Raw genomic sequence first — 72,089 nt, 5'->3', positions numbered from 1 at the left:
AGGAAGCAAAGTGGTTCTTTTCTTAACGACCTCTGTCGGTGCGAATATAGTGGTCTTCTGTATATATTTGTGGACGTGCTTATTATGTTCGTTATGCCTGCATCCAAAGAAAAATTGTGAGTTTTTCGGGAAGGTCGGTTCGTACTCTCGATTCCTCATTTTGCCTTTGCTCCTGTATTGACGCCTTATTCGAGTCACCCTGGTAACATCTGGCTACTGTGGTTTTCAAAAATATGCATTCATGGTAAATCCTTTGTAAATAATGCAATTGCTTTAAAACATAATGTACAAAAGTAAATAGTTTGGTCGAATCATAGGTCGTGACATGCTTTGAGACATTTCAACCTTCATAACTCGGAATTTTGAGGGCTCCCTCAAAATTATACCCCAGTTTAATGTCTACTTCTGGCGATACTCTTTTTGACGATACTTGACGTACTGAGGGTGATGAAAACTCGAAATCCTGCCCTGATTTGTGACCATAGAGGGGAATGAAGATTTTATTATAATGTGACCGAACCCACAAGGCTTCCTATGTATCCGCTCTTAAACGGAAATCAGGTCAAGCGTAGTTCATGCTACATCAAAAGGAAACAAAAATACAATCTCAAATATAATATCTCTTGAGAATTTTCCTTTTGCTTCATCCTAATGCGGGAAGATCCGCTTCAACACTAATTGACCCAGTATGAATTTCCTCGGTCTGACCTTCTTGTTGAAAGCCCTTGCCATTCTATTCTAGTAGAGTTGACCGTGACACATCGTATTCATCCTTCTATTCTCTCTCCCAACTTGATGATGTCGGAGAACTTGTCATTCTCTATAACCATCAATCTTTCATAGTACTGTGGATCCCGAGCTCTGACAAAGAATTTGTTCATTTGTTCTTCTTCTAGTAGTGGCCTTACCTTGGCGGCCTATAATCTCCAGCGAGTAGCATACTCACGGAAAGTCTATGTTGGCTTCTTCTTGATGTTCTTGATATAGAAACCATCTGGCGCATTTTCTGTGTTGAACCTGAATCTATCCATGAAGTCAGATGCCATACTTACCTAGTTTGCCCACTTCTTTGGATTCTGACTAATGTACCAGGATAAAGTATCCCCGATGAGACTTTGCATGAACAGGTTCATGCAGAATTGTTCATTCTTGCCCACTCCTAAAAGCTTATCGCAGTAGGTTCTTAAATGCGCTCTAGGATCATCGGTGCCATCGAACATCTCAAACTGAGGAGCTTTATAACCCTCTGGTATTTCCACCTCAGGCTTTATACACATGTCTTCATAATTCAAACCTTCAACACTTTTTTCCAACCTCATCGCTCTGGACTCTTCCTGTCAACTTCTTTAACTCTTCATCCATATTCCACATGAGCATGTCCTTCTCGATTGGTTCGGGTATGTATAGTGTTTGTTGTGGGGTGTTTGGTAGGGTCTCTACGTATATAGGGTTGCCTTGGTATGTTCCTGGAACTTGAGTATATGGGTGATCACTGATTGAGGTCTGAGGAGGATCAGGGGTAGGTTGTGGCACGTTCTGAGGTGGTATGATAGGTAGTTATTTGCGGACACTGGGTCGTGTGATGGTGGTGGTGTTGAGGGGTTTGTAATGGTGGATGGTTATGGATTTGAAGGGTTTGGGGGGTTGTGATATTGATGCGTTTCGGGAGGATTTTGTGGATCTATGGTTGATGGATTTTGGGTTTGTGTATTTTGGAGTGGTGTTTAACTCTGGGTGGTGGTGTTTTGATGGTTGGTGTCGGGGACATTCAGAGTAAGAGAGAGGTTTGCGAGATTTTGGACCTGCTCAAGCTCACCTCGTAGCTCTAAGATTTTTTGCTCCAACCACAGAATCAACTTATTTGACCTGGCGTACTCCTTCCGTCTGAAGTTTGACATTTTCTTCTAGTGTAGCATTGTTCTTTCGATTACCAGTCAAATCGTCCATCTTCCCTTCACATTTGCTCTTGCCTTTGGGGTTTCAAGGTGGAGGAGGAGGTGGAGGACCTCTGGATCTGGTGTGGTATGCTGGCGATTCCAGAATGCACGAACCAACAATTGGGAATTGGAATAATCAAAATAAAGAAAAATAATAATTAACCAAGTCATTAAGATAAAATAAGAGAGTCTTTGCAATATTTAAGCAGGTAACACATCAGGTCATGCAATAATTTGTGCCCTAATTTAGGGACCTCATTATGCTCGAGGTAGGCCTAAGTGACACATAAACTTGGAGAACATTTATGCTAACGTTGCCTTATTCCATTAATGCAAAAATAAATCAAATCAATCTTTGCTAAATAATATGAAGTCACTAATGGCATGAAGCCTCATTACATCGAAATCTAACTACAAAGAAATAAAGAACACTATCTCCTAATCTATTTGTCCCTAGAGGGACCTTCTCCATGCTTTGCCCTTTTGGCTCCATCAATCATACTTCCAGGGTCACGTATATCGAGCAGCAAGTAAGCCATTGCCATCTTCCCTCCTTCATCGTAGCCCATACATTGACAATCCCAAAGCCTCTTTCTCATCTTCCCCTCCAGATCCATAAACCCTTGCTCTAGGTGCTCCAACCTCTTTGTCTATTTGTTAGCAATCTCCTTCCATTATTTGATCGCCTCCATATTTACTTTATGGTGTTCCAGATGCTTGGCTTCATATTCGAACACTCGTTTGCGTAGCCTCTTGTACTTTATCCAAGCCTCCCACCTCATCTATGATTTTATCTTTCATATTGACCCCCGGTTTCACGTCACCGGTTATGTCTCACTCCAACCATGAGAGGTAGTAATACATATGACCGGCGTGGTACATATCTGGTTCAATAGTCTCCACATCTACAGTGATCTTTTGGTTCCACATGTGTTGGGCTTCGAATGTGAATGGAATAATATCTCCTTTGAAGTCTACTTTATACTGAATCATATTAGAAACCCGAGGTATGACCTGCTTCCTCCCAGCTTATCTCATTACCTTTATAGGATTATAAGGGTAAATGCCTCGCAACCCAATTAACCCCAAATGAGTGGTCCCTTTGGACCTAATGATGAACTCTCTACTAGGAAACCACTCGAACATTCAATGCGCTGGTTCATCCGTTAGATTAATGAAGAACCATACCTAACCTTCAGTATTTCCAGGATTTTCAAACCTATATGTGGAAAATGTCATCTTCTTTGGATGGTGACTGGCGATGTAGTCGTTCACTGGTCTACGCAGGATCTCCTGATGGTAATTTCCCCTCCGAAAATGCTGTAGCAGCCAAACCTGTAGTAGAAGATTGCGAACTTTGAAATGTCCAAACCCATGTTTGCACCGAACCAAGGCTCGGTACATCTTAGCTAGTATCATTGAGATGATGATGTATTTATGACCTTCGATATGATGTATTTATGACCTTCGATACAGTCCATAATGGTCATGGTGACCATGGACAAGCGAGTGTGAATTTTCCATATTCGCATTAGAAACATTAGCAAGCCTAGAAAGTAGACTATGAAGACATAAACTCTGCGGTGAACCCATCCCAAAGAGGTAATAGCTAACTCCTCATAATGTAAGCGATATGACTTGCTGTGCCCATACCGCTCATAGTGAAACTCGAAAGGGATATAGGATTTCTTCAAGTAAACCAACTCGTCATTCTTCTTGAAACCTAGCATTTTTAGAAAATCGTGTGGAGGATTTTTTGGCACCAACATATCCCAGACTATCTCATGGCAATTTGGTGAAACCCCATATCTCTTCTAGAAGAGGAGTCATTTCTATATTGCCAAATCAGAAGACAACTCTCTTTTCATCCCAGAACATGGTGGCTGCCTCAATTAATTCTCTGTTCGATCAATTGTTTAGCACAAACGGCATGTTACCCATCACCCTTCTCGCGTGGTTTCTGTCACATTGTGCAAGGTTATTCCACTAATCAATCAGCAGTGGTGGGATATTCTGGACCATGCCAAAGCTGGGACTTTCATGCTTCATTTTATGCAAACAAATAAAATTTAGCCCTTTACCCCTCCAAAATTGACTATTTAAGAAATATCGGTCAACATGTTGGAACTTTTCTCCAAGTAATGCACATAACATGATTGTGTCCTTTGGGATTGTGGCAATCCCTTTGGACTTTGAACAAGGTTTAACTAAGTGGATTAATGCGCCAATGACGTTTCAATCCATACTAGGTTTAACATGATGTATGTACATTTCAAATTAGAGTGCGGTTTCTAGAAGGGTCTAGACTGATACTCTCAAGTGGACGACTTGAGAAGAAAAGGCACTGGACCATCCACTGCATCGCTGATCTACTAGTCTACCCCTAATAAGCCTTTCTAGTTTAATAGGATGTTTTTAGGAAAGCACGTACATTCATCAAGTGCCCCATGTTGATAATAGGCACGAGTGGAGTATGATGTTGAAAGCATGTAGTTTGCGAAAAATAATAACACGTTACCAGATATTTTTCATGTTGAAAGCATGTAAGAATAGTAAATAATGCGATAAAGATAAACAAAAGGGAAACAAGAAAGACAAAGGAGAGAAGTTTGCATAGCTTATGAAAAGTTTGAGAACGTAATTAAATGAAGCAAATAGGGACGGGAGATACATGATATAGAAATTTTAAGAGAATAAGGGAAATAGGGAGGGGGATGTCCATGAAAGAAGTCAAATAATCCATCAATCCACATAAGCAAAAACTTCATTATGGTAAGAGCCTAAGCATATTCCCAGCAGAGTCACCATACTGTCACGCCCCGTTTTCTCGCAAAAGCGGGCTTCGACGTGTGACAACTCTTTTAAATGAGTATTAAAAGAGAAGAGCCGTCACCTAATTATTTTAAGGTGTGTTAGGGCACCTATTTGCAGATACTCTATTTTAACTAGTCTGTATCACCAAATATTGGATAAGGGCTCAAATTACCCTCAAAGAGAAGGGGTTAGGCACTCTACGAGGTCCATAACTGTGGGTCCCGTCCAGATTTTTACGCTATGTGGGGTTATGGAATTATAATTGTCTTATGTTATCATATAAGTTAAAGAATGATAGGGATTCAAACCTTACAAGGCAAACAAATTGCACGTAAGAAAGGAAAGCAGATTATTATTAATAAACAGTTATACAATCCTTGAAGATTACATGATATAGCCTAAGTTCAACAAGCGTACAGACAATAACGGAGGGGGTTCCTAAATTGTTTAACCTAAAGTATTACCCCATGTAACATAAATAATTCGTTGCAATTCCCTTAAAGATAAGGGTTGCTCATATTATTCAGTGGGCACGGACTATCACCTCCTTCTACCTGATTAGTATCTTAAAGTTGGTTACCTGAAGCGTTATAGTTCAATTCTAAACCGCGCCCTATGTGTGCTTTATCCATCCCATGCCTATGGTCCAGGAGGCTTTGAACCTAGTACTTTGGTAGTTCTAGACATCATATAGGATGCTCAAAAATGATAAAACTAGGCGCACAATCAAAACAATTAGGAATGCACATTGTTAATAATTAAGGGCTCAAATTGGCCTCCGCACATAGGCACACGTGCATGCAAATAGTCATGGGCTTATGCTAACGATGCTCCAGATTATGAAGTAAATTGTTGTAGGCTGGCAGATTTGGAGTCAAGGTGCTTTAAATTGTTCAATACCTATAGGAATGATTTCTATGTGATTGAATGACTCAATAAAATCCCATAGCCAGTACTTCTAGGCAGATTATCTTGGCAAAGTTGCTGATTATAGTTCTTGTTAAAGATCTATAGGCATAATCTCTAGGCGATTTACATATGGTCAGTGAGACCATTGAAGCCGCAAAATTATTCATCTTTGGTCCTATAGGCATGCTTTTTAGGTGAGTAGTAATACCTTATAGGTATGCATTCTAAACAATTGGTATTTGGGAAACAAATAGTTAAGAACACATGCTCGTTTTATTTATCCCTATAGGCATGTTGTCTAGGAGGGCAATTTGATAAGAATAAGAAGGGAAGTTTTGATTAATCAATTTAAGGTCCTATAGACATGGTATCAAGATGAGTCACTTGATTGAAAGAAGTATCAATGTAAGCAAATCTCGACTACTCAACGAGATCCTATAGGCATATTGTCTAACAACATATAGAAATAGAGCATGTTGAGCAAATAGCAAATAAAGCATTTAGATCCTATAAGTATGTTTTCTACCCTTTCATGCGAGAATTAAAGTATCCCAGCCCCCATTTTTATTAACTCCTCATTATCTGTATTACAGATTATTACAGGCCCAATAAAATTAATACAAACTCAAATAAATGACCACATGCCCAGCTAGGACGACTATAGGCCCTACATAGATACAAATTAAATCAAGGATTCTTCTGGGCTTTCGGTGGATGAGGAGACCCATACCCCGGATAGCTATAGATATGCTTCAACTCCCAACACCAAAATGGTCTAACAATAAGGTTCAAAGCAATGCCTTGCTTACCTATCACATTAACCATTCAAGTGACAAGCTATATGCTAAGTCGATTACACAATTATCTCTTAGGGTTGTAGCTAACGGAGAAACAAAAGCTTTCCAAACCAAAGACACACATGTGGGATTACACAAGGTCTCAGCATGTATAGCATAGACATAATAGATACAAGTTATATTTCCCAGAAAACATGTTAAGAGATAGCAAGCCAAAGTTAATTAGAATTTCCATGTAAGCATGGTTCATAATTAACCTAAAGGGGACCTTAGACCTAAGAGTTTTAACGAGGAAATTTAGAGGAGTCATAATCAGGAACACAAGGAGCAGTTATACAGAAATGACTTAAATATGAGAGCCTAAGGAGAACATGGTTACAACTAACTTGCAACCAAGTAGAATAACTAACAGACTAATGGACATGGGGCAACAATCACTTAGTTTGAACATGAGAAACATAACATATCAAGTGTGAGGCAGATATCAGTCACAACACAGGCTCAAAGTCTTAAAGAAAATACAAGGACTAATCGTAGGTGAAACATATAAACTTCAAACTAACATGTCAAACAAGCATCAGGACTTATCCCAGTTAACCATATAGGAAACATATGCTAGGTATATTGGAATTCATCCTTGAAATATTAAGCAATCAGAGAGCACATATTGATAACATAACTTTAGAGTTTACAAACAACAGTGAGACCTAGTTGGGATAGTATTGGCATGTGGATTTCTCATGATTTGTCTCTAAGAAAGCAACATATTGTACATGAAGGACTCAACAGGAAGTAATTCATTTGAACAAATTCTGGGCATGGATTAGTTTCTCACAAGAATCTAAAACATGACATCGACTCATAACAAGTAACATGTATAAGTACTTAGCTATACATAATCATAATAGGCCAAGCAGGCTTAAATGGTCGGAAATCATTCTGGCAGACACTCATAATTTTGTTTCTCCCATGTTATTGTCCATGCTTCTGAACATCTGTGTTATGTGAACTCTTTTAAACCAATATGACACTGTGTCAACCTTGATTTGAATTTCTTCTGCAATCCTTCATTAGAACTTGTATAAGTTTACATATGTTCATTCAGTGTAGTCAATTTGAAAAATTTCTGGCTATTATGCTTGTTTAAGACTGTTATGTTTATGTATGCTTAAATTCCTATATTGGTCGTTTAGTATTGAATCCTTTCTCATGCCTTACCTTGAACTTTGTACTGAGTCTCCTTAGGAAACTATGTTCCTACCCATAATTGCTTTAGTGAGTCTCTTCTTGCTGAATCTTTATGCATAACCTGCTATTTCTCTGCAAAATAGACCCTTCACCATCAAATGTAACAATACTTGCTAAATGTTAAGCCTAATATGCTCCCTTGCCATTGCTAAACTTTAATGTGTGAACACTTACCAATTTGCCGATTCAACAAGAAAATAAAGGAGAAAACCAAGTTCCAGCAATCACCCGAGTATCAGTAGCAAAGGGAGAACAATAGTACCCCAAACCCCTAGTGCATCAGAGTTCACATGAGCTTCAAATGAGCCCCGAGTAGTGCTCGCACTGGGAAGGTTAATAGAGCAGATTCTGGTGGCCTTGGCTTTTAGTCGGCCACAATCAAGAGTTTCAGAATAGTATAGAATGAGTGCGAGTGAGAGTATAATAGTAGTTAGGTCCGTAATATGGGAATTTGGGGAGGGGTTTATATAGTGATCAATTTGAATAGACAATCATAGAAAAAAATGAATTGAAACATAAAAAAAGAAAGAAAAGATCTCATGCAATCAGAATCGGTAAAGGAGATGAAGATATCATACCCTAGTTGGGTCTAACCAACTGTAAATCAAACTAGGAGTGCAAGAATCACCGCCTTTTGAGTGTATATAGCCGAAGTTCTATCTGAATCTTCGACAATCGATGTCAATCAGGCCTGATTTTGAAAGGCAGTACTTGCCAAAATTAGGCAAGTACTAAGTAACACTATGAACGCGTAAGTAGTAGCGGAATAAGGCAAGCAAATCGTGGGATGATTCCATAGTATAGTCGGATTCAAAGAGGATTTGGGGGATAAGGCGGCGAAGGTTTTGTGAAGAGATGAGGGGAATAGAGAGAATGCAAAGGCGTCCGGTTGGGGGAAATGGGGATTAGGGTTAGGGGTGTGGTTAATTAAAGAAAGAGGATGGTTTATGAGCCGTAAATCTCTGAGATCAACGACTAGGATTAGAGATGACACTCGGTCGGGTGTGGAGTGTTGGGTTTGACCTGGGGCATTGGGTTTGGGCTACTGATGGGTCAACTGGATGGGCCTGTTCTTTTTTACCCTAATTTGTCCGAAACTTAGCCCTATATTGGGCTATAATTTAAAATACACGTAATTCCTTAAAATAAATTATAAAAAATGGTTATTTAATAAATAAAATATTATTTAAGATATTAAATACTTAAAAACAATAATTCATAGTTATAAAAATATGAAGATGCTAATTTGATATAAATAATATAAGAATGTGATTATTATGAGAATATAGGCTATTATCGCAAAATTTTATAAAATAGTAAAAAGAGGCAAATATAATTATGTAAAAATAGAATAAAATATTATAAAATGTATGTGGGTACAAATAATAAATTTGGATTTCTAAATCACCCTGAAATAATTTGAAGGAATAATTTAAAAATATTTAAATAATTTAAATGCTAGAAAATTAATTTTAAAGCTTTAAAAATTATAGAAAATACTTATATAACCTCTGTAAATTGGGTAATAGTGAAAAATGATATTTTGAAAGTATATGAAATACTTTATAAAATATGAAGGCAAAATTGGGTATCAACAGATATCAAGGTGGATCCTAAGAAGATCGAGGCAATTACGAATTGGCCTAGACCTAATTCGGCTATAGAGTTTCGGAGCTTCTTGGGTTTGGTGGGGGTATTATCATAGTTTTGTAGAAGATATTTCATTTGTCTTAGCCCCATTGACAAAGTTGACTAAGAACGACACTCTTTTTAGATGGTTTGATGAGTGTGAGGAGAGGTTTTAGAAGTTCAATAGTTCCTTGACTATATGCCCAGTGTTGGTGTTACCCACATGTTTGGGGCCTTACATAGTGTATTTTGATGCATCGCGTATTGGACTTGGAGTGATTTTCATGTTGAGAGATAGAGTGATTGCCTACATGTCTTGTCAGTTCAATATCCATGAGAAGAACTACCCCGTGCATGATTTGGAGTTAGCATCCATTGTGGACGTGCTCAAGATTTAGAGGCATTACTTATTCGGCGTGCCATATGAGGTCTACACCGATCATCAGAGTCTCGAGCTTTTATTCAAGTAATAATATATTAATTTGAGGCAACAGAGATGGTTAGAATTATCGAAATACTATGATAGCACCATATTGTATCATCTGGGAAAGGCTAATATGGTGGCTGATGCCTTGAGTATGAAGACGGAGAGCATATGTAGCTTTATACCGGCAGTGGAGAGACCATTGGCTATGGATGTTCAGGCCTTGGCAAACAAATTTGTGAGGTTGGATATTTCAGATCTTGGTACGGTTCTTTCTTGTGTCGTGGCGCAGTCATCGTTGTTAGAGCGCATCAAAACTTGCATGTTTGATTATCCTTACTTGTTGGTGTTGAAACACACGGTGCAACAGGGTGGTGCTAAGTAATTTGTGATCGGGTATGATGGTGTTATACAGCTTCAGAGTCGAATTTGTGTTCTGAATGTTGATGGTTTGAGAGAGTTGATCCTTGAAGAGGCTCATAGGTCACGGTATTCTATTCACCTTCATGTCACGAAGATGTATTGTGGCTTGAAGAAGCATTATTTGTGGCAGAAGATAAATAAATACATTATTGGACATGTCTCTTGGTGTTTGAATTTTTATCATGTGAAGTATGAATAACAAAAATCGAGTGGTTTGACTCAGAAGTTGGTGATATCGGAGTGGAAGTGGGAGCGCATCACTATGGACTCTATGGCATGCTTACCACGAATTTTGAGGAAGTATGATGTTGTTTGGGTCATTATGGACCGGTTGATCAAGTGTGCACATTTCATTCTAGTGATGATTTCCTACACGATAGAGCAATTGGCTCAGATCTACATCAGGGAGATTATTCGCCTGCACGGTGTGACCATTTCAATCATTTTAAATCGTGGCACACATTTCAGTTCACACTTTTGGAGAGGTGTGCAGCGTGAGTTGGGCGTGGACGTTGAATTAAGTACTGTATTTTATCCTCAGATTGACGAGCAGTTCGAGTGGACCATTCAAATTTTGGAGTATATGATGAGGCCATGTGTTGTTGATTTTGGATGCCAATGGGATCAGTTTCTACCATTAGCCGAGTTTTCATACAACAACAACAACTACGAGTCAAGCATCCAGATGGCTTAGTATGAAGCCTTATCTTTAAGGCAATGTCATTCACTAGTTTGTTGGTTTGAGCCTGGTGAGGCTAGATTATTTGGCCAAATTTAGTTCGTGATGCATTGGAGAAGGTGAAACTGATGTAGGAGCGACTTCGTACAATAAAATTCATCCAAAAGAGTTATGCTAATAGGAAGGTTTGTGATGTGACTTACAATGAGGGTGAGAAGGTTCTTCTCCGAGTTTCTCCTATGAAGGGCATGATGAGATGAACGGTACGCTAAGCCAGAGGTTCATTAGCCCATTTAATATCTTGGAGAGAGTTGGGGAGGTTACTTTTAGGCTTATGTTTCCTCCCAACCTAGTAGGGGTACATTCGGTATTTTATATTTCTATGTTTCGAAAGTACATTCGGTATTTAGACTTCAGCACGATGCAGCTTGATGAGGATTTGACTTATGAAGAAGAGCCAATAGCTATTCTAGATCGACAAGTTAGAAAGTTGAGATCTAAGGATATTCCTTTTGTGAAAGTGCATTTTAGAGTTTAGCCGACCGATGAGGCTACTTGGGAGTCCGAGTCCGACATGAGGAGTAGATATTTGCATCTTTTTACTAGTCTAGGTACGATGTTTCTTTTAGAGGTAGAGAATGTAATGACCCGATAGGTCATTTTTAGTAATAGCTCCCCATTATATGATTTGAGACCTTTCATAGCACTATTAAATGATTTATGACTTGCGTGCGTGGTCCGTGTTGATTTTAGGAAAGTTCAAATGTTAAATTTTAAAGAAACCTTGATTTTTTATCTTGAAAATTGCTAGAGTTGACCACGGTCAATGTTGTTAGTAAATGACCCCGGATCTGTATTTTGACTATTCCAGTAGGTTCGTATGATACTTTGGACTTGTATGCATGTTTGATTGGGGTCCCGATTGACCCGAGGCCATTTCAGTACTTAATGTGAAAAGTTGAAATTTGGAAGAATGAACTATGAAATTCTTTGAGTTTTGGTGTTTGATTTATTTTTGATTTTAATTTTATGATTGGAGCTTAAGAGCGAGTTCATATGGTGTTATTGTACTTGTGGGGATGTTTGGATTAGAGCTTGAAGGGCTCGAGTGAGTTTTAGAATGGGTTTTGATTTAATTTGGGAAGAACTTGGATTTCTGGTGCTATAGACCTCTCATTTGCGATGGCCTGTTCGCAAATGTGAGCCTCATATTTGCATTGCTAGGGAGGAATTGTGCAGCTTTGCTTTTGCAAATTTTTGTCTGCAATTGCGAGGGGTCTGCCTTCGCATTTGCGAGTCACTTGTTGTATTTGCGTCTCTAAGTGGAGAAAGGACAACTTCGCATATGCAGAGATTTACAGTCTTTGCAATTGCGAAGGTATTATCACATTTGCAAGATAAGGGGGCTCAGGGACTGGTTCACATTTGCGACCAGTTGTTCGCTTTTGCAAACATCACAATTGCGAACAAGAGCTCGACATTGCGATACCTACAATTGGGTAACAGGTAGGGATTTCCTGATTTAGCTCATTTTGTTCCATCTTTGAGATCTAGACTCCACATAGAGGCGATTTTGGATAGCAATTTCTTCCCAACTTCATATTTTAGTAACGTTAACTTGTTTTTGTTCGATTTCCATTACTTTTCCATAGATTTTCACTATTAGAACCTAAGATTTTATAGAATGGAAATAGGGTTTTTGGGTAGAAATTTAGGAATTTTAATTTGGAGATTTGAACCTCTAATTGAGGTCCGATCTCGAATTAAATCATATATTTGGACTCAGGGGTGAATGCGTAATTGGGATTTTATTTTAATTTCGTATTTGGACCATATGGTCCCTGGTTGCCTTTTGTTGACCTTTTCAAATATGTTAAAGATCGAACCTTTTTGATATTAGGGTAGTTTCTAAAGCTTGTTTTGACTTATTTGAGTAATATTTGACTAGATTCTGGTGGTTTGGAGGCTTGTTCTAAAGCAAAAGCCAAGTTGGATTTTTGATCTTATTCCGGAAAGAGGTAAGTATCATTTTTAACCTTGGTTTGGGAGAATTAGGACATGTTTGGTCTATTTGCTATATGACCTATATGTGGGGACATCGTATATGCAAGGTGAGGAGTGTATATGTGTTGTCATGGGTTTAAGCATGTAGAGAATTCTAGCTTACTTTGTATCTTAAATTATATCATGTCTTCTCTTATTTCGTGTTTATCTTGATTATGTGCCGTTATTTACTACGTGTTTTAACCTAATGTATATTTGCCTTCATTTGTTACATGCCTTTATTTGTTACACGCCTTTATTTGTTACATGCTTCCATTGTTTTATGCCTGTATTTATCATATTCCTTTACCTGTTACATACTCTTACATGTTACTAAACAGATACTTTTACCTGCTTCATGCCTTTAGTTGCCTTATTAACTTTACTTGTTTTTTGTTTTGCTCTACTGTGTTATGTTATAATGTGTGCCCCTGGATTGTTCTCGTGTTATGAATTGTTGAAGTTTTTTTGATATACATTGTGAGTCTAGTTCTTGAATATTGAATCGTTCGAGCTTCCTTTCTCGTGTTCGCATTTACTTGGTTAATTATGCATTTTAGTTATCTGTTATATTATGTTGTAAGGTTTGCCGTGTTGGTTGTTATTAAGCATGTTAAAATTAATTTATATATTGGGATGAGTGGTCATGGAGCAATGGTTATTATTATTGATATTGGGATCGGGTTGCATGCCACAACGATAATGATTATGACTGGTACTGATATTGGGATCGGGTTGCATGCAACGACAATTAGGTTGTCGTGAGATTGTTCCTGGTTGTTATTCTTCGCTACAAAATTAGGTTATGAGGTTGTGTTGTGAAGATATGTTGGGATCTCTATTATCCATTATGTTATTCTATTTCTTATGATTTTACTCATTTCTCTATATTGACATTATTTTTCTACTTATTAATTTTATAGCTTTATAGTTAGTATGTTGTCATAGTCTCGCCATTTACTGAGTACATATGGTCGGTTGTACTCATACTATACCGCTGCACTTATTGTATAGATTCCGTTGTTGGTCCCAACAACGTTCACTGGTGATTATCTTGGGCTATCTCCAGGAGACTTGACGCAGTACTGCTTGGCGTTTGCAGACCCTAGAGCCCCCTTACTATCTGTAGTTACTGTTTATTGTACCGTATAATATTGTACTTTTCTTTGAAGACTTGTGTGAAGTACTCCTAGTGGCTCATGTACTTGTGACACCAAATCTTGGGGATAGATCTAGACATGGTTGGTTGTAGCTTTATTATGCATTTACGAGATTTCACTATTTTTCCTGATTATGTTGTTTTTAACTACTAAAAAGATTATTTATTATGGCTAATATTGGCTTGCCTAGCAAGTAGTGTTAGACGCCATCACGACCCTATGGTTGAGATTTTGGGTCCTGATAATTTGGCATCAGAGCTCTAGGTTGCATAGGTCTCACGGGTCATGAGCAAGCTTGGTAGAGTCTTGAGGTTCAGTATGCAGATGTCTTTACTTCACTTCTAGAGGCTATAAAGCTTTGGGAAACATCACTTTCTTTCTCTATCAAATGATTTTGTTCTATGATAAAGTTTGAATCTTTGTTCTTTTATTCTCACTGATCGTGAGGACACATGCTTCATCCTCCACTGATCTAGAGCCAAAGCCCAAGATTGCAACCAGTGCTAGGGGTAGGTGCAGGGGAAAGGGAAGAGGCAAAGGTGTCACGACTCAAAACCACCAATCGATCGTGATGGCGCCTAACTCACTTGTTAGGAAAGCCAACCATAATAAAAGTGGATCATAATAACATAAATAACTGAAATAGTACATGTTTAAATCCAATAAGATAAATAACTACGTCGATACATAACAATCCCCAAAACCGATTATATAGAGTCATGAGCTCTAACATAGAAGTACATGTATGGAATACATAATAAAATGACTGTCTAAATGAAAGTAACAATACATAAATGAAAAGGAATTCCAAGACTATGGTCGAGATGCAGCTCTACCTTGTCTCTCGAAGATAATCACAGTAATATATCACAGCTACTCACGGCTCGGTCCAATAGTTGGATCTGCACAATTAAGTGCAGAGTATAGTATGAGTACAACCGACCCCATTTAGTCAACACATATAATAACTAACCTCGGTGAGGTAGAAAAGGCAAGAATTATTAGTGAGAAGATATGCAATACAAGGCATTATACATTCCAGATCTAGCATAAAGAGAATATATGCGAATAAAACATGTATATATACAAGGAAATTGTAAGTAGAGAAGAAATGCTATAACCAAATCAAGCACTGGCCGGTTTTCCTCATACAACGTGTACACCATCAAGAGAGAAACGTGAGAGGGTGACCCTAGGGGGATGGGTCCTTATCCACACGCTGCATGGAGAACTCACATGCCAAACGTAACTACCGCACGGACAACTCACGTGCTAACATAACTCAGATCTGCAAGGACCACTCACATGCTATCAACCTAGTCCATATCACACAGAAAAGCATATACAAGAATATATGTACATGATCAATGGATATCAAATTACATACTCATGGATTAATATAAGTGACATGCTAAGGTATAGGCATATGCGAAGTGTACTACCATAGTTCAAATCAAGCGATTACGCTACAAGAATAGCCATTAACATGTTTGAACATGAGATCAACCAACAAATAATCTCTAAAATGATTCAACTAGTTCACAAAGGGAGTACACCATAAGAAACGTGATAACATGAAGCTTAGAAATAAATTCAAGGCATATAATAGCCTAATCACTACCCCGAGCATGAATAATACCCTGGTGCATGCACATGGGATCAATCCCCTCACATCTGCGTCACCCAAAGCGCGTAGCCTACATTAATAACACAGACAACTAGTGCCTCAGCTAATTTTAGGTAATATACTTATCTCAAGCAAGACAAATCAACACTCTAGGAATCTCTTCCTGTATGAATCATCCTTCGGAAAGCTCACATTTAGCCAAAATAACTTAATTATGTTAATAAAATCCATAAAAAACAACACCAAACAGTAAAGCTATGATCTTGATTCAAATATGCAAAATCAACAAAAATGTCAACACCGGGCCCACAAACTAGAAACCCGACAAAACTCACAAATCCTGAACACCCATTCCAATACGAGTCTAAATATATGTATTTCATCCAAGCCCGACCTCAAATCGACCCTCAAATTATTAATTTTTTACTTTAGAAATGTTTTTCCAAAATTCCTAATTTTGCTAACTTTGATTCACCAATCAAACTCTAAAATCAAGGTTGGAATCATGAATAATAAATAAATATGAGTAAACAACACTTACCCCAATCTAAATCGTGAAAATCCCCTCAAAAATCGCCCAAATACGAGCTTCGAACTTCAAAATGTGATAAAATGACTAAAACCCTCGAAATAGAGTACTTAAGTGACTGCCCAGTGATACCCTTCGTGATCATGGGATCTACTTCGCGATCACAAAGGCCAAGTCCTTGCCCAGCTGCCTGTCCTTCTATACGAACGCGAGGCTACCCACGCGAAGTAGATGCTTAGCTCTGCTGGGCCTACGCAAACGCGATGGCCAAATGCATGCAATCCCCCAACCGGACTTCCTCTACGCGAACGCGATGCCCAGGTAGCATCGCAAGTTTTACACATAAGTACCACATTACATAACAAACTTATAACTGTCGAAACCACAATACTAACCCGATATTAACAAAGTCAACTCCAGGTCGAATCTATGATCCTTCCAAACCTTCAACCTAGGAACCTCCAAATCGAGAGTTATAGGGTCCTACTTTCACCTAATAGAGCAAATCAACATAGGAACCTCCAAATTGAAATCCAGACATATTCCTGAGTCCAAAATCACCATACGGACTTATTGGAACTATCAAAACACCATTTTAGGGTCGTCTAAACAAAAGTCAAACTCCGGGAACCTTCACAACTTAAGCTTCCAACCTTTGGACTAAGTGTCCCAATTCAATCCAAAACTCTTTTGAAACCAAACCAACTGGTCCTGCAAGTCACATATAAAATAATACACATATTTAATGCATCAAATAGGGGAAACGAGGCTAAAATAGTCAAAATGACCGATCGGGTTAAAATTTTTCCCCCTCTTAAACAAACGCTCGTCCTCAAACGAGTCTAGAATCATAACTGTGGTATCAAAAAGGTGAGAATATCTACTCCACATCTACTGCTTGGCTTCCCAAGTAGCCTCCTCCACCGGGTGACCTACCCAATGAACCTTCATCGAACCTGCCAGTCTAAATGGCCACCGGCTCCACATCATAAGTCAAATCCTCGCCCAAATGCACTGTGCTAAAGTCTAATACATGTGATGGATCCCTAAAGTACATTCCTAGCATGAAAACATGAAACACTTAGTGAACTCCCGATAAATTAGATGTCAAGGCAAGTGTGTAAGCCACCCCTCCGACTCTCTCAAGCACCTCAAATGGACCAATGTACCGAGGGATCAACCTTCCCTTCTTCCCGAACCTCATCACACCTATATAAAGCCTCATAAGTAGCCATTTGGATACTCGACTGATTGTTGTTGTTGTATGCAGACTCTACTAATAGTAGAAATTGATCCCACTAGCCCCAGAAATCAATGACACATGCTCACAACATGTCCTCCGAAATCCGAATAGTGCGGTCAGATTGCCTGTCTGTCTAGGTTGGAATGCTGTACTCAGCTCAACATGTGTGCCTAACTCACACTGCACTGCTCTCCAAAAATTTGGTATAAACTGAGTGCCTCGATCCGAGATAATAGATATACGTACATCGTGAAGGTAAGATAAATCTAAGCTAGCTGCTTTGAAGTGTAAGTAGTCATTACAGGAATGAATTGGGAAAACTTGGTCAGTCCGTCCGCAATGACCCACACCGCATCAAATATCCTTAAGGTCCGTGGAAGCCCAACTAAAAATTCAATAGCGATACATTCCCACTTCAACTTTGGTATGTCGTTTAACCTCTAAAGCAATCAACCCGGTCTATGATGCTCCTACTTAATCTACTGACAGTTCAAACACCAAGCAACATACTCAACAATATCCTTCTTTATCCTTTGCTACCAATAATGCTGCCGCAAATCATGTTACATCATTGTGGCACCCGGATGAATGGAATACCGCAAACTATGGGCCTCCTCAAGGATAAACTATCTCAAACCATCCACATTTGGAACATAGTCCGATCTTGAAGCCTCAATACCCCATTATCACCAATACTGACGTGCTTGGATGCGTTCAAAAAAGGACGACCATGATACTACACAAGCAAGAACCCTGCTTTGATCCTAAATATCCAATCTCATGAACCTATTTGCCAAGGCCTGAACATCCAAAGCTAACGGTCTCTCTCCAGCTGGAACAAAAGCAAGACTCAATATGCTCTTCTCCTTCCTACTCAAAGCATCAACCACTATATTAACCTTCCCAGGATGATAAAGAATGGTGATATCATAGTCATTCAACAACTTTAACCACCTCTGTTGCCTCAGGTTCAAATCCTTCTACCTGAATAGATGCTGGGGACTCCTGTGATCCATGAACACCTCGCAAACACGCTGTACAGATAATGTTTCCAAATAATGAGCATGTGGACAATTGCTGCTAACTCCAAGTCATGTACTGTGTAGTTCTTCTCATGGGGCTTCAACTGACATGAAGCATAATTAATCACCCTACCATCCTGCATCAACAAACACCCAATGCCAATCCAAGAAGCATTATAATAGCCTGTATAAGAACCTGACCCAAAAGGCAAAACCAGAATTGGAGCTGTAGTCAAGGTGGCATTGATCTTATAAAATCTCTCCTTACACTCATCATACCACCTGAAAAGGGCACCCTTCTACATCAATTTAGTCAATGGGGTTCCAATTGATGAAAACCCCTCCATAAAACGGTGATAGTACCCAGCCAACCCTAGGAAGCTAAGGATATTTGTAGTAGTAGAAGCTCTGGGTCAACTATGAATTGCCTCAATCTTCTTCGGATCCATCTTAATCCCCTCACTAGACACCACGTGACCCAAAAATACCATCGAGTCTAACCAGAACTCACACTTGGAGAATTTAGCATATAACTTCTTCTCCCTCAAAGTCTATAGCACGATCTTCAAGTTTTGCTCATGCTCCTCACAGCTACAAGAATACACCAATATATCATCAATAAACACAATGATGAAGGAATCAAAGAAGGCTAATATACGTTGCTCATTAAGTGCATGAAAGATGATGGGCCATTGGTCAGCATAGAAAACATCACTAAGAACCCATAATGGCCACAACGGGTCCTGGAAGCCGTCTTAGGAATATCTGAATCCCTGATCTTCAACTGATGATACCCGATCTCAAGTAAATCTTCGAGAACACCCTAGCAATATGAAACTTATCAAATAAATCATCAATACACAGTAGTGGATACTTGTTCTTAATAGTATCCTTATTGAATTGCCTGTAGTCAATGCACATCCTCATAGAGCTATCTTTTTTCTTCACAAATAGGACCGGTGCAATGAAAGCCTTACCAAGCAATTGTTGTAACCATTCTTTCAGTTCCTTCAACTCTGCCGATGCCATGCAATATGGTGGAATAGAGATGGGTTGAGTACCTGGCACTAAGTCAATACCAAAATCAATACCCCTGTGGAGTGGCATGCTCGGCAGGTATGTGGAAAACACATCTGAGAATGCCCTCACTACTGGGACAAACTCAACAGTAGGAGTATCGGCACTAACATCTCTCATGACGGCCAAATACACCAAACACCCCTTCTAAACCATCTGCTAAGCCTTTAAACATGAAATCACTCTACTGTAAGTGTGACCAAGCAAACCTCTCCACCAAACACTCTTTCTCAACCAACGTCATGGTCTTAGCATGACAATCAAGAATAGCATGGTACGGAGATAACCAATCCATACCCAAAATCACCTCAAAATCAACCATGCTAAGCAATAAAAGATTGACTCCAGTCTCACAATCCCAATGGTAATAACACAAGATTGATATACATGTTCCACCATAATAGAATCACCCACCGAGGTAGAACCATGAATATGAATATTGAGAAAATCATGAGGCATATCCAAATAATGAGCAAAATATGATGAGACATAAGAAAAAGTGGAACCAAGGTCAAATAACACTGAGGCATCCCTGTGGCACACTGAAACAATGCCTATGATCACAACGTCGGACGCAACTGCCTTTTGCTTGGCAAGCAATGCATAGCAATGAGCCTATACGCCACCTAACTAACCTCCTGTTCTAGGGCGACCTTGAACCGACTGTGCCTCACCCCTAGTTGGTTGTCCTGGTGGTGTAGCTACTGGTGCTAGAACCATAGGTTTTGTGCCCTACTGTGGTCCATTACACAAAAGTGTGGGGAAATCCCTCTTGATATGACTCAAGTCTCCACACTCGAAACAACCCCTCCTCTATAGAGGCTGTTGACCCTGCGACTGACACTGATAACCGAAATAACTACCTGTGGAACCCTGTGCAGATGAGGCACGATAAGAACTCTGTGCCGGTAGCGCACTAATTGAGGACTGAACTGGGTGAGCACTACATAAGCTATGGCAAACTGATGAACGATGGGGAATCTGACGAGCTGCCTAAGAGGGCCTAAAAGGATGACCTCTGCTTAAATGTGATTAGCCTCCAAATGAGGCACCACCCGAACCACGGGGACTCTTGGCCTCCCGGTCGTCTCTCTCAAGCCTGCGAACATGCTCCAAGAGCCTAGAATTATCAACTACCTAGTCCAATCTAGCATCCGTCTTGAACTCTCGAGCCATACCATATTGTATACCATAGTTGAGTCCATCAATGAACCTCCTGATACTCTCCCTTTTAGCAGGGGCCAAAAATACTGCATGACATGCCAACTCTCTGAATTTCATCTCGTACTGGGTCACAGTCATGCCCTTCGGCATAGTTTCTCAAACCTCAACTCCTCTATATGAGTCTATGGGACAAACTTCTCTAGGACTAGAACTGAGAACTGATGTCATATGAGTGGTGCTGCGCCATTGATGTGTGGTGATTTTACCATTTATTTTAGTCTCTTTTCTTTAGTTTTTGTGTCCTTTAATTATAAAATAAGGTGATTTATGGTGTGCATTGCTAGATTTTCAGGTACAAAAAGTCTTGAAGAGAGTTAAGACCAAATGGAGTGGAATTGAGCAAAAATGGCGGAACAGTTGTAAAACTACTCCCAGGGATCTCGCACCTGGGCGAGAATTACCACTTTAGCAGACTTGCATCTTCGAGTAGAACACCGCATTTGCATAATAGCCAAGTTTCACTAGGATCACATCTGCGTTGGGCCATCCACATCTGCAGAGGCAATTCTACAGAATAAGTCTGTTCCTACGTATGCGTTTTTGCGCTTCATGGATCGCTTCTGCGGAGATTCAAACATCTACTCCATTTTGCATCTGTGTGCATAATTCCGCATATGCAAAGTCGTATCTGCGTTGATCCTTCCACAGGTGCGGTCTTCGGCCTCCAACTCTGGACAAACTTGGCATTTCATTTTCACTATCCCAAACCCTTTAATACACAACCTAGCGTATTGGAAACATATCTTTGGCCAATCTCTAGACATCTTTGACCTATCTTGACAAGAGAACACAAGTTTTAGATCTAGGGTTCTTGCACACACACTTAAGTCTTGATGATTTGAAGTTGTTGGTTGAGAATTTCTTACCAATTTATATCCATTTCTTCATTTCCTTGCTTTGTATTGTATATCTAAGTGTGTAGTATTTTTTCCAACACTTGAATATTATTTATGGTAATATTCGTATTTAAAGTGTGGATTAAATATATTGTTGTGCTTATGTATTGAACGATTTTTATTTATTATGAAGTGAGTTATCGTTTCTTTAATTATTTTTGTTCTTTAATGTTTCCAAAGGGAATATCTAATCCTAGGACTCGCCCATTTACTTCGAATTAATTTTAGGAAAGATAGTTTGGGGTTGAAAAAGATTAATTAACAAGAACTTGAGGCGTTAACCCTCATTTTATAGATTCAACCTAGGGATAGGATTGAACTACTAGTAGCCGCATCGGGTGTGATTAATCTCTTAATTATTTTAGGGATAATTCAATTAGGAAGTCTTGTTAGTCTTCGAAAGAAGCAAATATAGAATTATTACCCGAGGCTAATTAACATAAACTCGCTCATATTCATAAAATCATGAAATACATTGGATTGTTACTTGAGTGCAATTCCCCATGTATCCATGCTTGTAGCCATTGATCATTTTACTTGATTTCTAGGTTAGTTTATATTTTTTGCATTTAGACATAAATATTTTCTCAAAACCCTTTTCAGTGTTTGGCTTAGCATAATAAGTGATAATTCTCTTACACGCCTAATCGCCTACATATTGTTCTCTGTGTGATTCGACCCCGACTCATAGTTGGATAAATTATATTACATGCGACCATGTCCATTTACTTTTTAGTAGTGGATTTGAACGTCATCAAAATTGGCGACGTTGTCGGGGAACAATTTGGCGTATTTAAGTTTTTTGAAAAATAAGTGTACGCACTGTGGTCCAAACTTGTGAATATTTTAGTAATTAATTTTCTCATCTTTGTCTATTTTTCTTGTTGTTTTCTTGATTGTTTCTTATATGTTTTCTTTGTTTTGAAAAATGGCATCGCATAATGAAAATTGGGCGGAATGGTAGTTGTTCATACTTTGATGACCCTTGTCCTTATTGTGGAGGACCACACTCGTGGCAAAATTGTTTAAATTATCCAGGGGGCGGATTGTGAGCACAATCTCAAACCCATGAGTGGAGTATATGTGATAAGTATAGTGGTCAAAATGGCCATTGGGATAATTGTGCTTAATTGTCCTTCCCTTCCCCGAACCCCCGCTATGATGATTCTACTTTTTGTGATGATAATTATAGAGATATGGAAGTGGAAGAGAGTGATCACGATCAAAATGAAGAGTTCAAGCTCCAAATAGAATGCCTACTTGAAGGAGGAAACAAAGAGCAAAATGCCTTGGAGGAGCTTTTGGAAAATAGACTCCAAAATAATTTGGCACTTGAAAGGTTAAACTCACAAATGGGAGAAATGCTTGAAGCTTTAGAGGTTCAAAAAGCATCAAAAGTGAATGATATCCAAGAACCTTTCTTAGAGGTTGAAGCCGAAAATCCTTCTTTGGCACTTGATCAAAGTAAGAGGATGATTCTCATGTTGGAGGCCATTCTTTAAAATGAGGATAAGAACAACTTGGCACTAGTGGACTTGAATCAATTTTTGACTCAAAATGATGAGAATATCCGCACTTTGAAATATCAAATGAAAATATTGGTTGAGGCTCACGATGCCCACCAACTTGAGAGTGTAGAAGGAGCTCAAGAAAAGTCCATCTTCGAGGAAGAAAGCGACCCTTATTTTGAGAAATCAAGAATTGAACATCCGCCACCTGACTCCATGCTTTTTAGTGGTTCCAAGAAAATATAGAATTATATTCAACTGGTGTAATTGAAAATATGGTTGAAGTCGCATCTAGTTCTGGGGAAAAAGAGGATGTCGAAATCCGAAAAAAGTTGAAAGTTAAGAGTTTGACATCTCATTCTAAGCACTTTTCAACTTTAAAATTGTATGGTGATATTGGAATTGAGCCATGTGAATCCATGTGGGAGTGCAAATAAGAAGGACAAAATCCATACACCTTGTAATTTGAAAATTCAAGAACGCAAAATGATATTTCTCAAAAAAAATCCAATAAATGCAAAATGAAGAAATTGATAGTTGGCTTGATCATCTGCTTACCACCCTCGCTTCTCATGGTGACAAGCTTGATTCCAAGTTAGGTGCCCAATTCATATCGTCCAAGTGGCGAGAAAAGTGGTAAAGTTGATTCGCATCGTGCCACGATGGTAAATGCAGTGCTTGGTGGGAGGCAACCCATCGTTTTCAAAATTTTAGTCGTTTTTGAATATTTCTTTTTTAGAATAGTTTATTATGTTATTTTTGACTAATCTGCCAAGTTTTAGATTTTTTGGAGTTCAATTGAGGAGTTTAAGGTGTTGGAGTACACAAAAATAGTGGCTGCCCAATCTGTGCATCAGTCACCTGGTGCAACCACATCTACGGAACACTACTCGCAGATGCGGCCCCGTAAAAGCGCCTGTTGGAGTACATATTCGAATTCTTCACAGAAGCGGTTCATTAACCGTAAAAGTGCAGGTGCAGAAGCGGTTTAAACCTCACAGGTATGATACTTCGGGTGAGTTTAAAGAAAAAGCCCTACTGTGTCATTCTTATAGGTAACACTTCAACCGTTTTCCCCCAAACTCAAAACTCCCTCTCATCTCTCATACAATCCACTGGTCTAACACTCTATTGCTCTCACACAACTCAACTCAGGTAAATCTTTATGTCCACTCTACTTATCTTTTATTCCTCTCCGTCTTCTTTATTTCTGAGTTTCCATGGCCGTATCCCATAATTCCCCATTTCATTGTAATTAGTGTTAATATTAGGGGTGAGGAAATTAGTTTAGTGTAGTCGTGTGTGCTGTGGTTGTTGAAAAACAAACATTTGGGAAAATCTGAGTACCTAATTTGTTTAAAGAAGCATGATTTCTCTTTACTCGTTAAATGTTCGATAATTGTTCTAAGAGAATTTTGGTTGCAAAGTGCCTTAAATCAGGTTTAATCATGTCGTATAATCATATAGTGCACTAATTTAGAAGTCTTGAGTATAAATTGTGTGCCCAATTCATGTTGGAATTTAAACGATTCGGTAATTTCTGGGTTTTTTGAAACCACAGATAAACATCGCATAAGCAGAAAAGTGCCGCAGATGCGGTCTCGCACCTGCGATGCCTTTTCCGCAGGTGCGATTTCCTGTGTTGATTTTTTCGCAGGTGCGGTAACTAGGTAGTTTTGGCAAAAATAGTGGCTCTTCAATTATGGCTTGCTGGGCCCGTTTGCTTGATTCTTTGGCCTAATTGAATTGTTTTGAATTGCCTAACATGATTCTACTGCCCGGCTAACTTTGTTTTGATTTTTGAAGGTACTTTGAGCTTAAAATGGACCCGTACATGAATGAAAATACGGCGGTTGATCATGAAATTGAAGAAGTTGCTGAGGATTTGAACTATAATGCCAGCAGATTCATGTCTTCAGGGTGCCAAAATCGGTATTATGATGATCTCTTCACGAAGAAGCTCAAACTTAAGAAAGAAATTGTCGATGACAAAGTGGCCGAGCTCCTTCCATATTTCCATGGACGGCTAGTTTTAAGCGGCAGGACCTGCTTCATCCCCACTCCATGCAAGGCCAATGAGGAATGGGTTAGGGAGTTTTACGCCAACTTAAAACGTACACATTTCAAAACCACGAACTTACAATAAAGGGCAAGATTATGAAATTTGGAGTTGAAGAGATAAATAATGTCTATGGGCTTCAAAATCATCCGCTCAAGCCAATGCAAAAAAGTGATACATGTAACAATGGTGATTGGCTAGTCTCAAAGCTTTGTCCTACAGGTCAAGCAGTGACTTGGGCTAAAAAGAAAAAAAGGCATCAAATGTGGTGATTTCACAGCTGAAGAAAAAATGTGGTTGTATATCGTTGTGAGCAGAGTGTCTCCTTGTGGAAACGTGGCTGATGTCACATATACTAGGGCCCTGATAATTGCATGCATCCTTGATGGCATTGCAGTGAATGTTGGTCATTACATCGTTCCGGAGCTGAAGGCGTATGTGCTTCAAGGTGGCTCGACATTGATATTTCCATCATTGATTACAGAGTTGTACATGCGTGCGTAGGTTGAGGAATGGAATAGATATCATTTGATACCGGCAGACAAGCCCTTTCACCCATTGAGAGTAGCAGGAGAAGGCAGTGTGGTAAAAAGCAAGAAGAGGGAAATGAAGATTGTTGTAGGTGAGGGGTCCTCCTCACAGGTAGCACTGCTTGAGGGACCATTTGGAATGCTGAACTCACAGCTTGTCTCCATCTGTGATTTAGTGTCACAGCTCCCTAGTGTCCCCTCACACTCCCAGCCCATGCCCTAGTATTTTACTAGGGAAGAAATGAAGACCTACCTGGAGAACCAGAAGAAGCAAGCAGAGTCACATGAGAAGTTGGCAGCTTCTGTTAGTAGGCTTGAGGCAGCCTATGGTAACATGGCCAAGGCACCAGAACTGGAGTTGTAGTCAAGGTGGTCTTAAGCTTCTAATATCTCTCCTCACACTCATAATACTACCTGAAAAAGGGCACCCTTGTACATCAATTTAGTCAATGGGGTTCCAATTGATGAAAACCCCTCCATAAAACGCTGATAGTACCCAGCCAACCCAAGGAAACTAAGGATATTTGTAGTAGTAGAAGCTCTGGGTTAACTATGAACTACCTCAATCTTCTTCGGATCCATCTTAATCCCTTCACTAGACAACTAGTGACCCAAAAATGTCACCGAGTCTAACCAGATCTCATACTTGGAGAATGTAGCATATAGCTTCTTCTCCCTCAAAGTCTATAGCACGATCTTCAAGTTTTTATCATGCTCCTCGTAGCTGCGAGAATACACCAATATATCATCAATAAACAAAATGATGAAGGAATCAAAGAAGGCTAATATACGAAATATGATGGGCCATTGGTCAGCATAAAAAACATCACCAAGAAGCCATAATGGCCATAACGGGTCCTGAAAGCCATCTTAGGAATATCTAAATCCCTGATCTTCAACTGATGATACCCGATCTCAACTAAACCTTTGAGAGCACCATAGCACTATGAAGCTTATCAAATAAATCATCAATACACAATAGTGGATACTTGTTCTTAATAGTAACCTTGTTGAACCGCCTGTAGTCAATGCACATCCTCATAGAACTATCTTTCTTCTTCACAAATAGGATAGGTGCACCCCAAGGTGACACACCAGGCCTAATGAAAGCCTTACCAAGCAATTATTTTAACCGTTCCTTCAGTTCCTTCAACTCTGCCGATGCCATGCAATATGGGGGAATAGAGATGGGTTGAGTACCTGACACTAAGTCAATACCAAAATCAATACCCCTGCCGAGTGGCATGCTCGGCAAGTGTGCGGAAAACATATCTGACAACTCCCTAACAACAGGGACAAACTCAACAGTAGGAGTATCAGCACTAACATCTCTCATGATGGCCAAATACACCAAACACCCATTCTCAACAATCTGTTGAGCCTTCAAACATGAAATCACTCTACTAGAAGTGTGACCAAGCGAACCTCTCCACCAAACACTCCTTCTCAACCAACGTCACGGTCTTAGCATGACAATCAAGAATAACATGGTACAGAGATAACCAATCCATACCCAAAATCACCTCAAAATAAACCATGCTAAGCAATAAAAGATCGACTCCAGTCTCATAACCCCCAATGGTAATAACACAAGATTGATATACAAGTTCCACCATAATAGAATCACCCACCGACGTAGATACATGAATAGGAATATCGAGAAAATCATGAGGCATATCCAAATAATGAGCAAAATATGATGAGACATATGAAAAAGGGGAACCAAGGTCAAATAACACTGAGGCATCCCTGTGGAACACTGAAACAATGACTATGATCACATCGTTGGATGCAACTACCTTTTTATTGGCGAGAAATGCATAGAAATAAGCCTGTACGCCACCTAACTAACCTCCTGCTCTAGGGCAACTTGTGAACCGATTGTGCCTCACCCCTGCTGGTTGTGCCAGTGGTGTAGCTACTGGTGATGGAACCACAGGTTGTATGCCCTACTATGGTCCATTACCCAAAAGTGTGGAGAAATCCCTCTTGATATGACTCAAGTCTTCACACTCGAAACAACCCCTCTTTTAGAGAAGTTGTTGACCCTGCGATTGACACTGATAACTGGAATAACTACCTGTGGAACCCTGAGCAGATGAGGCACGATAAGAACTTTGTGCCGGTAGTGCACTAATTAAGGACTGAACTGGGTGAGCACTACATAAGCTATGGCTAACTGATGAACCACGAGGAATCTGACGAGCTGCCTAAGCGGGCCTAAAAGGATGACCTCTGCTTAAATATGATTAGCCTCCAAATTAGGCACCACCAAAACCACCCAAACCACGGGACTCTTGGCCTCCCGGTCCTCTATCTCAAGCATGCGAACATGCTCCAAGCTCCTAGAATTCTCAACTTCCTAGTCAAATCTAGCATCCGTCTTGAACTCTCGGGACATACCATATTATATACCATAGTTGAGGCCATCAATGAACCTCCTGATCCTCTCCCTCTCAGTAGGGACCAAAAATACTGCATGACATGCCAACTCTCTGAATTTCATATCGTATTGGGTCACAGTCATGCCCTCCGGCGTAGTTGTTCAAACCTCAACTCCTCTATATGAGTCTATGGGACAAACTTCTCTAGGACTAGAAATGAGAACTGATGCCATATGAGTGGTGTTGTGCCAGTGATGTGTGGTGATTTTACCATTTATTTTAGTCTATTTTCTTTAGTTTTTGTGTCCTTTAATTATAAAATAAGGTGATTTATGGTGTGCATTGCTAGATTTTCAGGTACAATGAGTCTTGAAGAGAGTTAAGACCAAATGGAGTGGAATTGATCAAAAATGGTTAAACAATTGTAAAACTGCTCCTAGTGATCTCGCACCTGCGTGCGAATTACCACTTCAGTGGACTCGCATCTACGAGTAGAACACCGCATTTGCGGAATAGCCAAGCTTAACTGGGATCTCATCTGCGCTGGGCCATCCACATCTACAAAGGCGCTTCTACGGAATAAGTCCGCTACTACGTATGCGCTTCTGCACTTCATGGACCGCTTCTGCGAAGATTCAAACATCTACTCAATTTTGCATCTGCGTCCATAATTTTGCATATGTGGAGCCGTATCTGCGTTGATCCTTCTGCAGGTGTGACCTAAGGCCTCCAGCTCTGGACAAATTTGGCATTTCACTTTGACTATCCCAAACCCTTTAATACACAACCTAGATTATTAGAAACATATCTTTGGCCAATCTCTAAAAATCCTTGACCTATCTTGACAAGAGAACACAAGTTTTAGAGCTAGGGTTCTTGCACACACACTTGGGTATTGACGATTTGAAGCTGTTGGTTGTGAATTTCTTACCCATTTATGTTCATTTCTTCATTTCTTTGCTTTGTATTGTATATCTAAGTGTGTAGTATTTTTCCAACACTTGAATATTGTTTATGGGAATATTCGTATTGAAAGTGTGGATTAAATATATTGTTATGCTATTGAACGATTTTTTATTTATTATGAAGTAAGTTATCATTTCTTTAAATATTTTTGTTCTTTAATGTTTCCAAAGGGATTAGCTAACCCTAGGACTTGCCCATTTACTTCGAAATAATTTTGGGAAAGATAATTTGGGGTTGAAAAAGATTAATTAACAAGAACTTGAGGCGTTAACCCTCATTTTATAAATTCAACCTAGGGATAGGATTGAACTACTAGTAGCCGCATCAGGTGTGATTAATCTCTTAATTGTTTTAGTTATAATTCAATTAGGAAGTCTTGTTAGTCTTCGGAAGAAGTAAATATAGAATTATTACCCGAGGCTAAATAACATAAACTCGCTCATATTTGTAAAATTATGAAATGTATTGGATCGTTACTTAGGTGTAATTCCCCATGTATCCATGCTTGTAGCCATTGATCATTTTACTTGCTTTCTAGGTTTGTTTATATTTTTTGTATTTAGACATAAATATTTTCTCAAAACCCTTTTTAGTGTTTGGCTTAGCATAATAAGTGATAATTCTCTTACACGCCTAATCGCCTACATATTGTTCTCTGTGGGATTCGACCCCGACTCATAGTTGGATAAATTATATTGCATGCTACCGTGTCCATTAACTTTTTAGTAGTGTATTTGGACGTCATCAAAATTAGCGCCATTGTCGGGGAACAATTTGGCATATTTAGGCTGTTTGAGAAATAAACGTACGTACTGTGGTCCAAACTTGTGAATATTTGTTTAATTAGTTTTCTCATCTTTGTCTATTTTCCTTGTTGTTTTCTTGATTGTTTCTTATTTTTTTCTTAGTTTTGAAAAATGGCATCGCATAATGAAAATTGGCAGGATGGTAGTTGTTCATACTTTGATGACCCTTGTCCTTATTGTGGAAGACCACACTCGTGGCAAAATTATTTAAATTCTCCCAGGGGTGGATTGCGCGCACAATCTCAAACCCATGAATGGAGTATATGTGATAAGTGTAGTGGTCAAAATGGCCATTAAGATAATTGTGCTTAATTGCCCTTCCCTTCCCCGAACCCCTGCTATCATGATTCTACTTTTTGTGATGATAATTATAGGGATATGGAAGTGGAAGAAAGTGAGCACGGTCAAAATGAAGAGTTCAAGCTCATGATAGAACGCCTACTTGAGGGAGGAAATAAAGAGAAAAATGCCTTGAAAGAGCTTTTGGAAAATATGATTTGGCGCTTGAAAGGTTGAACTAACAAATGGGAGAAATTCTTGAAGCTTTAGAGGTCCAAAAAGCCTCGGAAGTGAATGATATCCAAGAACCTTCCTTAGAGTTTGAAGCCGAAAATCCTTCATTGGCACTTGATCAAAACCAAGAAGCACTCTCAAATGCTCAAAATAAGAGGATGATTCTCATGTTGGAGGCCATTCTTGAAAATGAGGATAAGCACAACTTGGCACTCGAGGACTTGAAACAAGTGTTGACTCAAAATGATGAGAATATCCGCAATTTGGAATATCAAATGAAAATATTGGTTGAGGCTCACGATGCCCACCAACTTGAGAGTGTGGAAGGAGCTCAAGAGAAGTTCATCTTCGAGGAAGAAAATGACCTTTATTTTGAGGAATCAAGAATTGAATATCCGCCAACCGACTCCATGCTTGTTAGTGTTTCCAAGAAAATATAGAATTAGAGTCAACCGGTGTAATTGAAAATATAGTTGAAGTTGCCTCTAGTTCTAGGGAAAAAGAGGATGTCGATATCCGAAAAACGTTTAAAGTTGAGAGTTTGATATCTCATTCTAAGCACATTTCAATTTTAGACTTGTATCGTGATGTGGGAATTGAGCCATACATCTTGTAATTTGAAAATTTAAGAACGCAAAATGACATTCCTCAAAAGAAAGCCAATAAATGCAAAATGAAGAAATTGATATTTGGCTTGATCATATTCTTACCACCCCCGATGCTCGTTATCAAAAGCTTGATTCCAAGTTAGGTGCCCAATTCATATCGTCCAAGTGGCGAGAAAAGTGGTAAAGTTGATTCGCGTCGTGCCACGACGGTAAATACGGTGCTTGGTGGGAGGCAACCCATCATTTTCAATTTTTTAGTCGTTTTTGAATATTTCTTTTTTAGAATAGTTGACAGCAAAGGCGAAGAAGGAAGCAGCGGCAGTGGGTGAAAGCTTTAGCAACCGCGGGCGAGCTGTTGATCAATGAAGGCATCAACAAACTCACCACACCTCGCCAAAGGGCTCCCTTCTTCACAAGACTCCTCCCACAGTTCAAACCACGAATATGCCACCTCTTTCAGGCGGTAGGAGGCCAATTCCACTGCCTCTGTCTAAGTAACACGCATAACTCCGAGAGTCTTGTGCATCTCATCAATAAAGTCCTGGGGATCCTCCTCTAGTTTAGTACCCGTGAACATTGGAGGATCCAACTGGAGAAATTTGTTCACCCTGGAACTAGTAGAATCCCTTGGCTGACTGGAAAAAGTAGGTGTAACATTCGACCTCTGGGCCTGGGAAGCCACTATCTGAGCCAACATTTGTATGGCTACCCTAAGATCAACATTAGAAACACCAGAATTAGAAGCTCGAACTGGAGGTGGAACCGATATATCAGTTGGAGGGACCATTGCACCCTCAGCAGGTGTAGAGACAGGTGTGGTCTGATCAGTTGTAGTGGAGTCAGGTAGTGTAGTAATTGGAGGAATATTCTCACTCCTCGGGTGCTCACCCGCATCATAAATTATAGAATCAACTGTCACTCCTGGGGTGACATTGGCTCTTTGGCCAGTTCTTGCCTTCTTCTTAGGTGCCATGTACTGAAAGTTAAAGTAAAGCACGAGTTAAAGGAGGAACAATCTTACCATCAGCTTTATCTCATGATCGAGAACATGAAAGAAGGGTATTATTTCTAAATGCCCATGTAACATCCTAAATATAGATGTGACCGATAACACACCGATAATAAGGGATCTACTAGACACGGCTCCGAGACATCCTAGGATACTTTAAAACCTGGCTCTCATACCAAGCTTGTCATGCCCCAAAACCGAGGAGCACGACCGGTGCTCAACCGAGTGAACCCGACAGAGCAAGCCTATTAGATTTCCTACCCAAAACTCATTCATGAATAAAGAAAATATATATATATATATATATATATATATATATATATATATATATATATTCATTAATCAAACAATAAAGTGATCATGTCTGCAGTACCAATTTTTTACCATTAGTTACTTCATTTTAATGTCTCAATTCCACACACATTTTTCATAATCTGAAATGGAAATAGTAATTCAAACACAACACAACGAGTTTGATTTCCCCAGCACCAATATACAACCCATACTATGCCTATGGAGCCTCTATAGATAAAGAAGAGTACAATGATAATGCCGGCAATAAGGCCCCGACTATACCTCCTACAGAATACACAAAGTACAAACGATTCATGACCCCGGGATGAAGTGGGGCTCACCAAGTCAACTGGAAAGAAGGTGTACTGCTATCACGGGTCAATATCTCCTGTTGTGGAACCACCTGCATCCATTTAAAGATGCAGCGCCCCCGACAAAAGGGATGTTAGTACTGTCGAATGGGACTAGTATGTATAACTAAATACCCTCTCAATAGAATGACAAATAATACAAACAAGATTATCATGTCCAGTACAATCACCAATTCGATTTCAATGTCCAGCACAATCACCACCATGTGTGCAGCATGGTGTCCGATCACGGCCCAATCGGCTAGGTTGTCTTATTCTAGACATCAACCTTTTTATATCAATCATCGCATTTCACACTTCTTTCATATCATTACATTTCATTTGCACTAATGGACATAATTATATAATCATTCTTGGCACATTGGTCGTATTTAGTATTTCATGCTCACCTTTTCACTTTAAAACATCAACATCATCATTACCAACAACAACAATTCAATTCAAGGTGTGTAGTACACATGTGAGGAATTAAGAGTCTAAGGCACATAGAGATACTTCATAAAATTTGGCATAATAGCCTTCGTTTGAACTTGACTTGAAGTCGAAACATTATTAATGCACAACGCATACTTGAACACATCCTCAATTGATAACATAACATGAATAAAACATTTAGGATACTTATTGAACATATAACTCTTAACCCAATTTTACTCGGAATAGCCACTTTTATAATGAACAACTCGGGACTTACATAATTTTTATAAATATTGTGGGATTCAATTCTAAGAGAAGAGTTTAGCCAACATACCTCAATCGAGCTTCCTTAACTATAAAATGTTCCAGAATTCTTAGCAACTTCAATCTATTGTAGAAATATAACAAATTTAACCAAAATTAGGAAGATGCTCATGGTTCTAGCTCATTTGAGCATTTTATCAAACACTAGGTATGTCTTAAGGTTTCAAGGTCCTTTTTATGGAAGATTCCATCATCCCACAACCTAATTTTTACTATTTTTAGCTCAACAATCTTCTTACACCCTTTGATAACACATGCATGTAAAATAAACAACTCTCATGCCCAAATATTATCTTGCTAATTACCCATTTCTAGACAAAATTCAAAATTGAGGGTTAGGGTGTAGAATCTTACCTCTAAGATGAAGACCTAGTGAGTTTCCCTTCTTAATCTTCCACAATTTGAGCAAGAATTGAACAACAATTGTTGAGGAACACCTTCTCACTCTACGTCACTCTCTCTCTCACTCTAAAATGTCATATTTTAGCTCCAAAATGGCCCAAAGCGTGTAATTAACGAAGTAGGGTCAGGTTTTAAAAACCCAAAAAATGGAGCTCTGGAACAAGGTCTGTGATCGCATAATCAATATGCGGACTGCATATTGGTCGCATAATTGGTGTCCACAAAAGGCAAAAATATGTTTGTGTCTGCGGTCACTATGCGGCCCGCAGACCTTTTCTGTAGTCGCATAATGAACCGCAAAACAGTTCTGCGGTCGCATAGTCGACCACAGAATGGCATCCAAATGACCCTCTCCTGCCTCACTTCTGTGGCCATTATGCGGCCCGTGGAGTGATTCTGCGGTCGCATAATGGACTGCAGAAACGTATTTCGCTGCCAAAATTTTTCCTTTACTTCCCAGTGCATTGTTCAACCCAAAAAGTCTGAGGCATGAAGCATTATTTTTCCTTTGCGAAATTTCACGGGGTCTTACATTCCCCCCCCCCTCCACTTAGGATCATTCTTCCTCGAATGAGGGTCAAAATCTGTTATTAGCATCTTATGCAACCCAGTTTTCATACCACATACCAGCAGCCCCAAATTTGACTAACTCCCTAAATTTCCAAAATTTTTGCCAGAGTTTCCCTTGTAACTAGGCCTATCCACCTGTCATAGAGCCCCAAAAACACATCCTTAAAACATATACATAATCCAACAATGTAACATAACACAAAACAACACCAACTGTGGCCTCATAAGCAATTATATTACCATAACAAAACGCCCTTAACATCAAATGTACAAATCATACATAATTCATAGAAAGTATCTCTTAGCATTTTCATAAGGAACAACTCATAAATACATGGTTATTCAAACAAATGAGGATACTTTTTCTTCATTTCTTCCTCGGCCTCCCAAGTAGCCTCTTCAACCTGTTGGTTTCGCCATAGTACTTTCACAGATGCAATTTCTTTATTTCTCAACTTTCGGACTTTCCGATCAGTAATAAAAAACTGGAATCTCTTCATAAGTTAATTTTTCATTAACCTCAATAGTCTCAACCGGAACAATGACTGTTGGGTCTTCAACTACTTTCTTTAACATAGACACATGAAACACCGGGTGTACCAATGACATTTCAGGTGGTAGCTAAAGATTGTACACCACCTCACCGATCCTCTGAATGATTCTGTATGGTCCGACATACCTCGGACTCAATTGTCCTTTCTTACCGAATCGTATTACGCCTTTCATGGAGGAAACTTTCACGAATATCCAATCACCTTCTTTGAACTCCAAATCCCTACAACGAACATTCAAATAGGATTTCTGACAACTCTGAGCAGTCTTTAACTGCTCCTTAATGATTTTAACTTTTTCCATAGCCTGATGCACGAGGTTTGGCCCTATCAACTCTGCTTCCCCAATTTCGAACCACCCGATGGGAGATCTACATCTCCTACCATATAAAGCCTCGAATGGTGCCATCTGGATGCTAGCATGATAGCTATTGTTGTATACAAATTTTATGAGTGGTAAATGATCATCCCAGCTACCTTTGAAGTCTAGAACACAAGCACGCAACATATCCTCAAGCGTATGAATAATCCACTCTGCTTGCTCGTCAGTCTGCGGGTGAAAGGTTGTACTAAGATTCACCTGAGTACCCAAACCTTCCTAAACTTTCTTCCAAAATTTAGCAATAAATTGTGCTCCCCGATCAGAAATGATGGAAACTGGGGTGCCATGCAACCTGACTATTTCTTTGATATACAATTGAGCATATTGTTCTGCTGTATCGGTAGCCTTATCTAGCAAGAAGTGTGCTGATTTCGTTAGTCGATCCACAATCACCTAAATTGAGTCAAACTTACAAGGAGTATAAGGTAATCCTACCACAAAGTCCATATTAATCATTTCCCACCCACCGGGCTGTTGGTGTTCGGCCTTCACTTGCTGACAATTTGGACACTTTGCCACAAACTCCACTACATTCCTTTTCATATCATTCCACTAATAGACTTCCTTAAGATCATGGTACATTTTCATAGAACCAGGGTGCACGAAATACCTAGAAGTGTGAGCTTCAGTCATAATTCTTTCACGGAGACCATCCACGTTTGGAACATATAGTCGCCCTTGGTACCTTAGTGTAGCCAAGAGAAAAGGACATGGTCTTATTTTTATGAATCCCCTCTTTCAATTTCACCAATAATGGATCATTCTTTGACTTCTATAACAAGCGATGATTCAACTCTATTTTGCACAATTATCCCTCCTTCACTAGAGTTCGCAAGACGAACTCCCAAACTAGCCAATCGGTGAACTTCCTTGGCCAATGGCCTTTTATATGCCTCCAAGTGAGACAAAATACCAATGGATTTCTGGCTAAGAGAATCTACCACAACATTGGCCTTTCCCGGATGATATAGAATATCAATGTCGTAGTCCTTGAGTAACTCAAGCCATCTTCTCTGCCTCAGATTCAATTTATTCTGCTTGAAATTATATTGAAGGCTCTTATGGTCCGTGAATATATCCACATTGACCGAATATAAATAATGACGCCAAATTTTCAATGCAAATACCACTGCCGCAAGTTCTAAATCATGTGTTAGATAGTTCTTTTCATGATTCTTGAGTTGCCTAAAAGCATAAGCTATAACCCTTCCATGTTGCATTAATACACATCCAAGCCCGATTCTTAAAGCATCACAATATACCACAAATCCATCTATACCATCTGGTAGACTCAACACCGGTGCCATAATTAATCTTGCTTTCAATTCCTGGAAACTCTTTTCACAAGCATCTGACGATTGGAAATTAATTGGCTTCTACGTCAATTTAGTCAATGGAGCGGCAAGAGTAGAAAACCCCTCCACAAACTTTCTATAATATCCATCTAAGCCTAAGAAACTGTGAATCTCTGTTGGAGTTGTAGGCCTCGGCCAATTCTTCACAGCTTAAATTTTCTTAGGATCAACATTACTTCCCTCACTAGAGACTACATGACCCAAGAATATGACCGATTCAAGCCAAAATTAACACTTTGAAAACTTTGCATATAACTGGTGTCGATGTAGGGTTTGCAGAACTACCCTGAGATGATCGGCATGTTCCTCTCGACTTCGTGAATATACAAGTATATCGTCAATGAACACTATCACAAAAGAATCGAGGAACGGATTGAAAACTCTCAATGAACACTATCACAAAATAAAGCATTTAGGATACTTATTGAACATATGACTCTCAACCCAATTTTACTCGGAATAGCCACTTTTATAATGAACCACTCGGGACTTACATAATTTACATGAATATCGTGGGATTCAATTCTAAGAGAAAAGTTTAGCCAACATACCTCAATCGAGCTTTCTTAACTCTAAAATATTCCGGAATTCTTAGCAATTTCAATCTATTGTAGAAACATAACAAATTGAACCAAATTAAGGAAGATGATCGTGGTTCTAGCTCATTTGAGCATTTTATCAAACACTAGGTGTGCCTTAAGGTTTCAAGGTCCTTTTATGGAGGATTCCATCATCCCACAACCCAATCTTTACCATTTTTAGCTCAACAATCTTCCTACACCCTTTGATAACACATGCATGTAAAATAAACAACTCTCATGCATAAATATTATCTTGCTAATTACCCATTTCTAGACAAATATCGAATTTGAGGGTTAGGGTATAGAATCTTACCTCTAGGATGAAGACCTAGTGAGTTTCCCTTCTTAATCTTCCAAAATTTGAGCAACAATTGAAGAACAATTATTGAGGAACACCTTCTAACTCTAGGGCACTCTCTTTCACTCTAAAATGTCAGATTTTAGTTCAAAAATGACCCAAAGCGTGTATTTAATGAAGTAGGATCGGGTTTTAAAAACCCAAAAATGGAGCTCCGGAACAAGATCTACGATCGCATAATCAATATGCGGACCGCATAATTGGTGTCCACAACCGGCAAAAATATGTTTGTGTCTGCGGTCACTATGCGGCTCGTAGACCTGTTCTGCAGTCACATAATGAACAACAGAATAGTTCTGCGGTCGCATAGTCGACTGCAGAATGGCATTCAAATGACCCTCTCCTGCCTCACTTCTGCGGCCATTATGCGGCCCGCAGAGTGATTCTGCGGTCGCATAATGGACCGTAGAAATGCATTTTGCTACCAAAAATTTTCCTTTACTTTTCGGTGTATTGTTCAACCCAAAACGTCTGAGCCATGAAGCATTATTTTTCCTTTACAAAATTTCACGGGGCCTTACATTTGCGATCATAGAGCATGTCTCGCAATTGCATAGGAGGTTTTATAGAAGGGGTGTTTTACTCTTCGCCAATGCCTATTCATCAATGTGATCACATAGAGGAGAGATAGGGGGCTGAGGCTTTTGGCCTTCATAACCGTGTGGCTTAATTTTGTGATCGCGTAGATTTAGGCAGGTGAGGTATCGCAATCGCATTCGCTGAGTCTGTGATCACGCAAAAGGATTGGCCAGGGGTGGATTGTGCTTCGCAATTGTGTGGCCACTTTTGCAATCGCGTAAGGGTGAGCCAGGCAGTGCTTTGAGATTGCATGAGTATTTTTGCGATAGCATAGAGCATTTTGGCTTCAGGGGTATTTTAGGTCCAGATTTTCGGGATTCACCCATTTTTTACATTTTTGAGTTTGAATGAGAGGAGCAAATTGTGAAGAGGGATTTCACTAAATTCTTGAGGGTAGGTAATTTCTACTTGATTTTGATCATATATTTTGATTCCCCATAGATTTATACACCTAAAATATGGAATTTTAAAGTAAAATTTGGGATTTTATCTACAACGTAAAAGAGGATATTTTGAGTATCGATCTTGAATCTAATTTGGAATCTAATAATCTATTTGGACTTGTGGGGTTATGGTTTAACGGGATCTAGACCTAGACTCGGGTTTTGACCATATGTGCATGGTTTGACTTTTATTGACTTTTGAGAATTGATTAAATATTGAAGTTTTATTGTTCGAAATTGATTTCTATGACTTTATTTGACCTTATTACGTATTATTTAGCTAGATTTGAGCTGGTTGGAGATGAAGTCTAAGGAAAACGATATTTTATTGTTGAGTTTGTTTTGGAAAGAGGTAAATATCTTGGTTAACCTCGACTTGAAGAAATTTATTGTAAATGGTCTTATGTGCTTAGTGTGTTGGGGGCGATGTGTATGCATGGTGATGAGCATATATATATATATATATATATATATATATATATATATATATATATATATATATATATATATATATATATATGTATGCCAAGGTTATAGTATGCACGAGTAGAAATTAGACTATTTATGCCTCATCTTGCTTGATGTATCTTTCTCTTATTATTTAATTAATTTTGAGACTACTTGATTATTCACCTTCTTATTAAAGATCATGTTGGGGCCTTATAATGATGTTTGACATATTAATGTCAAAGACATACTTTTCTCTCACATAGTGTATAATACTAATTCTTCTCTCATTCTCATATATATATGTAAGTTATAGCATGCTTGTTATTGATATTCATATGCTTAGTGAGGATGAGAGATATTACACGATGGGTGTTTTCATTCGGTGAGGATGAAATATATGAGCACAATGGATGTTTCCTGTGGGACTTGCTATGATATTTTCATAATGGATATTTTCGTGCGGTAAGGATGAGTGATATTTGCACAATGGGTGTTTTCGTGCAGTGAGAATGAGTAATATATGCACGATGTGTGTTTCCTCGCAATCTGCCATTTTACTCTGTGCCTATTCATTTTATTCGATTTGATGGCTTGGGTCGTACTGCTCATGTGCATCATTCCTTCTATGTGGATTCCGCTCTTGGACTTATGTAAGAATTGTGGTAATTTGGAAAACATGCTTACTTGTTCAGTTGTCTGTTTATTTATATATATTAGTTATCGTTCACTTGTATTCCTTTCTGTTTAGTGCTTGCACAAGTTTATAAACTGAGTGTCATGTCTTAGCCTCGTCACTACTTCGTTGAGGTTAGGCTCGAAACTTACTGAGTAGATTTGGTCGGTGGTACTTATACTACATATGTATACTTCTTGTGTAGATTCAGGTATTGGTACTAGCAGAGTCCTGTAAGATGCTTAGATATTGACAATGGAGACTTGAGATAGTATTGCATACCCGTTAGCAGGCACTTGAAGTCACCTTCTTTATCTTTATTAATGTTACTTGATTCGGACATTTGTATTTAGTACTCATTAGAGCTTATGTATTTAGTAACACAAATTCTAAGGGATGTATGTTGTTTTGTACTTCTACTCAAGTTTCGGATATATTATCTATGACATGAAACTATTTTAGAATATTATTGTAGTTTTTTCTATTATAATTGAACGTTGGTAGTTATATCTATTGGTTCGCCTAGCCGACGTGCTAAGTACCATCACGATCTTTGATGGGATTTTGGGTCATGACAAGAAGAGATGTGAAAATGTCTCTCCCATTCATGAATTGCATAATACACACTCCTCAGATACATGGATTACCCATTTCTTCAACCTGTTAATTGTGGTCAGCCTACCTTAGATAGTTATTCAAAGAATAAATTGGTGCCTTGGTCCCAAACATGGTCCTAATTGAATTGTTGAGATTCATGCATGTTTCACTGCACTTCACATTATTTTAGTTGAAAGATTTGGATTTAATTGAGAGAGGAATCATAATCAGAAGAATAAGCTAATTGTAACGACCCGACCGGTCATTTTGTGTATTTCATCCCCGTTCCCCCATTTGATGCTTTACATATGTATATTTGTGGTTATGGGACTTTCAGTGGTGGTTGGTTCGGTTTCGGGGAAGTTTTGGATTGAGTTGGGACACATAGACCCAAGGTTAGATGCTTAAGTTGTATGAGTTGACCAAAATTTGACTTTTATGTAGACGATCTCAGAATGGTATTTTGATGGTTCCAATAGCTTCGTATGGTGATTTTAGACTTAGGCATATGTCCGGATTTGGATTTGGATATTCCTAGGTCACTTTGGCTTGAGTTGGCAAAAGATGGAAGGTTAAAGGTTTGGAAGGCTGATAGGTTTGAACGAGAGTTGACTTTATTGATATCGGGTTCGGATTTTGGTTTCGGGAGTTAGGATAGGTCCGTTGTGCCATTTGGGACTCCCATACAAAATTTGAGGCCATTCTGCATTGTTCAGACATTCCGCGTAAGTTTTGAATTTGAAAATTTGGAATTGTTCCTTAAGCTTGAATTGAGGTGCAATTCGTGATTTTGATGTTGTTTTGTCTGATTTGAGGCCTCGAGTAGGTTTGTGTTGTGTTTTTGGATTGGTTGGTGTATTTAGATGGGGTCCTGAAGGGCTCAAGTGGGTTTTTGACCACCCGAAGGTTGGTTAAACTTGGCTAAAGGTTGGCATGTTTGGTGAAATCGCACATGCGGATAGGGGTGCGCAAATGCGATGGCGCATCTGCAAAAATTTTGAATGCAGATGCAAAAAAGGAGGCTGGGAGCTGGGTCGTAGATGCTGAAGATGGGGCGCAGATGCGACGCATTTGCGATGCTAAAGGCGCAAAAGTGCTATCGCAGATGAGGCTGGGTGACAGAAGAAGCGGGATGTCAGGAGCCAACTGAGGATCACATGTGTGGTCCTTTTACCGCTGAAGTGGCACCGCATATGCTGTTAAGTGTCCGCAAATGCAAAAATGCTTGGAAGCCTTTATATTTCGAAGGGTTTGGTTATTTTCTCATTTTTTTTGAGTTGTGGAACTTGGTTGGAGGCAATATTTGGAGGGCTTTTCATCTCAATTGAAGGGGTAAGTGATCCTTACTTGATTTTGATATTAGATATTGATTACTCATTAATTATTACACCTAATTTATATGAATTAAAGGTGGGATTTGCGGGATGTTTTACTATGATTTTGTAGAGTGAGAATTGATATTTTGAGGGTCGATTTGAAGTTGGAATTAGGTGAAATACATATATTTGGACTCGTATTGGAATGTATATTCGGTATTTGTGATTTTGGTCGGGTTCTAGGGTGCGAGCCCATGGTTGACTTTTCGGGCTGACTTTGCATAATTGATTCAAGATCTTAGCTTTATTATTTGGAATTGTTTCCTATGGCTTTTATTGATGATATAAAGTTATTTTGGCAAGATTCGAGCTGTCCAAAGGTTGATTCACGTGGGAAGGGCTTCTTAGAGTATTGATTTAGCTTTCTTATGGTAAGTATCTTACCTAAACTTGGTTGAGGCACTAGTTGTATCAGTTATTTGTGATAGCTACATGCTATAGGTGGCATACATGGATGGGGTTGAGCCCATGTGCGTGCACCGGGGTATTTTTCATGCTCATGATATTTTTTAGGCTATGATATGCCTTGGGATTGATTGCTAAGCCTCACGCCTTGATGGTTCTTATATTTGTACCCCTGCTGTGAGCTATTTGAGTCATGTTTGAGGTTACATAGAGGTTAATCTCCTAATTGAACCTGATAATTGCTACTTTCGTGATGGATTTGCCTGATTTGAGCTATGATAGCACGCTTTGCACATGCATACACCTTGGAACGTCACTTATACTAGTCCTGATGTATAAAATTTGATGTTCATTGATCGTGTGCATGCATTCTTGTGTATCTGCTTTCTATGAGATATGGATTGGACTGGTAGCACGTGACCACACTGTGCGGATTGTGATATTGAGCTTGTGGCCATGCTGGGCGGAGTGTGATATTGAGCTTGTGACCACGCCTGGCGTATTGTGATATTGAGACTATGACCACGTCGGGCGGATTGTGATATTGAGCTTGTGACTATGCCGAGTGGATAATGATTATTAGCACATGACTACACCGTGCAGCGTATGAATATGGATCCGTCCCCTTAGGTTCACCCTCTCACACTCGTTCTTTATGGTGTACACACGGTTTGAGGAATGTTGATCAGTGGTTTGGTTCGGTTATTGAGATATTGAGAAAAAGCTGGCCAATGTTTGAGTTGGTTATTGCATTTCATCTTTACTTGCAATTTCCTTGGTTGTTTACCAGATTTATTTGCATATCTTTATTATATGTTGGGTTATTGACAAAGCAGAGCACGTTAAGTATTTGTGTGCACCAAGGTGGTTCTTTCTTGATCCAGGACTTGATCTTATTATTGTTTTGTACTTGTTAAATTTATGAACTGTATAGGTAATTAGAGAGTATCATTTATAATTATTCCTTCTGTTACCTCGCCGAGGTTAGTTACGATACTTGTTGAGTACATGTGGTCGATTGTACTCATACTACACTCTGTACTTAATTGTGCAAATCCAGGTGTTGGACCGAGCCACCAGTAGTTGAGGTTTGTTGTTGAGTTATCTTTAGAGAGATGAGGTAGAGCTGCATCTCGACCGCAGTCTTGGCATTTCTTTTCATTTTGTGTTGTTGTCTTTCATTCATACAATATTGTTATTTGATATTTCAGACTTGTATTTCTTTTTTAGAGATCATGACTCTGCATTAACCAGTTCTAGGGGATTTATTATGTATCGGTGCTATTATGTTATGTTGAAAGCTTTAGACTTATACTATATCTGTTAATTTAGTATTTATATTTCGCCTTTGTTATGCTTGGCTTGACTTGAAAGTGAGTTAGGCACCATCACGACCGGCTGGTGGTTTGAGGTCATGACAAGTTGGTATCAGAGCCTTAGGTTCATAGGTTCTACGGGTCATGAGAAAGTTTAGTAGAATCTTGCGGATCATTGCGGAGACATCTGTACTTATCCTCGAGAGGCTACCGAACTATTAGGAAAAGCTTTACTTCATGAATTCTTATCATGCGGATTTATTAGTTCCAAAGTTTGAACCTTTACTCTTCTATTCTCTCACAGATGGTGAGGACACATTCAGCCAGATCGAGCGGGCAGGCACCAGTACCACCAGTTAGGGTCGTGAGAGGTCGGGGCCGAGGTAAAAGCTGAGGTGGGGTTCACACTACAAGTAGAGAAGCACCTGGGGATCCATCACTTGCTTCCAGTGGAGGAGTAGGTTCAAGGTACTATTGAGCCGGTAGGACCAGCTCAGACACCGGCGGTGCCTATTGTTATACCTGGTCTTCAGGAGGCCTTGGCTCAGATCTTGAGCATGTGCACAAGCTTGGCTCAGGCGGGTATGGTACCAGTTGCACATGCTCGGAGAGAAGCCCAAACTCCCGCCTCTCATACACCGGAGCAGCTAGCTCAGGGATATCAGACACCAAGGGTATTATTGGTTTAGCCAGTTGTTGCCGCTCGAGAAGAGGTTGATCCATCTATGACTGATGAGGATAAGAAGTGGTTGAAGAAATTTAAGAGTACCAATCCTCCCGAGTTCAGTGGAGGAGAGTCAGAGGATGCTCAGAGTTTTTTGGATCGATGTCATCGGATATTGTGGACACCAATGGAGTTGCCTTTACTACTTTTCAATTGGCAGGGGTAGCCTACAAATGGTGATAGACCTATAAGATAGGTAGGCCAGCTGGCGCAGGGAGGAGTTGCACAGGGAGTTTGAGCAGCTACGCCAGGGGGATACGACTGTACCCAGTACGAGATAATATTCATAGATTTGGCACATCATGCAGTATGGTTGGTTCCCATTGAGATGGAGAAGATCAGGAGGTTCCTTTACGGCCTCAACTATGGTCTACGTTATAGTTTGGCTCAAGAGGCTGAGACGGATGCTAGGTTTGACAAGGTGGTTGTGATTGTTAGGCAGTTGGAGCATGATCATAGGTATTGTTTTAGTGTGCCACAGAGATGCTTCAGTTTTATTTTATTCTAGTTGCACTTACTCTTATGTGTCGTCCTATTTTGCTCGTTATTTGGATATGCCTAATGATTCTTTAGATATGCTTTTTTATGTATCTACACCGGTGGGTGATTCTATTATGGTGGATTATGTATATCGATCATGTGTGGTTACCATTAGGGGTAATGAGACTAAGGTTGATCTCTTGTTGCTCAGTATGATAGATTTTGAGGTGATTTTTTGTATGGATTGGCTATCTCCATATCATGTTATTCTTGATTATCACGCTAAGACTGTGACGTTGGCGATGCCGGGGTTGCCTAGGTTGGAGTGGAGAGATTATCTTGGTCACACTCCTAGTAGAGTGAATTCATATTTGAAGGCTCAACAGATGGTTGAGAAGGGGTGTTTGGCGTATTTGGACATTGTGAGGAATGTTAGTGTTGATACTCCTATTGTTGAGCAAGTTCCAATAGTGAGGGAATTCCCATATGTGTTCCCTTCAGGACCCTCTATGGTCACTATGAGTTTCTGGTGATGTCTTTTGGGTTGACCAATGCCCCATCAACTTTTGTGCACTTGATGAATTATGTATTTCAGCCCTATCTTGATTTCTTCACCATTGTTTTCATTGACGATATATTGGTGTATTCTTGCAGCCGGGGATCATAAGCAACATTTAAGGATCATGCTTCAGACTTTGAGAGACAAGAAGCTATATGCTAAATTCTCCAAGTGCGAGTTTTGGTTAGACTCGATGGCATTCTTGGGCCACGTGGTGTCTAGTGAGAGGATTAAGGTAGATTCGAAAAATATTAAGGCAGTTCAGAGTTGGCCCAGACCGTCTATTGCTACTGAGATCCGGCGTTTCCTTGGGTTGGCTGGGTATCATCGTTGTTTTATGAAGGGGTTTTCATCTATAGTAGCCCTATTGACTAAATTGACGCAAAAGGGTACCCTATTCAGATAGTCTGATGAGTATGAGGAGAGCTTTCAGAAGCTCAAGACTGCCTTGACTACAGCTAAGGTTCTAGTTTTACCTTCGGGATCAGGTTTATATACAATCTATTATGATGCTTCACGGATTGGCATAGGATGTGTGTTGATGCATGAGGGTTGATTAATTGCTTATGTTTTGCGTCGGTTGAAACCTCATGAGAAGAACTACCTAGTACATGATTTGGAGTTAGTACTCATTTTTTATGAGCGCAAGATTTGGAATCAATATTGTTACGGCGTGTCTTGTGAGCTGTTCACGGATCACAAGAGTCTCCGGCACTTATTCAAGAAAAAGGATCTGAACTTGAGGCAACGGAGGTGGTTATAGCTACTAAATAACTATGATATCGCTATTCTTTATTACCCGGAGAAGGCCAATGTAATGGCTGATGCTTTGAGTAGGAAGGCTGAAAGCATGGGTAGTCTTTCTTTTATCCCAGCTGGGGAGACATCGTTAGCTTTGGATGTTCAGGCTTTGGCCAATAGGTTTGTGAGGTTGGATATTTCGGAGCCTAGCAGAGTTCTTGCTTGTGTTGTAACCCGATCGTCATTGTTTGAGTGCATTAAGGCACGTCAATATGATGATCCCCACTTTCTTGTTCTAATGGACACGGTGCAGCACGGTGATGCTAATGAGGTGGCTATTGCTGGTGATGGGGTATTGAGGCCACAGGGTCGCATTTGTGTTCTAAATGTAGATGGGTTACGAGAGTTGATTCTAGACGAGGCACATAGTTAGTAGTATTACATTCATCCGGGGGCCGCGAAGATGTACTAATGATTTGAGGTAGGACTATTGGTGGCGGAGGAAGAACAAGGATATTCTTGAGTAAGTTGCTCGGTGTTTGAACTGTCAACAGGTGAAGTATGAGCATCAAAGAGCCAGTGGTTTTCTTCAGAGGCTTGATATTCCGGAGTGGAAGTGGGAGTGTATCACCATGAATTTTGTAGTTGGGATTCCACCAACCTTGAGGAGATTCGATGTAGTGTGGGTCATTATGGATAGACTGACCAAGTCTACACACTTCATTCTAGTCATGACTACCTACTTTTCAAAGCAACTAGCTCAGATTTATATTTGGGAGATTGTTTGTCTTCATGGTGTGCCATGTCTTTTATCTCGGATCGAGGCATGAAGTTTACATGGCATTTTTGGAGAGAAATGGAGCGTGTGTTGGGCATATAGGTTGAGCTGAGTACAACATTTCATCCCAGACGGACAGGCAGCCCAAGCGCACCATTCAAATTTTAGAGGATATGCTACGAGCCTGTGTCATTGATTTTTGATGATCATGCGACAAATTTCTACCTTTAGCAAAGTTCTCCTACAACAACAGCTATCAGTCGAGTATCCAAATAGCTCTATATGAGGCCTTATATGGGAGGCGATGTCGTTCTATGGTTGGTTGGTTTGAGACTTGGGAGACCATGTTGTTGGGCAATGATTTGGTCTGTGATGGTTTGGAGAAGGTGAAGTTGATTCAGGAGCGGCTTCGTACAACGTAGTCCAGGTAGAAGAGTTATGTTGATAGGAAGGCTCGTGATGTTGCATATATGGTGGGTGGGAAAATCCTACTCAAAGTATAGCCCATGAAGGGTGTGATGTGGTTTGGAAAGAAGGTCAAGTTTAGCCCTAGGTATATTGGTACTTTTGAGGTTCTTGAGAGGGTGGGAGAGGTTGCCTGCATACTTGCCTTGCCACCTAGTCTATCAGGAGTTCACCTAGTGTTTCATGTTTCCATGCTTCGGAAGTATCATGGTAATCTATCACAGTTGGATGAGGATATGAGTTATGTTGTGGAGCTAGTGGCCATTTTGGACCAGCAGGTTCAAAAGTTGAGGTTGAAGAATATAGCATTAATGAAGGTTCATTGGAGAGGTCATCCAGTCGAGGAGGCTACTTGGGAGATCGAGCGAAAGATGCGGAGTAGATATCCTCACCTTTTTGAGACTCCAGGTATGATTCTAGACTCATTCGAGAACGAACATCTATCTAAGAGGGAGAGAATGTAACGACTCGGCTGATCGTTTTGTGTATTTCATCCTCGTATCCCTATTTGATGCTTTACATATGTGTATTTGTAATTATGGGACTTGCCTAGGTGGTTGGTTTGGTTTTGGGAAGTTTTGGATTTAGTTGCGATACTTGTCCCAAGATTGGATACTTAAGTTGTAAGAGTTGACCGTAGTTTGACTTTTGTGTAGACGACCCCAAAATGGTGTATTGATTTTTCCAATAGCTTTGTATGTGATTTTAGACTTAGGCGTATGTCCGTATTTAGATTTGGAGGTTCCTATGTCATTTTGGCTTGAATTGGCAAAAGTTGGAAGGTTGATAGGTTTGACCGAGAGTTAACTTTGTTGATATCATTGTCAAATATTCGTTCTGGGAGTTGCGATAGGTCCGTTGTGCTATTTCGGACTATCATGCAAAATTTAAGGTCGTTCTGCATTGTTTAGATATGTTCGTCGTAAGTTTTGAATTTGAAAATTTGGAATTGTTCCTTAGGCTTAAATTGAGGTGTGATTTATGATTTTGATGTTATTTTATGTGATTTGAGGCCTCGAGTAGGTTCATGTTGTATTTTGGGATTGGTTGGTGTGTTAGGACGGGTCCCGAGGGGCACATGTTGGTTTTGGACCATCCGTAGGGTGGTTGAACTTGGCTGAAGGTTGGCAGGTCTGGTGCAATCGCACCTGCGGATAGGGGTGCGCAGATGTGATGGCGCATCTGTGGAATTTTTGGACGCACATGCAAAGTAGGAGGATGGGAGCTGGGTTCGCAGATGCGAAAGATTGTGTGCAGATGAGAAGGCTCATCTGATCACAGGTGTGGTTAAGTGTCCACAAATGTGAAAATGCTGGGCAGAATTTATAATCCGAAGGGTTTGGTTATTTTCTCATTTTTGGAGTTGTAGAGCTCAGTTGAAGGCAATTCTTGGAGGGCTTTCCATCTCAATTGAAATGGTAAGTGGTCCTTACTTGATTTTGGTGTTAGATATTGATTACCCATAGATTATTACACGTAATCTGTATGAATTAAAGGTGGGATTTGGGGATTTTTGGACTATAATTTTGGAGAGTGACAATTGATGATTTGTGGGTCAATTTGAGGTTGGAATTGGATGAAAAATAAATATTTGGGCTCATATCGGATGGGTGTTCGAAATTTTTGAGTTTGTTCAGGTTCTAGGGTGTGGGCCCGAGGTTGACATATTGGGTTGGCTTTGTGTAATTGATTCAAGATCTTAGCTTTATTATTTGGAGTTGTTTCTTATGGCTTTTACTGATGATATTAAGTTATTTTGGCTAGATTCGAGTCGTCCGGAGGTTGATTCATGCGGGAAGGGCTTCATAAAGTACTGATTTAGCTTGCTTGAGGTAAGTATCTTACCTAAACTTGGTTGAGGCACTAGTTGCTTGAGTTATTTGTGATAGCTACGTGCCATGGGTGGCGCACATATGCGGGGTTGAGCCCATGTGCGTGCACCAGGGTATTTTTCATTCTTAGGGTAGTGTTTAGGCTATGATATGCTTTGGATTGATTGCTAAGCTTCATGCCGTGATGATTCTTATATTTGTACCCTTGTTGTGAGCTATTTGAGCCATGTTTGATGTTACATAGAGATTAATCTCCTGATTGAACCTGATAATTGCTACTTTCGTGATGTATTTGCCTGATTTGAGCTATGATAGAACACTTTGCACATGCATACACCTTAGCATGTTACTTATACCAGTCTAGGAGTATGAAATTTGATGTTCATTGATCATATAAATGTATTCTTGTGTATCTGCTTACTATATGATATGGATCAGACTGGTAGCATGTGATCACACCGTGCGGATTGTGATATTGAGCATGTGACCATGCCTGGCGCATTTTGATATTGAGCATGTGACTGGGCGGATTGTGATATTGAGTCATGTTAAGACCTTTATATCTCGCACTGATAACAAGCCAAGTTAGCTACTCTCTAATTCTCTGTGATCAATTGTTGGCTACTTTAAATTTAGTATCCCTAATCATTCTAAATCATAGGGTTGATAATCCTACATAGCATTTAAGCTAGAAATTACCAGAGCATTATTTAATTCAATCCCTGTGAAGAAGATATATAAACTATACTATATTTGACCAACGAACTTTTAATTTATATATTGTGGTTTGCACTCATCACTAATCTATTGGGGGAAGTGTATATATACTCGGTTTTGGGATTATTTTTAAAGTCATACCTGTATTGCATAAAAATTTACAAGTTTACCCAATTTATGATCAACTTCAGGCTAGATGTCTAAAGTTGAACGAAATTGCGTCTGAAGTTGCAATCTTGAGACATAAAAGCGGGTCAGAATAAGTCTAATTTTATATATAATATCTAAAGTTTGTCTTGTTTCGCTCATTGTATCTTCATTTATTTCGCTTATGATACCTCGGTTTAATTCCTTTTTAGTCTGAAATCAACACCGAGCAAAGTGTTTGAAGAAGAAGAAGAAGAAGAAGAAGAAGAAGAAGAAGAAGAAGAAGAAGAAGAAGAAGAAGAAGAAGAAGAAGAAGAAGAAGAATGCACTTAAGACATTTAAGAAAGAAGTGCATCCAATTTTTTGCATGCACTTAAGACTACAACGTTTGAAGTTCAAAAATTGCCTAGAAACATAAACTTGTTCTTCGAATTGAAACAATCCAACACTCGATTCAACATCTAAATCTACTCCAAATGAGCTCAAATTAAAATATAACTTTTAAATATGATTAATCACAAACCCCAATCATCAGTTTATCAAAAAAACAAATCTAATAAAAACCTTTTGCAACTAAGAAGAAGAAGAAGCTTGTCTATAACGACCCGACCGGTTGTTTTTATTTCTAGAACCTCGTTCCCCTGTTTAAGACTTCCAATATATGTTTTTCCTATTTTATAACTTGCGAGAATGGTTGGTTTAGTTCCGAACGGGTTCGGGTTGAATTCAAAATATTTAGTTCCATGATACTAGCCTAATATGGTCAAGTTTGACTTAAGTCAACACTTTGAGTAAATGATCTTGGAATAAAAATTTGAGGGTTCCAATAGGTTAATATGGCGATTTTGGACTAGAGCATATGTTCAGGTTGAGTCTCGGGTGTTCTAGGAATGATTCAGCTCTTATTGTCAGCAATTGGCATTTTCAAGGTTTTAGAAATTGCTAAGTTTAAGTCACATAGGACAATGGTGATATCAGATCTTGTTTGGTATTCCGAGTATGGGGGTTGGTGTGTGTTGTCATATTGCACTTGTGTATGAAATTTGGTTCCATTCTGAATTGTCTAAGTATGATTCATCGCTTTCGGAGTTAGTTGAAAGAAGATGGAAATTTAGAAAGCTGATTAGTTTGGTTTGGGGTGCAATTCTTGGTTGTGGTGTTATTTTATATGTTTTGAGAACTTTAATAGGTCTAGGTTATATTTATGGACATGTTAATATGATTGGATAGAGTCCTGGATGGCTCGGATGAGCTTCAGACCACCCGAAGCATATTGAAGTTGGCAGATTTTGCTGATATCTGGTGTGCTTCGCGATAGCGGAGCAAGTCTCATGATCGTAGAGTGTTGTTTGGGGTTGGGGAGAATACTTCTTGGCGATCGTGGAATTGGCTTCACGATCGCGGATGGCGGTCTGGTTGTGCTTCGTGTTCGCATGGTAAGGGTCACGAACACGATGTGTTAGCGGGCCTAGCCTGGGGTAGCAGTTCCTCATCGCATTTGCAAACGAGGATGTTTTGGGGCTGGAAGGATTGGTCTACACATTCACGATTGCTAGCTCGCGTTCGCATTAGAGGATGGTCCATTGGGCACCACATTCGTGATGCTCTTCCTGCATTCGCGATGTAGTTTTCATGGCAGAAGCATCTTTGTGCTTAAAGCTTTGGACCATGATCGCAAAGGGTAAGGACTGGGCAAAATATAAGTTGAGAGCTCGAGTTTAGGCTCATTTTATCTAATTTCTCTCTTGCTAAGGAGATCTTGGATGATTTGGAAGAGCCATTTTCATCAACTAACACAATGTAAGTGATTTCAACTTGTTGTGCGCTAAATATGCCATGCCCCAAACTCGGAAAAGCGCGACCGGCGCCCAACCGAGTGAACCTGGTCAAGAAAGCATGTTAGACACTTTCTACCCAACGCACCCATGATCAAGAGAAGACATAATTTCATTAATTAGATAGTAGGGAGATCATGTACACAATACTAAATCATTTCATTAGTTACTTCACTTTTAAGTCTCAAAATACACATATTCTTATAGTTTGAGTGGAACAAGTGATCAAAACACAACATAACTTGTTTGGCTTTTCTAGCACCCATGTACAACCCACATAGTGTCTACGGAGCCTCTAAAAGATACAAAAGAGTGTTATGATAGTGCCAACAATAAGGCCCCGGCTATACCTCGAGACGTGATAATAATATGAACAAAAGATACAATACGTGACCCCAAGATGAAGTGAGGCTCACCAAGTCTGCTGGGAAGAGGATGTACCATTATCGCTGATCAACACTGCCTGCTATGGAACCACCTGCATCCATTTAAAGATGCAGCGCCCCCGGCAAAAGGGACGTTAGTACTGTCGAATAGTACTAGTATGTAAAACTAAATACCATCTCAATAGAATGAATAATAATACAAGGGGGGAACAGTCAAGAATTCAATAAGAGCTTCAAATAATACTAAAACATCAAGTTAAGGATCACATAAGTTTTCAAGTCAATTTCTATGTTATTAGGTTGGGTGATCTTTAGTGCCGATATACCATAATTCACAATACCATTATATTCTTACACGGAGTCTGATCACGACTCGATCGGCTAGGTTGTCTCATTTGAGACATCAACCATAATCACAATTTCATTATAATTTCCAGCACAGTCACCACTATATGTGAGGCATGGCGTCCGATCACGGCCCGATCGGCTAGGCTGTCTCACCCGAGACATTACCTTTTTCAGTCAATCATCTCATATCATACTTCTTTCATATCCTTTCGATTCATTGGCACTGGTGGCCACAATTATAAAGTCATTCTTGGCACTTGGCCGTATTCCATACTTCCAGTTCCCCTTTCCACATTCAAACATCATTACCATTATCAACAACAATAAGGCTTCCCATTCAAGATATTAAATTCACATATGAGCAATTTAGAAATCTTAGGCACATAGAGGCTTTTCATACAATTTGGCATAACAACCTTTATTTCGATCTTGACTTGAAGTCTTAACATTTTCAACACATATTCCATATTTTGAACACATCCTCAATGATAAGGTGATATGATGAAGCATTTACAATACATATTAAGCATATATCTTTCAACACAAGCACATTCGAAATAGCCAATTCTATTATGATCAATTTGGGACTTACACCAATAACATGAACATCGTGGGATTCGAATCTAAGAAGAAGGGGGTTTAGCCAACATACCTCGATTGAGCTTCCTTTAAACTCTAAAACATTTCGAAATTCTTAGAAACTTCGATCTATTTTAGAAATACAACAAGTTGGACCAAAATTAGGAAGATGGTCATGATTCTAGCTCATTTGAGATCACTATCAAACACTAGGTTTGCATTAATGTTTTTAAGGCCCTTTTGTGAAAGATTCCATCATTTTCCCAACCCATTTTCTACCATTTTTAGCTGACAACCTTCCCACATTCTTTGATAACACATGCATGCAAGATAACAATCCCCCCCCCCAACCCATCTCTCACACACCCACCTAAGAAATGTCTTTCTAATTATCCAGTTTTTTGTTAATTTTCGAAATTGAGAGCTAAGACATGGATTCTTACCTTTAGGATGAAGACTTTCTTTGTTAATCCTCAATGATTGAGCAATAATTGATGGATAATAGGTTGAAGGTTACTCCCCCACACTAAGCACTCTTTCTCACTCTAAAAGTATCAGAAATTTGCTCAAATTTGACTATGGCATATGTTTTATTGAAGTAGGGTCGGGTTATAAGAACCCAAAAATAACGCCCCGGGACAGGATCTGCGGTCGCATATGCGACCGCATAATGATTCTGCGGTGCGCGAAAAATGGCCTTCGGAACTGGGCTGGCCTGCTTCACTCCGCGGCCGTTATATGGCTCGTTGACCTATTTTGCGGTCGCATAATATGCCGCAGAACCTCCCTCCGCAAAAATAATCCAAGGTTGATTGTACGACAAAAGTGCAGCCCGCGAAATGGTTGTGCGATCGCATAACTGGCCGCGAAATTATCATCAAAAATGGCCCAAGTGATTATGCGGCCGCATAATGGGCCGCAAAAATGCCTAACTCTACAAAATATTTTCCTTCAACTCCCCAGTGCACTGTTCAATCCAAAAAGTTCGAACCCCGATTTTTAGGAAATATTTTACGGGGCCTTACAAAATACATGGATTATTTATGAAATTTAACATTGAAATTAGTAGAAATTGTGGGTTATTTTGGAATTTTATTGGAAAACCTAGAAATTGGTAAAGGCTGGATTGACCATGAAATTGGACATGGAATTAGGAACAAATTATATATTGACTTTTTGTGGTAATTTTTTGTGTGTGGTTGAAAAGTTTTTAATTGCTAAATTACTGATTTTTGAGTATGTTTTGAGTGGTTTGTACGTTCTTTGGCTAGTTTCGGATTGTTTAGCACTGGTTTGAGATGTTAGAGTGGTGTTGGAGATGATTATCGGATTTCAGAGCAAGGTAAGTCTCTTGTCTAATCTTGTAAGAGGGAACTTATCCCCATAGGTGTTCTATTTGCTACATGCCACATGTTATGGGAGCTACGTATGTGCGAAGTGATGAGCATCCGTGTGGATGCTAGATTCTTGATATGTCCGTGTAGACTTAGACTTATACCATACTTCAACTATAATACTTGAGTTAATCTTGTCTATTTAAATGCTTCAATTCACGACTTAACTTGAGACTAGACTTGTGTAGTTTACCGAGCCTTGCTATTTTAAGAACTTGGAGGGATACTTGATTATCTGTAGATATATCTATGTATGTATCCTTGTGTTGTGCTTATTTGTTCAGAAGTTTCATGACTACTTAAGTCATATATATCTCCGCTAGTTGGGCTAGTGTCACGTCAAAAGTTTCACCACTCTTATGGGATCGGATCGTTTTCCTCGGCGGTATTATGTAATACTATTATTATTGGATCGGGTCGTTCGCCTCGGCAGGATTATGTTACACCACTCTTATGGGATCGAGTCGTTCACCTTAACAGGATTATGTAACACCACTCTATGGGATCGGGTTGTTCGCCTCAGCAATATTCTTTTGGTATCGGGATGTTCACCTCAGTAACACTCTTATAAAATACCTTAGTACTATTCTTATGAGATTGGGTCGTTCGCCTCAGCAGGATTATGTGAAATATCTCAATAGGTAGTCTGTGTGTACCTGAGTATCTTGAAGGATTTTTACCTGCTTTTTTTATTGGAAAACATGTTGTACATATTTATGTGCTTTGTTGCCACTTTCCATGCCTCTTACCTATCTATTTTATTATTTCGTTGATTATTGGACCACTAGTAAGTCTCGATGTCGATCCCTCGCCACTAGTTCTTCGAGATTAGACCAAATACTTACTGGGTACGCGTTGATTTACGTACTCATACTATAGTTCTGCACTAATTGTGAATGTACTACGACAGGTCCATCTGGTGGTCACACAGGCGTATAGGCGCACTAGCTGAGGAGACTTAGCAGTGAGCTGCCTTATATGCTTTGGTCCATAGCACACAGAGTCTCCTTCCTCTTTACTTATTATATTCTATCTACATTCTATTCCAGATAGTTTTTGTAGTAGTATTGTATATTCTAATAGATGCTCGAGCACTTGTGATACCGGGTTTTGGGGATTTTAGATAGTTTTTCATGGTTGTATCGTTGTTATGGCATTTAGCTTTATATTTTGTTCATGCTTCATATCTTGGCAAAAATGTTGGTATTTTATCATGATTTCTGAATTGAGTTCTGCTTATTTATTTCATCACTTATTTTTAAAAGGTGTTATGAACCATTGGACGTTGTGTTGATTTATTGTCGCCTGGTCTAACGGAAGTGTTGGGCGTCATCACGGTCTATGGTGGAAATTGGGTTGTGACATTGTCTAAAGTTTAAGTTGCCCCGTGGAATAGTTACCAGTCTATAGGAATAACCTATGTAAAATAACTTTGTTTTGTTTGGGACAACAAATTCATCCAAATATTACTTTCTTACTCCGAAAAATAAAGGACACTCATTTGGCATGCCATGTCTATTACACCCCGTACGTTCATGTTAGAATTCGTCTTAAGTGAATCAATATGATCCGGAGAATCGAAGTACCTTTACAAAGATAATAATGGGTTAAAACAAGTTTTAAGTAAGTATTGTGAGGGTTGGAAGGTTAAGAAGCTAATCGAATCGAAGAAAATAAGTTCTGTCGAAAGTCGGCAAGTTGGGAATGTTATAACCCGTACTTGTGGGGTGAGACTAGGGTGCTTAAGATGATAATAAGGTAATGTTATGAGGTATTTTAGTCGTATAATATTCATGTGTTAATTTTTGAAGCCAAGTGAGTTATAAAACAAAGTCGACAAAAGTTGTCGCAAGTTACGTACATAATTTTATAAAAACTTTAGGTCTAATGTTACTGATATTTTCTCTAAATATACTATGATTTACGAGGTGATCCACCTACCTATTTGAATATCTAAAAGTCTAATTTCCAACTCATTAAAGCGTTCATTCATACGATATCGGATTAGAGAGATATTCGCATTTTCGCGAGACTGTGCAAGCAGTTCCCTATGGGACCCACTTAGGCGAATGAGATATCTTGATATATATGTGATGCCAGAAGCCCCTTTTCACTCATTCCTTTTTACTCTCTTAGGACTATAGATACCTAAAAACCTTCTCTCAAAGTTCTTTCATGATCCAAGACCCAAACAAAGGACAAATAACACAAATCAAGTGTCGGGATTCCCATGGCGCTAGTGAGTTTCTTGTTCTTCTTGTGGTTGCTGATTTTAGTGTTGTTATAGCTCGTGTGGGGTTTTTTTTTATGTATTCTAAGTTATTTAAAATACTCTCCCAAGTTTTTCATATCAACCCTAGGTGATTTCTAGTCTTCCAAAGTGATTCTAGTGCCGAGAAACCCGAAGTGCTTGTTAGTTTCGCTTCCTTGTTCTTGTGCATGCGTTGGAAGGATATTTCGTGGTGAAGTAATCTCAAATTGTAGTTGTTATATGTGTTTTAAAGGTAAGTAACCTCTTATTCTACATGTATTTAAGCTTATCCAAGTTGCGGCTTAGTCGTTAAAGCTAGAACTTTTGAGATATCTGTCGAAAGGCGTGTTAATAATGTTGTTGATTGGTGGACTGTTTGGGAGGCTTAATATGATTATTATTGATGGTGTTTGGGCTGTTTGATGATTGTTTTAACCTGTGGGCAGTCATATATATAGGGTATGTGCTTCCCATTTTATCGTAAAATAGGTTGTGGTCAATATATAATAGTTACGACGCTTAAACGACAACGATAGTATTATTTCTCTTATTGTAGACTAAGGAGTCGTGACATTTGCATAGCTTCAGGTTGGGCAGTATATACAAGGTATGTGAGGTTATCCCTTTCTTTCTTTTTCACGACTCCAATTCTATATAATGTAAACGAACGAGCTTCCAAAGATACTCCAATCTTAGAAGCAAGTAGTACTTACATTGTTTCCCTTCTTATGGAAAGATTGATGTTGATGTCGCTTCAATTATTCTCATGTATCAAATGTTGTTGGTATTTCCTAGTTCCAATAAGATTCATGATGACGAGTTATCTCTAATAACGTATACGGAGGTTACCAACCTTGCGTCACTCCAAAAGGATCAGAGTGTGATTCCATGAGTTCAGTATGCATTATATATATGTACCTATTTTACTCTAACGAGTTGCGCTATAGTCGGCTGGGTACGGCACCTATAGTGCAACCACTGATCAGTTGGGTTTTACCGAGCTCCACGTGGTCGGGTACGATTCTGCCAAGCCTTATGTTGGTCGAGTATATTTTTATCGAGCCTATTATGTACGGGTACGATATGATGAAGATGCCCACAGAGGCGTATGTTTTTAAAAGTATATGTATACATATATGTATTATGCATTTCATGTTAGTAGCCCTCAAAAGAACTAAGATGTTATAAATACAGAGGTACTCAGATGTTACAGGTTGTATCTTCTATATCTCTCTTTACATTACTGTTCTTATTTATGCTTTCCTACTGTACATACTCAGTACTTTATTTGTACTGACGTCTCTTTTATTTGTGGATGTTGTATATCGTGTTGCAGGTCCAGATAGACAGGTTCGGTCCTCCCAGTAGGCTACCAGTTTAGCAGGAAGTGTTGTCGCACTCCACTTGTCTCGGAGTTGCCTTTCGAGTCAGTATACTTATGTACATATATTTATGGTTATAGTGGGTCCATGTCCCGACCTTATGTTATTTATATACTCCTTAAAGGCTTCTAGATAGATGGCATATATTTGGATGCTTGTAAGTCCTTGTCGGTCTATGTTTTGAGTGTACAAATGGTCATGTCGGCCTAATAAGACTGTATTTCACATGTATAAGTTTGTATATCATGTAAGGTCGTCCTATGTCAAGTATTCCCTTATGTTTTATTATGGTTATCTCATGATGACTCTTCTGGCCTATTTACGCATGATAGTATGGTTAAGGATACCTTACATTGGTGCTCGGCAAGTAAGGCCTGGGTGCCCGTCGCGGCCCTCCGATTTGGGTCGTGAAAAACTTGGTATCGGAGCATATCTGTCCTAGGGATGTCTACAAATCGTGTCTAGTGGAGTCTTTTTTATGGGTGTGTTGCGCACCATATTTATAAATAGGAGGTTGCGAGACATTTAGGATGGTTGTCTTCCTTTCATGTTCTAGATCATGCGAAAGAGCTGAGTTGTAGGGATCTAGTCTAACGTATGTGTTGATGTAGGTTGTACAGAGATGTCATTACCCAGAAGATCTGCAACTAGTCGGGATGTTAAGGAAGGATTAGGAGGGGGTATGCAACGTACGCCCTCTATTCATACAGATCTGTCTGAGGACTAGGGTGAGTCATTCCTTTAGATAGCCCTGGTTCAACTAGTACTAGAGGAGCTGATAGAGGCTCCAACATCATTAGTTTTGCGAGTTCAACCACTGGCTTCTTCTGATCGGCATGTGAGAAAAACCGTACAAATATTGACGCAATTGGTAATCTCTCAAGATTGGCATCACCCGAGGGCCCCTAATAGTAATAAAGCCCTTGAAGGGTCAGGAAATTCACAAACTAAGAAGTTCAGAGAGCGAGAGTCGTCTATATTTTCAAGATACAATTCTGATGAAGCTATGGGACGGGCTAAGAGGGCCAGGATGGTTGATGATTATAGAGGATTACCGAGTGGTGGTAGGTTGCAACAGACTGGGTTAGTACAGGTAGAGTAGAGTTTCCCCAACTATTATGTCATTAGTGCGGTCAGGCGCATACCGATCATTATCGTGTAGGAACAGGTGTTTTTTTTTGGTGTGGAAGAAGATCCACAAGATACGGGCATGTCTAATGCTTAAGTGTAAAGACCAAGATAGGAGTGAAGATGGAGCGTCGGGCTCTAAAGATTACTTTATGAATATAGATACACTGCCCAATTTTCTTCTATAATGTTCATGCTGACTAGTAGAGTGTTACCCGATAGTGCGGGGAAGCTCAAATGGATAGTTTCTAACGTTTATGGATAAATAGTTGTATATGCAATTGTAATAAAGATAGACAATAAGAGTAGCAAGTGAAAGATATCATCGGGGAGGTTCTATAGCTTATGGGGTTATCAGATAACTAAAGTAATATCATATGACTAAAGAATGAGGCCATTTAGAGTATGGAAAGTCGAGAATCAAGGATGTTTTGTTGAAATTACTTCGAAGAAGACGAGCAGTGGAATGTTGTGAAAGGTTTTTATGAAACCAAATCGATCAATATGAGTGAATAGGGAAAACTATTAAGGGATGTAAGTTAAAGTATGGAAGTACAATAGGTTTTATAGGCAAGTGAGCTTTGTCGTTATAATGCAGTATGGGCCACGTTTTCATTAAAAGTAGATTAGTAAATTTAATGGGGATTATCATAAGGTTAATTTAACCATACAGATGCGAGGTGCCGATATAAGAGGATGACTTTGGATGAACTAGAACTAAGGTACCAATTAGAGATTCAAAGGATTCTCACATTTGCTAGCACTGCACTGATAGAATGAGTGAATGATTAGAAGGAGGAAGAGGATTAGTGGGAGAAGAACCTTGAAAGAAATTTATAAAGATCTCATTGATAAGCAAACTGAACTAAAGTTAAACTCGTTGAAAGAAGGCATGCCAGCAAGAACGTATGACTCTCTACGTATATAGGCCCCTATAAATTGTCTTAGAGGAAGAAAGGCTACCCATAGGTCAATCGTAAGCTACTAGGAATACGGAACTACGGAAGATGGAAAGACGAGTAGGACTTCAACCGTGAAACATTGAACTATTTCTCAAAGGGGGAGATGAGGTGTTAAAGCACTAAGTCGAGAGCACGTGTGTTTAACAATGAAAAGATCAGAGGATTGGGAAATAAAGGAGTATAAGCAACATTAAAGTAACGCATGGGTACAAACCATATGGAAAAGAGATAATATTGGTTTATAAGTAGACGACAAGCATAGTCAAACACTTTATAAATGGGAATGTTAACCTGAAAGAATGTGTTAATGTTGGAAGATATGACTCCAAATGAAATTTCTTAGATTGAAAGGAGAAAGACGAACAATCATAAGTGTTAGAAAGGGACTCGAGTAAAATGACTCTTGAAAGTAAAGGTAGACCATGGTAATATTCAAATGTTGCAATGGTGAGGGATAGTCGAGATGACGGCAAGAACAAGGGAGTTAGTACAATATTTCAAGGAAAAAAATCTAAAGAAGAGAAACCATAAAGTGGAAACAATAAAGTCGACATCAAGGATAAGACTTAGCATAGAGAATAAGGTATGGACGAAGTAGAAAGAAGCGGTATGAAGGTAAGTTGTTTCACAAAGTTAGTTTCTTCTATAAATCGGAACCTAACCACGAACAAATTTGCCAAATGTATATGGTAACAAGAAGATGGAAATCAATAGATGAGGTCCATAACTATATGTACAAGGGATTCAGAATGTGTGGGAATTAGATAAGAGTTGCAAATAAGGAATATTATAATATAAGCCTAATAAGAAGTCGTTGACAAATAGGGTCAGTGGGAAAAATATGGAGGAATGGAGAACCATAAAGGTATACATGTTTCATATAAGACGACTTAGAACTAGAATAAAAATAGTGGAATTAATATTGTAGCAGATGCGTTTAGTCGTAAGTACGGGTGATTTGATAAATGAGAAAGCCCAAAAAGGAAAAAAGGGTTGACTAGAGGTCTTCACCAATTAACGGGTTTGGAATATGCTTGGCAGACTCAATAATAAAGGTATAATGGCCTAGAATATGGCATAGTAATCACTTAAAGATAGGGAAGATTTCCATTTGAGGGAAAGTTGTAAGGGGTATTCGGCAAGAGGAAACTACAGCTTTTGAGTCTATTGAAGGAGGGATCTTGAAATATCATGGCCATTGCATATTAGGACAGAGGTTCATTATTCAGGAAATTCTATTCATCTCAGAACGTCGAAGATATACCATGAGGTCAAAGGATTACATTGGTAGGACGACATGAAAAAAATCATTGTAGGGCTCGTGGCTTAATTTTCTAGTTGCTAATCGGACAAAATAAAATATCAGAAACCCAATGGACTGACACGGAATAAAGTAACCCAAAATGGAAATGAGAAGTGATTGGCATAAGATTTATTACAAATATAGAAAGTTTGATTCCATATCTGTGGTTAGTTTGACAAAAATCAGTTTACTTTTACTGGACAAATTACTAAAGGTTATGTTAAACGGAAGGGTGCAAAAGGTGGATCGGGTACATAATGTTTCCACCTCGATTACGGTTAATAGAGATGCTTAATTACAGATAACTTCTGAAAGTCCTCTCAAGAAACTTGGGTACATAAGATAATTCTACCAAGTGAAGCGTACAATTCAGATTCTCAAAGTCATGTACAAGCTAAGATGCCAAATTTTACGGAAAGATGGGATAATCAATTACCGATTATTGAGTAGCGCACAACAATAACTATAGCTAGTATCTATACATGCGGGAGGATCATAAGGATATATTTTAAACTGCACGGGGTAGCTCCTTATAAAGCATGACGATGAAGGAAATATAGATTCCCCATAAGATAGTTTGAAAGACAGAAGTGTTCGACTGGATTTAATGTATCAAGTTATAGAAAAGTTAGACTTATTAAAGAGTGTTTGTGCTTAGAAGCATCACAGATTGAACCCCAACACGCGACGCCGAGACATAAGAAAATCTCAAGTTAATAATGAGGTCTTCTTGAACATTTCGCTCACGGAAAGCATAATAACATAATGGGGCAAGTTAATCAAGACATTTCACAACAAACTAATCAAAAAAGGGACTAAATTGAATTTTCCCTCAGAATTAGGATCCGTTCACCCTATTATCATGTTCCAATATTGAAGAAATGCATTAGGTAGTATACACGTAATAGAGGGTTGATATTAGGAGAAGATTCCAGTAGCTACAAATGAATCAGGAATCTATGCTACAGGAGCACATGAGGTTCAGATTATAGAGAACCTGTCATACAAAGAGGTTCTATTTGTTGTTTTAGATCGGCAGGTCCGCAAGTTAGAGACCAAAAAAGTGACTTATGTAAAGCTATAGTGGAGGAATAATAACATCGAAGGAAAGACGTGGTAAACCGAAAAAGAAATGAATTCTAAGTGCCCTCAGTTATTTCAGATAGAAGATCCTTAACGACTGTAGCTTGATCATGTATTAAATGATATTCATAATAGAAGCATTGCAGCATTTTTAGAAGCACAATTACTTGGACACAAGGAATGGGATACTCTTATTATAGAGGGGACTCAATCAAATTTTTTGTAAAATACATAAGAGCTAGTTTCTCCTCTAAGATTTCTTTACATTCGTGGACGAATGTTCCAAATGGGGGAAGGATGTTACACCCCGTAATTTCATGTTAGAATTCTCCTTAAGTGACTCAATAGGAGCCGGAGAGTTGAAGGACCTTTACAAAGATAATAATGGATTAAAACAACTTTTTAGGAAGTATCGTAAGGGTTGGAAGATTAAGAAGCTAATCGAATTGAAGAAAATAAGTTTCGTCGAAAGTTGGCAAGTTGGGAATGTTATAACCCGTACTTGTGGGGTGATACTAGGGTGATTAAGATGATAATAAGGTAATGTTATGAGGTATTTTAGTTGTATGATAGTCGTGTGTTAAGTTTTGAAGCCAAGCGAGTTATGAAACAAAAGCCGACAAAAGTTCTCGCAAGTTACATTCTTAAATTTACTAAAGTTTTGGGTCTAATGTTACTGAGCTTTTATCTCAATGTACTATGATTTACGGGGTTATCCACCCATAAAATTAAATATCTACGAGTATAGTTTACAATGCATTAAATCGTTCATTGATACAACATCGGATTAGAGAGATATTCGCGTTTTTGCGAGACTGTGCAAGTCCCTATGGGACCCACTTAGGCGGTTGATATATCTTGATATATATGTGATGCTTTCAGACCATTTAAACTCATTCATTTTCACTCTCTTCAGACCCTAGACACCTAAAAATGTTCTCTCAAAGTTCTCTCATGACCCAAGACCCAAACAAAGGACAAATAACATAAATCAAGTGTCGGGGATCCCGTGGCGCTAGTGAGTTTCTTGTTCTTCTTGTGGTTGTTGATTTTGGTGTGGATCCAGCTTGTGTGTGGGGGTTTTTTAAGTAGTTTATGTTCTGAAAAATACTCTCCCAAGGTTTTCATATCAACCCTAGGTGATTTCAAGTATTTCAGTGTGATGTTAGTGCCGAGAAACCCGAAGTGCTTGCTAATTTTGTTTCCTTGTTCTTGTGGCTGCATTGGAAGGATACTTCGTGGTGAAGTAATATCAAATTGGAGTTGTTCTATCTGTTTTAAGGTAAAGAACCTCTTACGCTAAATGTATTTAAGCTTATCCAAGTTGCGGCTAAGTCGTTGAAGCTAGAACTTGTGAGATGTCTATCGAAAGGCTTGTTAGCAATGTCGTTGATTGGTGGACAGTTTGGGAGGCTTAATATGATTAGTATTAATGTTGTTTGGGCTGTTTTGTGATTGTTGTAACCTGTGGAAAGTCATATATATAGGGGAGGTGCTTCCCGTTTTATCATAAAATAGGTTGTGGTTGATATATAATAGTTACGACGCTTAAACGATAACGATAGTATTATTTCTCTTATTATAGACTAAGGATCCATGACATTTGCATAGCTTGAGGTTGAGAAGTATATACAAGGTATGTGAGGCTATCCCTTTTTTCTTTTGCACGACTCCAATTGTACGTAATGTAAATAAACAAGCTTCCAAAGATACTCCACTCTTAGAAGCTAGTAGTACTTACATTGTTTCCCTTCTTATGGAAAGATTGGTGTTGATGTTGCTTAACATATTCTCATGTATCAAATGTTGTTGGTATTTCCTGATTCCTATAAGATTCATGATGACGAGTTAGCTCTAATAACGAATACGGAGGTTACCGACCTTACATCACTCCAAAAGGGTCAGAGTGTGATTCCACGAGTCCATCATGCATTATATATGTACATATTTTACTCTACCGAGCCACTATATAGTCGTCCGGGTACAGAACCTATTGTGAATCCACTGAGCAGTTGGGTTTTACCGAGCTCCACGTGGTCGGGTACGATTCTACCAAGCCTTATGATGGTCAGGTACGTTTTTACCGAACCTATTACGGCCGGGTATGATATGATGATTTTGATGCCCATGGAGGCATACGTTTTTAAAAATATATGTATACATATATCTATCATGTATTTCGTGTTAGTAGCCCTCAGAGGCACTCGGATGTTACATGTTGTATCTTCTCTATCTCTCTTTACATTATTGTTCTTATTTATGCTTTCCTGCCTTATATACTCAGTACTTTATTCATGTTGACATCTCTTTTATTTGTAGATACTGCATGTCGTGCTGCAGGTTTGGATAGACAGGTTGACGGTCCTCCCAGTAGGCTACCAGTTCAGCAGGAAGTGTTGTCGCACTCCACTTGTCTCGGAGTTGCCTTTCGAGTCGGTATACTTATGCACATATGTTTATGGCTATGACGGGACCATGTCTCGACCTTATATTTTTTATGTACTCCTTATAGGTTTGTAGACAGATGTCATGTATATAGATGTTTGTAAGTCATTGTCGGCCTATGTTTTGAGTGTACAAATGGTCATGTCGGCCTTATAGGCCTGTATCTCGCATGTATAAGTTTGTATATCATGTTGGGTCGTGCTATTTCTAGTATTCACTTATGTTTTATTCTTGTTATCTCATGACGACCCTTATGGTCCATTTACGCATGATAGTATGGTTAAGGATACATTACATTGGCGCTCGGCAAGTAAGGCACGGGTGACTGTCGTGGCCCTCCGATTTGGGTCCTGATAATGTCATATTAAAAAATATATTTATTAATGATAAAACACATTTACCTCGTGTCTTTTATACCATCTAACCCACCCAATAAGAAAATGAATCTACTTTAAAATAGCAAAGTTCTAAATTTTAACAAAGTAATTTTTTGTTAAAATGATCGAAGTGAGAAAGACAAACAAACCTTTTGACCGAATGAAGTACTTTCTTCACATTTTCAACTCATTAAATTAGTTTTTTCAATCTCAAAAACATATGTGAGGTGATTAAATACTTGATATGTTCGTATTTTACTAACGTACTTTCAAGTTTTTCAATAGTAAGTAAAAGACAATTATGGCAACCAATGATGTCAACAACTCACTCAATGTTGGAACAAACAACGTCATGAGCATGAGGATAATTTCTATGGTAAAGGTCAGCAGGATGATTCTACTAGTGAAAACTGCAATGATGCGAATGAAGCAACTCTGATCTGAGAAGAACGAAATACTCGGCGTGCTAGGATTCCTACCCCTGATGACATCGATGACGAACACGTTTCCAATACGGTGAAAGTTTTGAGAGCGCAGCAAAGGGAAATCATGAACTATCTCTAAAGACAGGAACGAATAATGACTAAATTCCATCAAGCGCTATTGGTTACTTCAACTAATTCCAATGGTGGAGTTCGAGTCCCTCCTAGCATGATTGCAAATCAAATAGCACCAAGAACCAGTAACATTGCTTCAAGGGAGGAGTTCAGATCTAATAATAACCAAGTAAGTGGTGCAGGCTGCGGATCCGGGAATGAAAACAAAACAAATGATCCTTTCAAAACCGATCTCATGAGCTTCACGAGATAAATGAATGGTCAGATGGATCAAAATACTAAAGAATTCCATGCTCGAATGGATCAGATCTGGGGGGCATGTAACAACCCAGCCGGTTATTTTATGTATTTGAGCCCCGTTTCCCCTGTTTATACTTCACATATGTGTACTTATGGTTTTATGACTTGCGGGGTTGGTTAGTTTCATTCCGAGAAGGTTTTAGATTGATTTGGACCCTTTGGTTCTTGGTTTAGAATCCTAAGTTGAAAATATTGACCAAAGTTTGACTTTTATGAAAAGACCTCGGAATGCTATTTTGATGGCTCTGATAGGTTCGTATCGTGATTTTGGACTTGAGCGTATACCCGAAATTGAATTCGGAGGTCCCTAGTTTTCTTTGGCTTATTTTGCTAAAAGTTGGCAATTTGAGGTTTAGAAGTATTCTCAAGTTAGACCATATGTTGACTTTTTGGCTATCGGGTTCGAAATTTAGTTTTGGGACTTGAAATAGGTCCGTTTTGCTATTTGGAACTTGTCTGCAATATTTGGTGTCATTTGGAGTTGGTTTGATAAGATTCAGATGCTTGGTTGCAATTTTAAAGGTTCTTAAGTTTTCTTTTGAAATTCATGTGTTTTGATGCCAGATTCGTAGTTCTAGATGGTATTTTTGAGCGAGTTAGTATGATGTTTTAAGACTTGTGTGGATATTTGGTTTAGAAGCTCCACGGACTCGGGTGAGTTTTGGACGTGTTTTGAAAAGGTTTGGACCCAATTATAGGTTGTTGGTGTGCTGGTGTCTCAGGTGTCGGAATTGCGAACATCAGCATTGCAATTGCGATCATAGAAGGGGGTCTACCAAGATGACAATTGCGATCATAGCAAGGGGGTCTACCAGGATCGCAATTGCGAACACTAGCATCGCAATTGCGATCATAGCATGGGGGGTCTCAGGTGTCGTAATTGCAACACCATGATCGCAATCGCATGGAAGGATAGGATCAGGTTAGGCTCGCATTTGCGACAACTTTGTCACATTTTCGATCGGAACAAAATTCACAATTGCAATCCAGTGTCGCATTTGCGACTTTTCCCTTAGTCTGTCGAGAGCCACAATTGTGAGGCTTTCTTCGCAATTGTGAGGGTTCGCAATTGCAAATCGAGTGTCACAATTGCAACATCTGCAGCTGACCAAAGGGCTAGAAAGTCAGAATATTATTTTATTTCTCTCATTTTAGAACCCTAGATTCGATATGAGCCGATTTGGAGAGGGTATTTTCACCTACAATCATTAGGTAAGTAGTTTTAATCAATTTCCAACGATATTTCATGATTTTATATGATATTTAAGATCAAATTTATGAGAATCAAAGAGAAATTTTGGGGATTTTTGTCTATGTTTTGAAAAGTGAAAATTTGGGTTTTGAGAGCCGAATTGGACTCGGATTTGAAAACAAACATATATATAGACTTGTGGGACTATGGGTAGTCAAGATCTACCCTTGGACTCGGGTTTTGACCGAGCTAGCCTGGGGTTGACTTTTGTTGACTTTTGGGAAATTGTGTAAAGATCATAGCTTTACTAATCGTAATTAGTTTCTCTTGCATTGTTTGATGATATTAAGTCATTTTTCATTAGATTTGAGCCGTGCCTAATCGAGGTAAATATCTTGTCTAACTTTGCATGGAGGAACTGCCCCTTAGGATTTGGGTTTATTGTGCTATCTAAGTTATGTGGAAGACGTGTGCACGAGGTGACGAGTGTGTAAACGGGCTTTATGTGGTATTTGACAAGTTTAGACTCTTAGGTTCTTTATAGGCACTTGATTGAAGCTATTATCATTTGATTTGTCTTTTGTTGGTAATTTTATTCTCACATGCTTTAATTGGAATTGGCATTACATATTCTAGTTTCCATTGTCAAGTTATTGTTGTGTGCATTTACTTGTAGTAGTTGATACATGCCATTCTTTCCATTGTTACAGTATTTGCATGCATTTAGACTTAATTGCTACCTCTTTCATTGTTAAACTTATGTAATATAATTGAATTGGAAGTTGCCATTTCATGGGAATATCTTCATTGTTGAGTTATTGAAGTCGTAGTTATGAAAGCTATTAAAACAATGAGGTTGAAGTTGTTAATGGTTGAGATATCTTTCCTTGTTGAGTTGTTTCTCATTTCTTTGTTGCTATTGAGATTTTGTACACATTGTGGTTGAGCCTTGGGCTATATGTTGTGGTAACATCAGTACTGTTGATTTTGGCAATGTTGTGGCATATGTCACTTGTGGTGCGAGTTGATTATTGTGTTGTGATATTGATGCGCATGCGGCAATATAAGGATAGGGGTTGATGTGAATGCGGCGAGATAAGGTAGGATTAATACACGTGTTGCTAGTAAGGAATTACTTGAAGCTACACGGTGAGATAAGGGGGCTAAAGTGCATGTATCTATTTCGGGAAAATGTTTTCAAAAAATACAAATGCAAGGCTCACGCGGCGATATAAGGAGATTTTGATGATAAATTGTAAAATGTGATTATGAGGTTTGGTGCATCGGTTTTGATTCTTGTTGTACATTCTATGTTATAAAAGTTTTGTTGGTTGAACGGACTTAGTTATTCCTTCATTTCTTTACTTGTATTTGACTGTATTTGACTACCTGTTGTTCTTATCATATGCTTATTCTTGTTGTCCTTTTTTGCTTTTATACCCGTTGTGAGTCTTGCATTATTGTACTTCTTCGTTCTCATTTTTCTCCTTGCTTCCCGTTATTAGTTTATATTACACTATGTTCAATTTTTCTTTGTCCTAGTAGGTGTCTTGATCAGGCATCGTCACTACTCTACCAAGGTTAGGCTTGATACTTACTATGTACCGTTGTGATGTACTCATGCTACACTTCTACATATTTTTATGCAGATCCAGGTACTTCCGCTCGTGTCGGACGCCAGTGATTGACCAGTTATTTCCGAGGCTTCAAGGTACACATATTCGGTGCTCGTAGGTCTCAGAGTCACCTTTTGCTTTTAGTTGTATTACTGTTTATTTCCAGTTCAAAACAGTATTGTATTTAGAGATTATTAATGCATTCTATGTAGAGCATATGACTCGGCTCCAGCAGGTTTTGGGAGTTATTGACAGTTTTACTATTTGGTTTTATTATGATCGATTACCAGTTTAAGTTGATATCTAAGTTGTTATTTTTTTCTAAATCTTGATGTATGTTAGGATTACCTATTCTTAGAGACCAGGTGTCCACGATATCGCAAGGTGGGAATTTGGGGTCGTGACAGGGCACCTCATGTACTCAAGGGACAGGACTCAATGAAATATACTCAGTTTTCGTTCAAACCAAGCGCGGACCCGGAGTTGATTCCAAAGAGATTCAAGATGCCAGATATTCCAAAATATAATGGAACTTTGGGTCCATAGGAACACATCACAACCTACACTACGGCTATGAAGGGAAATGGTTTGGTTCCACATGAGATCGAATCAGTTTTGCTAAAGAAATTTGGTGAAACCCTAAAAAGGGGAGCTTTAACTTGGTATTCATTCTTACTTGAACATTCAATTGATTCTTTTGAAATACTTGCAGATTCTTTCATCAAATCTCATCCGGTTCCAAAAGGAGAGAATGTTATTGCTGGTAATATCGGATGAATGGCAGCAGAAGCGTTCACCGAAGGTCTCAATCCCTTAAGCTCCGATGCCTCAAGGAATTTGAAAGAAAATTTATTGGAATTTCAAGCAACCAAATGGATTGATGTCCATAATCGCTATGAATCAAAAATTAGAATTAAAGATGATCAGTTAGGTTCCTCGGTGTCATCCAAGGTTTGTAATCATGATCGGAATCAAGAAACTTTCAAGAACGATCTTGATGTGGATCGGAGATCGTCCAGGAGTTTTTTTCAACCGTATGTGTTGTCGGATGCTCGGTCAAGTCAAGGGTATGGAGTTAGAGGTTTTCAGTCGTCGGAAAGACTTGGACCGGACAGAAGGACAGATCGCGGACAAAATAACAGAAAATTGCAAGATAAAGAACCATCAGGGTCCTGAGAATCAGGATATCCCCGGTTATCAGATTATAATTTTAATATTATTATGATGGAGTTAGTTTTAGCTATGAGAAATATTAAGGAAGCAAAGTTTCCGAAACCAATTCAATCATACCCCAGTCAAAGGGATCCAAATTTGTGGTGCGAGTTCCATAGTACTCATGGGCATAGGACTGGGGACTGCCAGCACCTTCGTGATGAGGTAGTGATGATGTTGAAAAATGGTCATCTTAGAGAATTTTTAAGTGACCAGGCTAAAAATAACTATGGTAAGGAGTCGGGATGAAACGGAACCGGCAAAACCAACCACAAAGTCTCCTCGCCTAACAATAAACATGATTTTTTGTGGGGTTAAAGTAAATGGGTGACATTTTTGGCAGCAAAAAATATGAAGATATCAGTCACTCATGCAAGAGAATCCGAGAAGCGTCAGAAGATGATGAAAACACTTTCACGGAGGAAGATGTTGATGGTCTTATTTTACTGCACAACGATGCTCTAGTAATATCTTTAAATGTTTTAGATTTTAAAATTAAGAGTGTATTGGTTGATCCAGGTAGTTCAGCCAATATTTTCTAATTGTGGGTCTTGCAACAAGCAAAGCTGACCAAAAATATAGTTCTGGCAATAAAGCTTCTGGTTTGGTTCAACCTAACAAGTGTAACGACTCGAGGAGAGATAGTGTTGCCTAACTATGTTGAAAGGGTGACGAAATCCACTTTGTTCGAAGTTTTGAATGGAAATATGAGTTACAATGTGTTCTTAGTATACCATGGATCCACGAAATGAAGGCTATTCCACCTACTTATCCTCAATTGTTAAAATTCCCAACACCAAATAGGATCAAGCAGATTAGAGGTGATCAACCTGCTCCGATGGAGATGAATGTTGTCACTTTGTCCGTCAGTAAGATGGAATGAATCAATATATAGCAATTACAAGAACTGGTGTCAACTTCAGTTTTAGACCAGCAGAAGACGATAATGAGGATGAGACATTGGATATTTACCAAGTACCGGAGGAAACGGATGCAACAAAATCAACAACAAAAGATCTTGAACAAATCGCTTTGTTCACAGAATTCTCGGAAAGGAAGGGTTACTTGGGAATGGGGTTGAAGCCCGAACTCAGGCTTAAAGTTATTGAATTTCTTAAAACTAACATTGACTATTTTTCATGGTCTCATTCAGATATGACAGGAATTCCACTAGAAGTGGATGTCCACAAGCTAAGTTTAGACCCTAATTTCCCTCCGATAAAGCAGAAGAAGCGGCTGATAGCCGAGGTCAAAAATAGGTTTGTGAAAAAGGAGGTAACCATGTTGCTTAATATAGGTTCAATACGTGAAGTAAATTATCCTGATTGATTAGCTAACATAGTAGTCGTACCCAAAAAAAAATGTGAAAGTGTATAGATTATAATGATTTAAATTAGGCTTGACCTAAGGATTCTTTCCAATTAACGAATATCCACCAAATGATCGATGCCACAGCTGGGCATGAGTTGATGCGTTTCCTTGATGCATACTCCGGATATAATCAAATTAGGGTGCACCTGGAGGATCAAGAAAAAACTTCATTTATTACAAATTTTGGTACATATTGTTACAATGTGATGCCTTTTGGGCTTAAAACTGTCGGAGCCACTTATTAGAGGCTCGTTAATAAGATGTTGGAATGCCAAATTAGTAAAACCAAGGAAGTTTATATTGATGACATGTTGGTTAAGTTTCTTAGTGCAGAGGATCACTTGACCCATCTTCAAGAAACATTGCTATCTTAAGGAAGTACAACATGAAGCTTAACCCGGAGAAATACACTTTTGG

The 72,089-nt window shown here is 39.0% G+C and overlaps 3 protein-coding genes across 3 annotated transcripts; all 3 read left to right on the top strand.

Annotated features, from left to right (window-relative positions):
* Positions 1-44,560: 44,560 nt before the first annotated feature.
* On the top strand, positions 44,561-45,245 carry LOC138899013 (uncharacterized). The gene is made up of 2 exons (XM_070185125.1): positions 44,561-44,691; positions 44,741-45,245. Exons 1-2 carry the CDS (start codon positions 44,561-44,563, stop codon positions 45,243-45,245), a joined length of 636 nt encoding a protein of 211 aa, XP_070041226.1.
* Positions 45,246-46,088: 843 nt separating this feature from the next.
* LOC138899012 (uncharacterized) lies at positions 46,089-46,445 on the top strand. Its single transcript, XM_070185124.1, has one exon. The coding sequence runs from the start codon at positions 46,089-46,091 to the stop codon at positions 46,443-46,445; it is 357 nt and encodes a 118-aa protein (XP_070041225.1).
* Positions 46,446-47,296: 851 nt separating this feature from the next.
* LOC138899011 (uncharacterized) lies at positions 47,297-69,866 on the top strand. The gene is made up of 2 exons (XM_070185123.1): positions 47,297-47,663; positions 69,802-69,866. The coding sequence occupies exons 1-2, from the start codon at positions 47,297-47,299 to the stop codon at positions 69,864-69,866; spliced, it is 432 nt and encodes a 143-aa protein (XP_070041224.1).
* The last annotated feature ends 2,223 nt before the right edge of the window (positions 69,867-72,089 follow it).

Source organism: Nicotiana tomentosiformis, chromosome 9 (assembly GCF_000390325.3).
Source record: "Nicotiana tomentosiformis chromosome 9, ASM39032v3, whole genome shotgun sequence".
Classification (NCBI taxonomy): Eukaryota; Viridiplantae; Streptophyta; class Magnoliopsida; order Solanales; family Solanaceae; genus Nicotiana; species Nicotiana tomentosiformis.
The sequence above is the reverse complement of the archived record's forward strand: the minus strand, read 5'-3'. Positions and strand labels throughout refer to the sequence as shown.

Bases quoted from the DNA above. Each gene is read 5' to 3' on its own strand.
- LOC138899012 (XM_070185124.1), top strand. From the start codon at position 46,089: ATGGCTGATGCTTTGAGTAGGAAGGCTGAAAGCATGGGTAGTCTTTCT.
- LOC138899011 (XM_070185123.1), top strand. From the start codon at position 47,297: ATGAAGGGTGTGATGTGGTTTGGAAAGAAGGTCAAGTTTAGCCCTAGG. The intron at 47,664-69,801 runs GTATGATTCTAG...AAATACTTGCAG, and splicing joins TCACCTTTTTGAGACTCCAG to ATTCTTTCATCAAATCTCAT.
- LOC138899013 (XM_070185125.1), top strand. From the start codon at position 44,561: ATGGAGAAGATCAGGAGGTTCCTTTACGGCCTCAACTATGGTCTACGT. The intron at 44,692-44,740 runs GTATTGTTTTAG...ATTTTATTCTAG, and splicing joins CAGTTGGAGCATGATCATAG to TTGCACTTACTCTTATGTGT.